The 72089-nt window shown below is 45.0% G+C and overlaps 1 protein-coding gene and 1 long non-coding RNA gene across 7 annotated transcripts; one reads left to right on the top strand and one right to left on the bottom strand.

Annotated features, from left to right (window-relative positions):
* Positions 1–27329: 27329 nt before the first annotated feature.
* LOC141414941 (uncharacterized) lies at positions 27330–38170 on the bottom strand. The gene is made up of 3 exons (XR_012439950.1): positions 38065–38170; positions 35197–35237; positions 27330–29532 (listed from the first exon to the last, which is right to left on the bottom strand). It is a non-coding gene; the product is annotated as an uncharacterized lncRNA (long non-coding RNA).
* On the top strand, positions 37646–51494 carry Kcna2 (potassium voltage-gated channel subfamily A member 2). 6 transcript variants are annotated; one of them, XR_012439949.1, is made up of 4 exons: positions 38210–38334; positions 39833–40168; positions 40613–48132; positions 49105–51494. XR_012439949.1 is itself a non-coding variant. In XM_074050793.1 (3 exons), the coding sequence occupies exon 3, from the start codon at positions 40776–40778 to the stop codon at positions 42273–42275; it is 1500 nt and encodes a 499-aa protein (XP_073906894.1). In that variant the 5' UTR covers positions 37646–37720; positions 39833–40168; positions 40613–40775; the 3' UTR covers positions 42276–51494. The 6 variants fall into 6 exon arrangements, 5 of the variants coding, with proteins under 5 accessions (XP_073906894.1, XP_073906892.1, XP_020031167.1 ...); XM_074050793.1 differs by lacking the exon at positions 38210–38334 and adding an exon at positions 37646–37720 and having other exon boundaries at positions 40613–51494; XM_074050791.1 differs by lacking the exon at positions 38210–38334 and adding an exon at positions 37792–38002 and having other exon boundaries at positions 40613–51494.
* The last annotated feature ends 20595 nt before the right edge of the window (positions 51495–72089 follow it).

Raw genomic sequence — 72089 nt, forward strand, 5'->3', positions numbered from 1 at the left:
TAAAAAAATTTTGAAAATCACTACTACCAGATTGTTACTGCATGACCTCAGTCAGAGATTTTCCACCTGTAAGCAACCATAGTGTATAATAATGTATGTCCTAATTTGGTTTAATCTAAAATAAACTTGCTTTGCTCTTACATAAGTTTGTTTTCATAAAGTTCCAAAGCATGGTAATAACTATTTTCATGATTCAACACTAAGAATTGAAAAGCTATTACTTTTTCTTATTTAGAATTGGTTTCTACATCTCAGTATAGTCTAAAACATTTTATCTTGTCATCAAACAGCCCCAACTAACCATTTCCACTAGACCTCTCTCTCTCTCAAAAGCTACAAAACCTGGTAAAGCCCCAGGATTATCCAGGGTTAGTATTGTCTTTATGAATCTTCAGTAAATTAATAGTTCTTATTTATCAAATGCCTGTAATCAATGGCAGACATTTTACCAGACACTTTGTAAAACTTCACCTATATTAACTTACTAGATCCTCAAAACAATCCAAAAATAAGGATCCTTATTTATTATTATCATCCCCGTTTTAGAGATGAAGAAACTGATGCATAAAGAAGTTGAGTAGGTCCCTTCAAGTCATAAAACTAGACTGTGGCAGAGCTGGAATATGAAGCCTACCCTGGAGTCTAGTCACGAGGCTGTATCAGCGCCAAAGGATTGGGGTATGGTATCTGTGCTCCTCACAGCAGTCCTACAAAGTGGTTAAGGTGTACAGATAAGAATACTCTCACAGCTTATAAAAAATGAAGACTTTGTGGTTTTTATCTTGTTTTATGCTGCTTTCTATCGACCTTCAATCTTGCAAATCTCCCAATCCCTAATGGGCTGGCTGTGACATGTGAGCTTACTACAATTGAGTCCAGAAGCTTAGTTCTGTCAGTGTACTAAAGGTAAGAACACCTCACTTCACACCTCCATCCTCCAGCCACATGTAACATGCATATTTTATGTATATCCAGCATGGTACACTTCACAAGGCTGGGTTTTCAGCCCTGTCGATATATGGCTCTTCATATATGCAGGTCAAACTCTGCACATGTGCTTTATACAAGGTCCTAAACCACAGGTGTATCTGCCAAAGTGATTGCCTGGAGGGCTTCCTAACTGTCTCACTAGAAGCCATATGTTAGTCATCAGTATTCAGGTCGGACAGGAAACCTCCCTTATAGAGCAGTGGCAGAGGGGACTGCAGCGTCGCACACTATAAATAGTGATTTTATTAAAACGTAGAAAAATTGTTGAGAAGTGGAAAAGAGTAAGGGTAGGGGTTGCCACGGCAACTTAACCATTCCCTCAGCTCTCAAAGGGTAAGGAAGACTAAGGAATAGTAAATAAAAGAAATCAAGGAAGTCTAGAAGACACCAGTGCAATGAGACAGTTCAGAGACAACAGTTTCAAACTGACGTGAATTAGGAAACAAAGGATGGACTTTATGAAGGTCTATCTTCTTAAGGAGCAGGGAGCCCATCAGAGGTAAATCTCTGTCATATGATTGATGGATACAAGGAAGCAGAATTCTAGCATCCTCCTGGAAGCTACCTCATACCCACCCCCTCGCCCCCTGCTCTGTACATATTTTTAGATTTTGGTTCTGGAATTACTATTCTTTACCCCCAACCCCTCACTCTAGGATTTTTTTAATTAGCACATATTAATTGTACAATGTGGGAGGTTTCATTGTGACATTTATATACAATTTACTTTAATCATATTCACCCCCTCTTTTACTCTTTTTTTATTCTCTCCTCCAGGATTGTTAATTGACTTCAGACAGATGAAAAAAAAATCAGGGTTAACCAGAACTCCACCCATTCACAAGACATTAGGTTCATACAAAAAATCCAAAATATATTATAAGGACAACTAAGATAAAAGGATAACCTTTATTCAGCACTTTATAGGTTCCCAAGTACTAACCCGTTATCTCATTTGAGTATAAGACTCACCTTGGCAACCTCTTTACCACAAAACCTGGTGAGCCTGACTCAGACTGAGCAAAGTAATTGTTGTCTCCTATGTGCAAGAATTTCTGATCTCTCCTGGAGAATGGATTCAGTGTTGATGGTTCATATAATTTTCACTCTGTCCTGATCATACATTGCAACAGCTTAAACAATGCATTCTGCACAGTGATTAACACTTCAGTTTTGTGTGTGTGTGTGTGTGTGGTGTTTGAAAGAGAGAAAGCAAGCAAGATAGAGCAAGAAATTCATATAAATATACATGAGAAGTTCTGCATCGTTTCTGCTGATAAGAGAGGAAATAAAAGATCACCCAAAAGTCATTTTTAAGGACTTTATAATGCACCAAATATGGTGGATTGTGGTAGAGGTTACTATCAGATGTTTGGGATAATTTTTAAACAAGGCTACGTTTTCTCCCACACTCTAAAAAGGATAGTAAGGGAAACCAGTTGGGGAGGAGGATAGCTGGAATAAAAACTAACCCCAGATAACTCACAGATTATCTTGCTGGAGTCAGGAGCCCTGATGCACAAATCTGAAATACACCATTCTGTTTAGCTGCCTCCCCACCAGACAAACCTCATGCACAGGCTAAGGTTCAAAAACACTAATATCATGACTGAAGAGCCAGGCATCGAGTAAAGGCCTCCTCATACTGGAAAACAAGGATGAGAGGAAAAAGTCTGGGTGAGACAACCCATGCTTGATCAGTAAATTGCAGAATGCTGTTCCTGAAAGGCACATTTACGTGGGGAAGTGCGTTTAGAACGAATAAAAGGAGTACTATGGTTTGAACATCCTCACCAAAACTCATGTTAAAAATTTAATCCTGTGTCAGTTAATAAGAGGGCAGGAACTTAATAAGACTATGGAATTTGGAGGTAATCAAGGTTTAACAAGGCCATAAGGGTGGGGCCCTAACCCAATGGACTGTGGCTTTATATGAAGAGGAGAACTCTGAACTAGAATGTTCTGTCCCATCTGTGAAACCCTGACCCACCTTGGCATTCTACAGAAAGCCAAACCAACAAGAAGGACCTCACCAGCTGCAGCTGCTCAATCTTGAACTTCTTAGCTTTCAGAGCCATGACTGGAATAAATATCTTTACAAGTTACTCAGTCTTTGATATTCAATTAGCAACAAAAATTGGACTGTGACAGAAAATAGTGACAGGAAATAGTCAGTTTAGAGAGACCATTACTTAAAATGTGATACAGATTACAAGGTAAACAGATTTTTAAAAGAGTTTAGATAAAGTCACATAAAATAAATCCAAAATATATTATTAGGGAAACTAGGATAAAAAAACTTCATGCAGCATTGTTCAGGTTACCAAGTACTCACATTTTTTATTCAGTCTCAACAGAGACCGGGCATCCTCACAGAGAAGAGAATAAATAGACTTATAGTAGATAGACTAGGAGTTTGAGCAGAGCGTCAACTCTTTTAATCTGATATCTGTATTACTCAGGGTTCTTGAGATGGACAGCTGGGGGAAAATAGTCACTGGTGAGGGCAACCTAGCTACAAAGTCCAAGTGAAAGAATCCGTGGTTCTGGACTGTATGTCTGTAGCTTTGACTGAGGAGGCTGGAAAAGGGTACTAGTATTTACAAATGCAAATTGTGAACCCCAACTTGGAGGTTCCTGTGTTTAAATCAATCAAGCAATGATGCCACGAAACCCATTTCTACCAGTCATAAAATGCTGCCTTTTCTCTGGTTTGGTTATCATCTTCTCCCCTACACACACACACACACACACACACACTCACACACACACACACATACATACTCACACACTCACACACACATACTTCTGCTATTTCCAAACCTCTCCTTTCTCTTCTTTTTTCTCCTTTGTTTAGTCACACATGCAGTCTGTCGCTTCTACATCAGCTTCCTTTATCTCTTCAGGAAAATTTTAACATCTTTCCAACTAAACACCAGGGCTCAGGTTCCAAACTGCTCCCACTAAGAAGCCAAGAGAACCTTCTCATCATTGTAGTTAATATTTAGCAAGCGCCTACTCACCATGGGCAAAGTACCAGGATGACACCTCTCTTGCATTCAGACTCCTAAGTAGCTCCTCCAGTCCTGACAATTGCACAGCCATCTTGGAAGTCTTACTACCCTTGTCCTGCAGGTGAGAATCGGAGACAATAAGGGGTCAATAATTCACGGTCACATGGCCAGTAAGGGTCTAACCAAGCAGCCAGAAAATTACGTGCTGACTCCACTTCATGACCTTTGCCTACCTCACATTTTAAATACATTTGATATTGTCTAGGATGGTTTCCTTAAGAATAAATGCTTCACATTAAAATATTTTACAGCTGGCTCAAGCCTATAATTCTAGCTACTTGGGAGGAAGAATCAGGAGGATTGTGGTTCAAGAAGCTAGACCTCCATCTCAACCAATGGCTGGGTGTGGTGGCACACACCTGTCATCCCAGTTTCACGAAGAAGCACAAATAGGAGGATCGAGGTCCAGGTTCAATCAGGCATAAAGTGAGAACCTATCTCAAAAATAGCCAATGCAGAAAGGGTGGCAAAGTGGCTCAAGTGGTAGAATGCCTGCCTAGCAAGCACAAGGTTCTGAGTTCAACCCTTATTGCCACCAAAAAAATAGTCATATATATGTGTGTGTGTGTGTGTGTGAGAGTGTGTGTATGTATGTATATTAACTGACTCATATTTAGTTCATAATCAAGCAACTCAATTTTATAAATAATCTTTATTCTCTTAGTGATTGGTTTGTATATGCCCTTTCATTCTCTCCATTTGTGCCACTAATACCTAGTTCTTAATTTCCTGGCAACCATCCAAACTTTTTGGATCTAGCTCTCTTTTCCAAACTTAATTCATGTATAGGAAGATACACGAGTAAACTTCGTAGCTCATCCCTTCCCTTAATTCCACAAAGCCTCTCAGGTTTCCCCACAATTTCCTGAACTGCCTCTCCTTGAACCTCTACCCTCTCTCACTCTCCCCGTTGCAGAACTCTATGCAGATGGCTGACAAGGGATACCAGCAGCCTCCAAATAGCCTTTGCTTGGGTCTCAGCCATTTTGACTTCTCCATTTTTTTGGCTTTCATGACAACTTCCTGCTTCCCATCATTAGTAATTATTTCTCTTTCATCTCCCTTATGGCTCCTCTTTATCTGCACTTCCCCTCCATGTCCTATCTAAGGTTCAGTCCTCTTTATTTCTCCTACAATTTCTCCCCAAGTCATCTCCCAAATCCATATTTCTCTCCTTAGCTCCTACTCCATTTCCCACAATCCACCAGTCACTGACACTGGGATAACTCATCAGCACTTCTGTACCATGCTGTGCAAGCAAAGCATTTTCTTTCTCTTTCTCAAGCAGCCCTGTTTTCTGATCTTATTCTAGCAGATACCACCATGAGTTTAGTCCCACAGGCAATACCAAAACTATGCTACCATCTTTGCTCCCTCCATTTTCTTCTCCCACTGTAGTCTATTAGTTTTAAAACATAAAAAGATTCTACTACCTGTATTTCTTACTATTATCTCATTCAGAAAGTCATCAGTGATCTATTTCCTGTTGGTGAAATGAGTTGCTTTTGCATTGCACATGCTTCATGGTGGCTCAGACTCAAGTTTGCTGCAATCATATCTGACTCCATCCCATTCTCAGTTACATGCCAAACTTCCCTACCTCCCTGCTCTGATTCATCCTACTCCTGATACACACCAGAGGGTTTTCCTTTCTTCCCTATATACAATTTAATTTAAAGTCTCATGCTGTAGTTTGAATATAAAATGTCCTGCAAAGGCCCATGTGTTAAAAGCTTGGTTTCTGACCGGTGGTAGGTAGTGAAACCTTTAAGAGGTGGGGCTTAGTGAGAGGAAGTTAGATCAATGGAGTGTGCCCTTGAAGAAGATATTAGACCCCTGCTCTGCCCCCTCTTTCTGTCACTCAGAAGTCATGAGGTGAACAGTTTTCTCTGCCACACTCTCCTACCAGGATGTACTGCCTCACCACAGTCCCCAAAGCAAGGACCAACTGACCATGAACTGAAGCTCACAAAATTGTGAGCCAAAATAAACTTTTCCTCTTTTTAAGTTGTTTATCTCAGATATTTTGTCACAGTGATGGGTAGCTGACTAACACACCTTCCCAAATTTTTGTGGTATTTACAATGTTGTTTTTATATGTTTATTTTACCTCCTGGAGTAGCTATGGACTCTGTGCCTCAAATATGTGTTTTTCTACAACACATATATGCTTTGCACACAGCAGACCCTGTTATACATTTGATGAATTATTTTGACTTGGAGCTCAGTGTGTCAAGCACCAAGTTCTCAGGACCCTCTTTCTTCTGAAACAAGACAAATTTTCCCTCACCTGTTCCACTTTCTCATATTAAAATTGGGTTCTGTTTTTTCCTATGGCCTGAGCATTCATTTTTTTTTTGCCTCTGCAAACAGTGAAAAGTGGGTCAGATCTTTGAAATAATGGTCACAGCTATTGATGCCTGTCCATGCTTCAGGCATTGTTGGAAGCACATATATGTTTTAACTTCTTCCAACTTCTCAGCAACCCTCTGAAGTAGGCACTGTAATCCCTGCTTTACAGATGAGAAAAACAAAGCACAGAGAGGTTCTGCAGCATTTCTAAGCCCGAACAGCTAGTATGAGGGAAACTGATTTCATTTGGCTCCAGAGTTCATACCCCACCACTACATAAGCTTTAATGACATGCAGACTCAAAGGGGAAATTTTTACTTGTATGTTTTGATGGTCCAAACCTCAAAAACCAGGATCTGAGTTGGTCTTCACATGTTTGACCAGATGTGTACAAATGTACAAATGTCTATTTGATTGTGAGTGTCTTTGCAGGGGAATGGGGAGGGAGGAGACTCTCTCTCTCTGTCTCTGTCTCTCTCTGTATTCTGCTATTTAGCTGGTATTTGTAGGTTTGCTATTATTCCTCAACACAAGCTCTCTAAGAGAAGACAGTATTGTCCTCAATTTTATTCTCATGCTGCAGTGTAATGCAGGGTCATTACATACCCACACTATTAAGATTAAACTGCATTTCCATGTGTAAGTCAGTGCCCAAGCCATGCCTCTCTTTTAAAGCTTCTGTTGTCTGCCCCCATACCTCCCAGCCTCCTGACACACCCTCACTCCCTCACAGAGCAGGTGCACTCCAGCAGAATGTAAGCAAATCAGCTCTGAATGTCAAAACAGGATTTTACTCAATTATTAATTTGAGAGAACCAGGAGAACAGCAAATAAATATCCAACAAGGTCATGCTTGAAGTGTGTGCAGCCCTCTTGGATCTAATATTCAATTTAGACTTGACTGTCCAAACAGCCTTGCAGCTTCCCCGATCCAAGCCAGGAGCCATCAGACATGGCTTGGGATGGTACTGGAGCAGCTGTAGAGACACACACAAAGGCCACATGTGAATGAGAGGCCAACCCTGAGGGACAGATGCCCAGAGGACAGAAGCCAAAAAGCTGCTCAAAGAGGCCAATAAACTCAAGTAAGGCACAAAGCCTGAGTCCTGACAACTGTGTAAATCAGGCTGCAGTCAGAAATTTGCCTAATGGTGGTGTAGGAGGGCAGGCCCTGAGCCAGCATCAGCCTCCTTCTGCTCAGCTACCTTCAAAGCTACACAGGAAACAAGAGCACCTCCTAGGGCTGAAGCAAGCAGACCTGTTATTGACAGCTGCTCTGACTGTTAGGATATTTAGATGTCAGGGCCACAGTGGATGCCAAAAAGGAGAAAGAAAGGAGATTAGATTAGAGAAACAGAAAGGGAAGCTGAAAACTGAGCACAAATGCCCAAGCTCACGCAATTCATCCCCCACTTTGCCTTCGAGTCCTGGTCACCCATCTGATTTAGCACCATCCTCAGTTTCTAGCAAACTTCCTGCCTTCCTATGTCCTCTAGACCTGGCAATCTTTCCCTCACTCATCCAACCTTGTGTTTTTCATGTCTGGTGCACAGGGATGTGTGCTGTTGTGCTCATGACCTATTCCTCTCCTTAAATGGTTCCCTGAGAATTAGGATGTGTCTGCTGTTGGATCAGCATCCCAAATACATAAAGCAGAGGCAGGAAGTACACGAAGGCTTAAACACAGAACTAATTCAGTCACTCTGCGTCACTTCAGCAGAAAGTCAGGACCCAGTGGGAACAAGCCATCGAAGTCCCTCTCATCAGGCTGTGTCTAGAATGCCTGAAGGGCACCTATGCCACCCAGGCTTGTCTTGAAATGCTGGAACACTTTATCACAGACCAAGGTATGGTATAAGTTTGGCTTCTGTATGGATACTCATCCTGCAGAGCTGGCTGACAAACATATGCCAGCTAGCAAAGGAAGAATAGAAGCAGTCTTGCAGGGGAATGCTCCCACCCCCAGTCAGCTGGGGCTGAAACCCTATCTCACTCTAAGCATACTATAATCTCCCAAGTGGAAGCTAGTTACACTAGGTGACACATTTTTTCCTACTAAATTTCCTTCCAGGTTAAAACTAATTTTAATGGACATCAAGGGCCCTAAATCAACACTCTTGACTTGGTCTTTGGGAAGGGCCCAAAGAGAACAAACGGATACATGGCCCATGTATTTCAGAGATCCTTAGTGGCTATCCCTCCCCTGTAGTCCTGGCTTCTGCCAGGTCATACTGTCTCTTGAGTTCAGCTTTGGTAAGGAAGCCCTCAAGCCTTTGTAAGACAGTGCTGTCCACTGCTGGACAGCTCCTGGCAGCCAAGAGTCACTGTGTGCCTCACTCTGTGCTACCATTTTCCATGAGTTCTCTACAAGGGGTTATTATTATTCCATATTCAGATAAGTAAACTTTAGAGATATTGACCCTTGTGTCTAAGATCACAATAGCTTCAAGTAGTAAACCCAGACTTCAAACCCTGGTCTCTTGACTAGGACAGGGTTATAAACTACAATGCTAACAGGGGCCAGATATCTGTACATCAGTGAAACTGCATTAAGTGTAAGGAAACTGCAGGGAGGTGGCACCTTCAATGAACAGGGTAGGATTGCTTATTCATAGAAAGCAGCTGTCACCCAGGTCTGTGTATTGTTCCATGAGAGAGGGGTAATCATATATTCAGATTTTTCAAGAGAGGTGATAGATAAATATGGATTTCTACACATAATCTCCCAATTTTTATTGGTGATGTTCATAGTTTTTTTAAATCACAGTGAAAGCCAAGACTGAGTGGCTCTGAGAACCACATCTATGAGAAAGATTCCTAATAGATGGATATTGTGACTCACTGTAGAGTCCAGGATCTTTAACCATTGGACCTTACAGTCTTACAATAATCAGAGAAATTTATCGCCAATGAATCACAATTTCTCTTCCTATTTTTGCATCTACTGGCCTATCTGTATCAATGAGGATTTCAAAACACTATCTTCCTGCCCTCTGCTCCAAACTGAGCATGTCCAGCTCTCAAGCTTCCTCTTTCTGGTCTGGTCTGCAGGGTCTTTGCCATGCTAGCCCCACTATTCGAGACGTGCTCCAACATATTTCTTCCTGATCACATGGCTGCCAAATCCACTGCTTGGACCTAAGCCCTACTTCATGCCAGGTCTGTGCCATGAAGAGAAAGACAGGCTCTCAGCCCACCAAGACTCAATCAAGAATGGAACCCCAAATCACTGGACTTGCTTGGCAGCTAAGGGTTTGCCTTAGTTTAAGTGAAGAGATTCTTGTCCCCCAACCCTGTAAGGAAGCTTCTTGGTCTCTGCAGTGAATGTCCCTATTGTGGGAAGTAACATCCCAACCATCAGCTCTTTCCCATCATGATTCTGAACAGACATCCCAATCCTCCAATCCTTGCAGGGACTGCTGCAAGTTCATCCTTTAACACCTATGGCTTCAGGCCCACACCTGACTGAGCTTTCTCTCAGAGAAGGGAGCCCATAGTGACAGGAATCCAACTCACTGAGCTATGAAGCCAACCTCATCCTCCTTCTGATGACTCTTTGTCCCAGTATTTGCAGGATTTTTCCAATGTTCATCATATCCAGGGTAAGGTTCACCCACATCTCCTGACGTTGAAATTTTTACTGCCCAGAAAATACCACATGCAGACAACAAGTGTGGCTATAGATCCCTGTGATGGGTCAAAAGTCAGAGGATGGACTCTGATGGCTCGGCCCAAAGTTTCTACCCTCAAACAGCCGTGGGCTGCACTACCTTCTGCAAAGTGGGTACCTCTTTTGGTTCCAGTCCTACCTCTCAACTTCCCTTGTAAAATAGAGAACTGCAAATCTGCTCCTCTGCTATGGAAACTGAGAAAAGCAAATTGGCCTATCTTTGAGTCTCCCTCTGCCTTCTGGCCCTTCCTCCATGGCCACAAGGGCTGGGGCTGGAGTTGAGCAAGCATCTGGGTTTTCCCCTGAGAGCTGACTCACAGATGTAGTTTCTCTGGCACAGATTCTCAGAAAGGTCCCAGCTGGGAAGGCTTCCTGGTGGCCAACTGATCCTTCACAGCTGCCAACCCCGCAGCAAGGGATCCCAGCTGGTGCTAGGTGATGAAGAACAGGCTTTGACCCTGGGCTACCAAACCTGCCTATTCCACTCACTAGACCTGGGATGTGATTCATCATCTAGGATCCCATAGAGCAGGTGATCTCTCTGCCCATCAAAACTGCCCTAGTAAAGCTAGATATGGAGGGTGTTGCTACGACCACCGAAGACCATCATCTTATCACCATGTGTGGTGCAGAGAGGTCCTGGGATGCTCATGCACCCAAGTGCTTAGGCGTTAAAATTGACACAGCATGCAGGAAGGGATACACTACAACACAGAAAGGCAAGTACTAGTAAACCAAATTTCCCTAAACCAAAATGTCTATGGAGGGTCTGGGCCAGGCAAGATCACAAATGCGAACATTGTGTTAGGCAGCAAAATCCTCTTTCCAAACAAAATCTCACACAGAAGCACAATGTTCAGTCAAATGCTCAGATGGACACCAGGGTGGGACCAGAAGTACCTTCTTCTCAGGTTCTCTGTAGCCCATCCTCATATCCAGGGACCCTTAGTTCTTCCACCAAATCATGGTTTCACCTGTCTTTATTGAAAACCCACCACTCTGGTTCAACCCCTATTGTTCAGAGGGGGAAACCAAGGCTAGTAGCACATCATGTGCATTTCCCAGTGTCATGTGGTGAATACGTATTTTAGTTAGCAGAATAAAATATCTTGTAAACCAAGCTTTCTGTGAGCCACAACATCTGTGCAAACGGGCTGTCAGTGTGGGCTGGAAGAGTAAGTGAATACACACATTAGATTAATTTCCATTTTGCCTTGGCCACTTTTTAACTGCCTGTCCTCAGAGAAATCTCTCTGGCTCAGCTGGTCTAAGGTTGATGGCCTACCTCTGGTGGCCTCACGAGGCACCTCCTGCTTAGTCTTCAATATCTACAACATAGCAAGACTCCTCTCAGAGCTGCTCATCCATTCTGATCTCAGCAGAACAAAGCCTCAGGGTCAGTGGAGGATCCAGGCAGAAGGGCCCATCTAAGGCCAAGGGCTCTGGAAGGCTGTGTGAGCCATCTCCACATAGGACTCAGCATTTCCACTGCAGCTCTCAGAACCATTGTGGTCATCAGCAGGTCACAGGTGGGATGCCCTCCAAGGGGTGCCTTGTTTGGGCTAGGAGTGAAAAACAAAGAGGAAGAAGATGAGGAGCTGGAGGAAGGAAACATTCCAGGTTTGGCTTACTTTGCTCTCACGCCACAATACCCAGAGTGTCCTCTCTCCCTCCCACTGCTTCTCTCCTTTCTTCTTGATCCATCCCCAGCATCTGGACCCTCACCTGCCTAAGGATGCTCCCTTATCCCTCTCCTTTGTAGACATCATTTAACCTGCAGCCCTTTCAAATGGTGACTACTTATTGTTCCCTACCCCTCGTCCCAAAGTCACTACTCTTCTATAAGCACCCTGGGGTAGGGGAGGGGTCTGAGTGACCCTGCCTGTGATCCCTGCTACTCTGAAAGCAAAGATGGGAGGATTGTGGCCCAAGGCTGAATCAAGCCAAAAGCGAGAGACCCTATCTGATCGACACTAAAAAGCAAAAAGGGTTGAGGTTTCAAGTGGTAGCATGCTTGCCTACCAAGCTCAAGGCTCTAAATTCAAGTCTCAATACTGCCCAAAACAAAACAACAAAACAAACAACACAACAGCTCTCATGAAGCTTCTGAGACCAGCTCCCCTTTCCCATATGGCCATCTGTCAAAAACCTGACTCCTCCCCATTCATCAAAGCATTGGCATCTGGCTCACAGGCTTTGCATTGCATCATCCTGATGCCCAGTCTCCTGGGGACCATCTAACCAGCACTTGACCTCGTCCACTCTAGGTAGGCTCCTACACCTAACTTCACTCACCCTATACACTGACCCTATACCTATTCAAGCCACATCCTAAACTTTGACAAAACCTGTTACTCCTTGGGAATTTTAACCTCAACCACCATCCCACTCTCACCTCAGGTTTCAAGCTTTCCCACTCCCTGAACCTCATGCCCACAGACTCTGGTACCTTATTGCCACCCCTACCCTTGGTGTCTTTTTTCCCAGCTATCAGTCTTCTGTCTTCAATCCTGCCAATGGATAGTTTGGCCATTGCTCGAAGCATTTTCTTGCTCCATGTTCAATTCCAATAGTCCTTGTTGACCTGCTGTCATTCTTTTCTCCAGCAAAGTCCCACCTAAATGAAGACATCACTCTCCCAGATGTTCCTTCTCATCTCTGGCCATGGCTTCTTTTTGTCCTTTGCCAGCAACTCCTCGTCTAGGCCCTCACATGCAATTGCTTCTATCTCTTCTCTTCTACATACTTCTAGTCCCTAGTGTCCTTTCATCCAAGTCAGACCTCATCCCTACAGATTTCCAGATCTCCTTGTGAATCCAACTCAGGCCTGTCTCCCAATCTAGGCAGGAACATTCAAATGCCTCTGCACTTCCCACTCAGGTACCCAATAGAACCCCAGACTCTACAGGTCTACATTGAGTCTACTGACTCCATCTATGTACTATCCCCTTTCAGTTCACACCCACATAGTCTCTTCCTGGACCACTGCCACTGCTTTCCATCCAGTCTCCCCACCTGTGTATTGCCTTCTCCATATCCAACAGGAGTCCCATCTCCCACAGCAGTCAGAGTGATGTTCCTTAATAGGAAAATCTGATCATGATGCCCATCTGCCTAAAATTGTTTAAGGTTCCCCTCCTCTAAAGTAATGTCCAAATAACCTTAGCAGAGCCTTCTAGTCTGACCCTATAAGATCTGGTCCCTGCTACTATCTCAATACACCTCTGTTTCATTTCTTGCATATTATGCCCCAAACATAATGAATTCCTTGTGGTTCCCTCAGCCTTCCCTGCTGTCTGTGTTCGTGCTTTCACAGTGTTCATTCCTTTTCCTAACTCTGCAAGGCTAACTAGCCCCTGCTGGCCCTTCTGTACTCCCCTCCTATACCCCATTCCAGAAGCCTTCTATGCCTCCCCAATTCCTTTGTCCTGAAGCAGTCTGTGCTCTCCCCTCTCTTGGTACTTCTCCTCTCGTCGTTTACTGGCCTGTCTCCCCCATTTGACTTTGGGGGCCCTGAGGACTGGCTCTGGGTCTTATCTTTGTGTCCCCAGTTACCCACGGCTAGTAGTGCTCAATACATGTGTTATGGATGAATGACAAATGAATGAATGATTATGTTTTCTCAGTAAACCTCAAAAGACACTGGATTACCAAGGAAATTAAAAATCCAATTTCTCTTGGGTTTTTGGCTTTTACAATATCTCCTTTCCTTTCCTGTTCTCCACGGAACCTCACGGGCAGGGGAAATCAGGGTTAATCCATCTCAAGGTTCTTGCCTCTCCCTAACTCCCTGTCACATACCGCCCTCTTTCCCCCTTCAGTCCATTGGTGACTAGTAAAGGCTTGATGGATGTAGGTTGCAGGCCAGGGAGACAGTAAAGACGCTTCTTTTTTTTTTTTTTTAAAGAAAAACTTACCCTTTCCCTCCCTTGCTGGGGCAACAGGAAACCTCTGAAGATTGCTGATAAGGCGTCATGCAACCAGGTCCCCTGAAACCTGAAGCCCAGCGACAAGCACTTACCAAAAAAGAAAGTGCTGATGGGGTGCACAGAAGCGTGAGCCCCATCCCGAGTTGAGCAGGTAACCTTTCTGCAAAAGGACCTGCAAGTAGGTTTCCAAGGAGCTGAAGGAATAAGAGGGCAGTGAATGTGAGGACAGAAGTGTGGACATGGTGGGAGCTGAGGTAGACAGAACAGGAAGTGAATCACAGGCCTTTGTTGGGGTATAATAAGAAAAAGGAGTTGAGCTGAGATGGGCAGGCACATTCAGAGCCTGGTAAGGAATTCTGAGCCTTCACAAAAAGCTATGTTGGGGATCCATAAGGGAATGGAGGTGAAAGGAAGAGCACCCCAGATGCTGTGGGAAGGACTCTGAATGAGGACTCTTCAGTGTTAAGGTGACTCAGGATGGGGGCCAGCAGAGTGTTGAAAGTGGAAAGGGGCTATACTAAAGCATTAATGTAACTTTCAATCATCATATGGAAGTCAGAGGACCAGGGGTTCCTGGGGGACTGGGGGAAGAGGGCTTCTTCCGCTATGAGGCCCTGCACAAAGCTTTGTGGCCAGTCTTAATTGAGCCAGGCAGTCAGTGGGCTCTGTGCTGCCATCTGGTGGTAGAATGGAAGAGCAGTCTTAGTGATTCCAGGACTTGCTGCACAGTGTTGTGAGTTTATGCTGGACTTTACTGGGGCTCTTTAGGGAGGTAACCAAAGGAAGATTGGGACTCTCTAACCTTTAATCCATCTCAAATGCATAATTTATTTTTACTTTCTGTTGTCCCTTTTTGGCCAGAACTTAGCAAAGAGTATATAGTAGGCACTTCATATGTGTTGTTTTCCTTGATGGTAACCATGAATTTTAAAATGTGTGTGTCTACCAACCACCAGATGCTGATATATTCCATTGAAACTTTTCTTCATAGCAACCTTGAGATGAAGTTGATTTTTTTTAACAGAAGATGTAAATGAAACCATAAGAAATTCATCAAGTCACTTGGTAAATATTTACTGAGCACTTACTAAGCATTTTGTGCTAGAGACTGGGACACAGAGAGGAAGGCCACAAATCAGATCTATCCCCCTAGAGCCAACACTTGGCGGAAAGAAGTGTCCTTATGCAAATAATACTGTACTAATTATTTTCATTGTAGTAAATACCCTAGGAAGGAAAAAATGAAAGTACAGGGTACTTAGAGATGTTAACTAACTTTCCAATTCATTTGATGAAAAAAAAAACACATATGTCTCCCAACCTGACTCACCAGTCAATTTACATGAATATAAATTAATACCCTTTTCCTTTCTTCTTTTATTTAGCTTGACTCCCCTATTTTTAATTGTACCTTCTAATGGAATCTATTTTTTTTCCTCTCTCTTCCTAAACTCCTCTTCTCTGTCAATGCTGTACTTTTCTGTCTGTCATTATTTTCATTTGTTGGATAAGTGCATAAATAAGTGAATGAATACATGAGCACATTTCTGGCACAAATGTGTGTCATTCATCTACCTGCTTATGGGGATATGGTTCCTGCCCTCTAGCTGCTCACTATCTACTAAGGAGGAAAATGTAGTAACAAATAATTAAAATACTGAGTAAGAACACAGAAGAATGAATCATGCACACTCCAGAAATCGTGCTGGGGATGAGGTGCCCAGAAGTAGCTCAGGTAGCTACTTCTCAGGAGGATATATAAACATCAGGAGGCTAACCAGTCCCTTCAGTGCTCTACTCCTAGACCTCATCTTCGAGAAGCTTGAGGATAATTACCCAGGTCCTCTCTGCCTTCTAACAGACATTAGAGTATCTGGACAAATTCTAGCACTCCCAACAGACCCTTCACTCTTTGACAAATGTTCTCTGGTTGTACCTCCACTTCTGTTGTGTCAGATGCCTGGGACTCCTGGCTAGTTTTCTGATTTATGTAAACTCATTCAACTTCAATAATGAAAATGTATTTCCCAAACCAATTGTTCCCAAATGTGACTGTCCATAACTTGCCATGATGACCTTGGGACCACTAGGGGTCTTTAGAAATCAGTGAGTTAAGCTCATTCAGGGTTTTGGAGTCATTGGGGAATCACTTGAGATCACTGTGTTTTTAATCACTGATGTCAAGCTTTCAGTCCCAGGCATTCTGACTTAATTGATCTGGAATTTGACCTGGGCACCAGGAATTTTTTAGGATATATTCTTTGTACACAGGGGATTCACTGTGACAATTCCAAATAGACTTACGTGATACACTGGTTAGATCACCCCCACCATCTCTCCCCTTCTACTCCCTTCCACCCCACTTAAAGCAATGGCAAGAGGTTTCATTGTTCTATTTCATATAGGTATATGAAGTCCATCAACCGTGTTCCTTCTTCACCATAATCTCCTTCATTCATCTTCCCCTCCTCCCACAAATAACCCCCTCACTGTACCTATTTTGCAGTCCTGTCTTTTGTTACTAATTCCTAAGTCAGTGTTCAAAGGGGTTTCTCGAAGTATCTCCGCTGTGACTATACTTTCCTTTGGTCAAGTTCAAGCCCTTCCATTGCTCTCCCTTACCCTTTCCATCCCACCTCCCATTATTCAACAACTTTCAGTACACATCCTTATATCCTCTACCTGCCCTATAACAAACTTGGAACTTAAAAAGCTCCCCAGGAAGCTCAAAAGTGCAGCCACATCTGGAAGCAACCCTTGAAGATTCCCATGGACTGGTCTGGAATTCAATTTGAGTTTTAAGAGAGCCTGTCATGTCCTGCTGCCGAGGACTTGCTCTTCTGAGTCCCAGATGAACTCTGCTGAGCTCTGAAGCAATCAACAGTGTAATGAACCTCTGTCTACTTATTCAATGAACAATCATTAAGCAACTACTTTGTGCCTGCTTTAAGCACAAGTCAGTCAATCTCTTTTCTCAAGGATTCCAGCTGGAATCTAACACAAACAAGCAAATCTTGTATGATTGTTGATAAGATGTGGGAAACCCAGGGAGTCTGGAAGTTACAGCAGGGGAAATCTAATCTGATCTCTCATATCCTTTCAAGCCATTGCCTTTTGTTCAGTCCTCTACAGAAAGACCTCAGCCAACAAATATTTATTGATCATCTGTTATATGTCGGGTGCCATTCCAGGCTCTAGATGAGGCCTCCATCAGGTAGTGCAGAGATGAATAGCATGGAGGTTTGCTCTCAAGGAGTTCACATTTCTTTCATAGAAAACAGCTTGGGGTGAATCAGGTCACGGAGTAGGAACCAGTAGAATAGAGATATGGAGAGTTGTCAAGTCCTCTGACAGTCAGGAGACTTCTTCACAGTGATCCCTCAAGAATATGTGGGATCTCAAAGGTGAACACAGAAGGGGAAACTATTTCATTCCCCACTTACTTCACTGGACTCTTTCCCTTTGTTCCCTCGTTTTTAAAGTCCATTGGAAGCAAATCACCAATCAGGAGGTGCCCAGTGTAAGACAGAGTGGAGGACTGCTTCGTGTCCTTGCATGCCCCCCCCACCCTGCCCCATTCATACTGCCCTGTCTCCTTTAGGGCACCTGTACTTCAAGCACAAGGCCTCACTGTTGAAGACACTTGGAAGTTAGCAGTGGCCTCTACTCTCATTTCAGTCATACCGACCTGACTGAATTCTAGAAAAGGGGAAACTCAGCATTGCCCAAGAGTAGTCTCTCTAAATATAAATGTTTCCCTTATTACATTGCACTGTGTTCACTACTCTTTCTCTACTTCCTGTCCATTGCTCAGGCGTTTCTTCCATCTCATTTCTTCCCCAACAGAAGCTCAGCATTTACATTTTGTGATCAAATTAGTACTTAAATGTCTCTGGTTTTATTTTAGTTTTCTTCTCCCTGTTTTATTTTTCTTCCCTACTCCCTTTCTTCAGACTTAATCAATAAATATTTATTGAGCTTGCTACCAAGTTCAGTGAGGGAGGATACAGAAAAAAGCTAGGGGCTGCTCTGGGAAAGCCTTGTAATCTATCTGACAAAATAAAAACAAGTGGAGATTGATGAACGTAATATGCCACTGGCAGGCAGGATGTTGGTGTACACAAGAGGGTTGTGTAGTTGTGACTTCACATTTCAATGGAGAGAGACTTCACATTTCAACATGGGCAGTGGATAGAGTCTGGTGCTAAAGGACTTTGTGACCACCCAATGCTTGAACATTTCCTGTATGCTAAGCAATGTACTAAATGGTCCCATTCCATATCTCCCTAATTCTGAACAACCCCATGAAGCAGGTAATTTTATTATTCCCACTTTACTGATGATTAAATTAAAGCTTCTGTAGATGATGTGACTTTCCAAGGTCACAGATCCAAAAAGGAACTGGGTTATAAATGTAGGTTGGGCTTCCCTGACTCCAGACACCAAGGTTGGATCATGGTGCTGTACCATCTCTGGGGTTATCTCTTCTGTCTTTGTGTGTGTGAAACAGATATATCAACTCCTCCTTCACATGGTTGATGGGAAGATTAAATGAGATGCAATAAAACACTTAGTGGAGTCCCTAGCACAGTAGGTACCCAGTATGCAGCAGTAGCATCATCGTCATCATTATCGTGACATTCTTCTTATTACACACTTCACAGGGGACACAGGAAGAGGCTCTCAAAATTTATTAAGTGGAAGGGGTGAGTATTCCATGTAAGGAGATAGAAAGGTCAAAGACTCAGGTCCCAGAGCACATGTTGTTTTCAGAGCATTGGGACCAGCCTGGTTTGGTTGGTACCTGAGGCCAGGGTAGCAATGATGGGCGAGGTAAAACTGGGAGACTGAGACTCTTAAACGTGGGAAATTGAGACTCTTAGGAGTTTGTACTCAATCCTTTAGACTATGGGAAAGACATTTCATCATGGCTGTGATGAGTGTGTGTGTGTACGCACACTAGCACACAGACACACAAGCGCACCCACACAAGCACACTCTTTTTAATATCCATTAGTGGTGAGCTTTAAAAACGTTTTTATTTTTTGTTTTGAATAGTAATATTTCACACAGGCCAAAGTTAAAATAATAAATTTTAAAACACATACATTGAGATGTCTCACTCTCACCCGGTTTTGTCTATTCTAAACCCCTATAGGCAAATACTGGATTTCGTTTCTTGCATATTGTTCTAATATTTCTTTGTGCAGATATGAACAAACTCAAGAGTATACTTTCATTCTCCTGATTTTCGTTCTCAAAATGTAACATACTAATGTACTGCTTTTACCTTGTTAGTTTTCAACTTATATACAGAGTTTTCTTTCTGAATGACAACATGGAAATAGTCTTAATTCCTTTTTATACTTCCATAATATTCTCGTATGGATGTACCACCACATAACATAGTTTCTTTTACCAATCCCTCAGTAATGGACACTAGGGCTGCACCCAGTCTTCTGCTATTACAGATTGTGATGCAATGAATGATCTCAGGCATATGTCATTTTGATATACTCGGGTGTGTCTAAGAGATAAATTTTAAAAAAGAGGATTGCTAAGTCAAAGGGCAAATACATTTGTAAATTTGAAAACTATTGCCCTCCATAGAGGGTGGACCAATTAACTCTCCCACTAACAACATTTTATGGCTTTGTAGGTGAAGCATGTAGAAAGATACTCTCCACGTTATCATTGTGAAGTACTCCCCCATGATTTCTCCTAGTCATAAAGTTCCACATTTTACATTTGAATCTTTAACTTGTTTGGAACGTGCACTGGTGGAAGGTGCACTGGTGAGGGAAGATCCAACTTTATCTCTTTTCCAGACAGGTACCCAGAAGTTACATTATTTATTAAAGAGTCATTCCTACCCCCACAGTTGTGGATGTCACTTTCATTATGTATAATTTCAAATATGAACTCAGGCTACTTCTGTGTTCTCTATCCTGTTCCATTGGTCTGCTTATTCATGTTCTAGAAACACTTTGTTCTTGTAATCATTGGAGTCTTACAATATGGAATGGTAATTACTAGGGCGTTTCTCCACCCATTCAAAATGGGTGGATTGAAGGGGAAGTGACCCAATTAGGAAGACTCATGAGATTTCTTCTACAGCTGAGTGAGGGCTGTGTGGTCAAAATGAGTTGAAAGAAACAGAAGTATCCCCACACTAAGGGAAGAATGGTCCAGGTTTGGTAATCAAGTCTTTAAAATGAAGGCAGAATAGAAAATAATGATACCTGTTGAAACTATTCCAGGAATTGGGGGAGAGAGGGATAAAGGAGGTGGTGAATTCAACTATGATATATTTGATATATTGTAAGAACTTTTGAAAATGCCACAGTGTACCCTCACCCAGCACACAATAATTTTTTTTAATAGAGGAAGGACAAATCAAAAATTTTTAATAGAGGAAGAACAAATCCAAGGCTTCTTGATTGGCAGCCCAACCCTTTTGATTTCCTTATCCCCAGACAGCCCTGGGGCTTAGAGAGAAACTCTAACATAAAAATGCTTTTTCTAGCTGATCTTTCTCCAATATTAACTTCTGCCTCTAAGACTTGACACTATTCACATTTCTATACAGTAGTGCTGAATTGACTTTTGTTTAAATTTCATTTTATATTACAAATGTAGTACAGATTATGAAAATGTAGAAAATAAAGGGAAAAAAATCCACTCAATGCAAACTCAGCAAAATTAATTTTGATATATTGGTATATGTTTTCTCATCTTTTTTCTGGGCATATGTAGAAGTGTGTTGTTATTGCATAGCTTTAACATCTTTTATTGCAGTATAATTTACATACTACAAGGTATAATCATTTTAAGCCTTAAATTTAATGGCATTTTAGTAAGTGTATAGAGTTATGTAACTATCACTCCTCAAAAGCTTACTCCTGTTTGTTTGCAAACTACCACTACTCCCACCAAGCCCCCGTCAACCATTATTTTGCTTTATGTTGCTAGACATGTGCCTTTCATACCAGTGGTATTTTGTGTCTATCTCTCTTTCACTTGGCATGATGTTTTGAGGCCTGTCCGTGTTGTAGAATGTATCAGTAGTTCATTCTTTTTTATTGTCAAATAGTATTCCAGTGTATGGATAAAACACATTTTATTTATCTTTTCAGTAATTGGTAGACATTTGGATTGTTTTCAGTTTCTGGCTATCCTGCATAGTTGTACTATGTACATTCTCATGTAAGTCTTTGTGTAGACATATGTTTTCATTTCTCTTGGATAGATACTAGAAGTGAGAACTAGTATAGTAGGTATATGCTTAGTTTTTTTTTTCAAGAAACTACACACCATTTCCCATAGTGAAGTCACTATTTTACATTCTCACCAACAACGTATGAGTGTTTCAACTTCTCCCCATCCTTGCCAGCAGTTGGTACTGTCCAGTTTTTTATTACAGTTGGCAATGTGCAGTGATAGCTCTCTGTGCTTTTGACTCGTATTTCCTGATGACTAGTGATGTATCTTTTCATGTGCTCATCAGCCATGTATGTGTGTTCTTGGTGAAATGTCTAGGCAAATATCTTGCTATTTTTTAATTGGGCTGTTTTTGTCCTTTTCATTGAATTGTAGAAATTCTTCATATAATCCACGTATGAATCCTTTATCAAATACAGAGTTTTCAGATTTTTTTTCAGCTTTTCTTTTATTAAGAATGTCTTTGGCAAATCAACATTTTCAATTTGTGAGTTCTAGTTTGTCAACTTGTTCTTTTATACATCATGCTTAACTAGTGTCATGGATAAGAAGTCTTAGATTAATCAAAGGTACTTGTTCATAAAATTTTTCTGTTTTCTTCTAAAATTTGTATAGCTTTGACTCTTTTTGTTGGGCCTATGTTCCATTTTCAGATTATTTTTGTTTTGTGGCATTAGGTAGGAAAATGTCTACATCATGTATTTGCATATAACTATTTCATTGATCTAGCACTATTTGTTAAAAGACTATCCTTTCTACACTGAATTGCCTTTGTACCTTTATCAGAAATCAATTCTCCCTATATGTCGAAGTCAATTTTGAACTATCTTGTCTGCTCCCTTGATCGATTTATCTATCTTAACTCTCAAGATCTGTATTACTACAGCCTTATAATAAGTCTTGAAATCAGATAGTATTAGCTTTCCAGCTTTGTCAAATTTCTTTTGGTTATTCTAGATTCTTTGTATTAACATATGAATCAGTTTGTAAATTTTTACTAAAAATCCTGCTGGGATTTTTAATGGGATTGTATTGAGTACATTGATTAATTTGGGAAATACTGCTGTCTTAACAATATTGAGTCTTCTGACCTTAGAAAACAGTTATTTCTCCATTTACTCAGGTCTTTTATTTTTTCCAGTAATGTTTTGTAGTTTTCAGTGAATAGGTTTTCCACATCCTTTGTCAGATTTGTCCCTAAGTATTTTATATATGAATGCCATTGTAAGTGGTGGTTTTTAAATTTTTAATGTCTGATTGTTATTAGTACTTAGATATTATGATTGAGTTTTGTACATTGATCTTATATTTTGACATCTTCCTAAACTCACCTATAAATTCTATTTATAACTTTTCAGAATCCATTGGATTGTCTACATAGATAATCATGTCATTTGTGAATAAAGACAATTTTACTTCCTCATGTCCAATCGGTACACTGTTTTTTTCCCTTGCCTTATTACACTGGCTACAATCTGCATTAAAACCGAATAGAAAGGTTGAGAGTGGACATCTTTGTCTTCTTCTCAGTATTACGGAAAAATATGTGGTCTTTCACTATTATGTATAATGTTAGCTACAGAATTATTTTATATATGTGTTTTTACCTTGTTGAAAATTCCTTTCTATTCTTAGTTTTGAGAGAGTTGATCAAAAGCAAATATTGGAATTTGCCAGTTTATTTTGTCTGTTAAAGTGACTTGTGATTTTGTTATTTTTAATTTTTAATATGGTGAAGTATAGTGATTTTAAAAAGTTGAATCAACCTTATATTCCTGGGAAAGCCCATATGATCATAATGTATTACCCTTTTTATTATTAGAATTTGATAATTAATTTTGTCTAGTTTGTGCATCTATGCTATGTATCTATGAAACATATTGGTTTGAAATCTCTTCTGATGATGTCTTTGTTTGGTTTCAGTATCATTGTAATGCTAGCCTCATAAAATGAATTGAGAAGTATTTTTTTCTCCTATTTTCTGAAATAGTTTGTGTAAGAAATTTTTTTCTTTTAATATATAGTAGAATTCAACAGTTTATTAGAGCCTCGAATTTTCTGTGAGCATGTTTTTAACTACAAATTTATTTTTAAAATAAGTATAGGGGTATTGGGTTATTTCCTCTTATGTGAACATTGGTAGTTTGTGTCTCTCTGAGAATTTAGCCATTTCATCTAAGATTAATTTACCAGCACAAAGCTATCAATTAACTTTTCCCTTATTATTCTTTTAACGCCTAGAGAATTGACAGTAATGTCATCTCTCTCTTTTCTGAAGTTAGCTATCTTCTTCTGATTACACTGGCTAGATGTTTATCAATTTTATTGATCTCAAAGAACCTGTATCAGTTTTTAATCTGCTGTTTTCTATTTTATAGATTTTAATTCTAATCTTTATCATTTCTTTATTTTGGTTTTCGTTTGCTCTTTGTTTTCTAGTTTAAGTTTGAAACTGAGGTCATTGATTTCAGATCTTTCCAAATAAAAGCTTATGGGTCTATAAATTTCTCCTAAGTGCTGCTGTCAGGGCATCCCATAAATTTTAATTCATTTGGGTTTTATTTTTAACTTATTTTTTTTGCATTTAAAATTATTCTTACTTACATTTGCTTTCAATTTTGAAAGATATTTTGCTGGATATAAATTCTTAACTTGAATTTTGTTTTTCTAGTGCTTTAACTATGTCATTCCACTGCGCTGGGACCTCCATCGTTTCTCAGGAGAAGTCACTTCCTAACCATAGCACTGTTCCCCTTTATGTGAAGAGTCATTTTTCCTCTTGATTCTTTCAAGGTTTTCTGTTTTGTCTTCTGGTGGTTTGGTTACAATGTGTCTAGGTGTGAACATGCTTTAATTATATATATGTATTAGCTATTTTGAAGTATTTTTCTCTGGGATCACTGAAGAAGATTTCTGTTCAATACATTTTTCTGAGTATGAAGCACACATTCCTATTCCTGTGAATAACTTGTAATTTGTTGAAAATGGTCATTTTTAGATGATTTATAACAACTTTAGCTTCTGATTTTTTTTTCTTCTGTTTGGGTTTTGGTTTTAATTTTTTTATGACTTGCCTGAACTTAATCTGGAGTTACCTGTCTTCTCCTTGCAAGCTACTGCTACCAATGCTCAGTTTCCTTTTCCTTATTTTTAATTTTTTTAGCCTGGCCTCAGAGAAATTGTCTATTTCTGCAAAAGTTAGTACCTGCCAATGATTGCTCAAAGGCTGTGCTCCAGCCCTTTGAATCAGTAAGACTTCCACCCTCCACCAATGGATCTGGGTTGGGTTGGGGACTGTGTTTCAAAGTCCAGGCAGGTTTTAAAGTCAGTTTTTCTTTTTCACCAGGTCTTCCCAAGACTTGCTTGAGCATAGGCATAGCTTTCCAGTCAGTCAGAGGTGTATGGAAAGAACAACCCTTTGCAGCTCTCATTTCGAGGTTCCTATCAAATTTCTAAGTACTAGTTGGCTTCACCACAAGCAGCACCACAATATCAGGCAAGCATTGCTATGGGCTCTCCCATTTGTTTTATATCAAGTTTGCTACATTTACTGCAAATTCTGCTGGAGATGGGACATTTATCCTCCTCTCTAAATCAAGCTAACCTCCTCCAGTAGGGAAGCTGTGATCTTCATACACAGCAGTGGTGCTACCTCACCCAAGCTTGGAGGGAAGCAAGCAGTCTTAAGTAAGAGCACTACAGACTCCCATGCTCTTACCAGAAGTTCAATAATTTTTCATGAAAAATTGTCTCAATGTGCTATTTACGTTTGATCAATTTCCAACATCCTGAGATGATTATTTTTTACAATTTATTTTGTCCAGTCTCACATGATTTTTGAATGAGAGGATCTGTCAACCTCTTGCTCTGCCATAACTAGAAAATCCTACCCCTTATTGTTTTAGTGGAGTTATAATCAGGTTTTACTTACAATTTTATACTCCACAGACCCCTGAATTTTACTGAGTCAAGGCATTATGCTCTCTGGGAGGACTATAGTTAAAATTAGATTCTTAATTTGTTGTTTATGGAGCTTTTTAAACATTAGCTAAATGAGCCCTTATTCACCTGTGACCGAGCAGGACAAAGTAAGTCAGACACCAAAGCCAGTAACTGCACCCAAAAATCCCTAGAGACTGAATGTACAAAGGGACAGCACTGAGATGCTTTAGTGATTTAAGAATTTCCAAAAGCTTGAGGAAAAACCACACCTTTACTTGTGACAAGTCTTCACAGGCAAAGCAGAATGTCAAGTGGCTTTAATGTGGGCTGAATTCTCACACTACAGGGAGACAGTCCACAGTTTCTCACACTGGCCAGAAGCTATGTTGTTCATTATAATGTTTGGAGGTTAACAGTGGATGGTCCCACTCAAACTTGCATAATAAAAATAGTTTGTTTTGTATGAGGCAAAATGATCTCATACATATGGCACCTCAGGGGCTGGGTGAGAGGATATTTTAAAAAGAACTTTAGGAATGAGAACAAAAAAGCAGAAGCTGTGTGAAGATGGGAAGATCTGGAAGACTGACTTCACCCACATCAAACACTTAACTTGTTCCTTGTGCTCACCTCCAACACACACACACAGACACACACACTTCAGACCATTAAACCAAGAGATCACCTCTGATGCCTTGCCCTGCCCAGCCTCACCCTCTGGCCCTCTGGCCAAATGAGGTACAGAGTTACTCCTGAGAAGGAGCAATGGGAAAGACAGACAAGACTGTGGGCAGCTATGCCTGGGAGACAGGGCTTGCTTACCTTGATGAAATGACATTCCCACCAATCTCAGTGCTCCAAAGCTCAACAGGAGAAGCTGGGAGGGGTGGAGATGGTAAGCAAGGAATTTCTGGGACCTGTGATTGCTGGACACACCTAGGAACATTTAAGGTGATTTCTGTGACACTGGCCTCCCTACACAGGGGCCAGAGGGAAAAAGAAAGAAAGAAGGAGAGACTGGGATGTATAATGTGTGAAGACAAGGACATGCTAGAGATGTCAAATTTGATCTGGGGCTAAATTCTAATAGAAATCTCCTGACCTTAGGTAAGGTGCACCCCAGGTTAGTGCAGAGTCTCTCTCTCTCTCTCTCTCTCTCTCTCTCTCACACACACACACACACACACACACACACACACACACAAAGAGACACACATGCAGACACAGATCAAACCACTCTGCTCGCCAGAAGCTCACCAAGTCCCAGTTGTTGGCTGAGTTCAGGGGAAAGCTTTGGGGGGAGGTGTTGTCAGGCAGAAATCTAATCTAGAAACTGTTGCTTCAGTTTCTAGATTCTATATTTTTAGAATAGGGAAGTATGGGGGGGTGTTGTAAGAGATGTGACCTCAGGTGACTGGAGGTGCTGAGGTTTGGGGCTTGACAAATAGGTGGGAAAACTTATTTTAAATTCTCAAAATCTCACCTGCCCTGTTTAAAAAGTCCCCAGGACCTAGTTGCGGCAGAAGGGCGGGGAGGTGGGGGGTGCCGTTTATGCAGGGAGCCAGGTACTATTGGTTCAGACACCTGCCCAGCGGTCCCGCACTTCGCACCTATCCTGGGCTGCGTGGGTGTCTGATGGCTTCGCCCTCCCAGGTGGCTGCAACCCGAGCCGCAGTGTAAAGACGCCGCTGGATGTGGTGCCCTCTGGTGGCCAGCGGCTGCTCATGCAGCTGGTCCTTTCCACCTTCTCTGGGCAGACCCGACCTCCTTCACAGAGAACCCGGCATGGGTGTAGAAGCAGATTTCACCAGGGCAAGAGAGCACAGGTCAGGTTATTATCACATACAGGCTATTAAATGCTTCCTATTTTCCAGGCACAGGGCTAAAATAAGTATTATTAAACAGTCTTTTATTCATCCTCTCCATGTTTCAGGCATCTCCTAGAAAGTAATGTGTAAGCAGAGACCGCTTTAAAGGAGGAAGGGTCATCAGATGTGGTGGCACACGACTTTCATCCCAGTAGTCAGGAGTCTGAAGCAGAAGAATCTTGAGCTCAAGGTCAACCTGGGCTATAAAGTGAGACCCTGTCTCAAAAATATTAATTAATTAATTAATTAAAAGGGAGGTAGTAATGAGAGTATTTGGGGGTGGAGCCTACAGGGAGTGGGGACAGTCAGTGAACAAGCCATGCAAAGGGATGTATTTTCTGGGTTTGAGCACCATTGAGAGGGCAGCTGGCCCAGGTCAAGTGAATGGGGGAGGGTAGTTGGAAATGAGGTCAGAAAGGTATCCAGGGACAGATGGGAGAGAGACTTCTAGGCCACAGAAGGCCTATGGCTGTGGTTCTGAGGGCATGAACAACCATTGGGTTTTGAACAAAGGCATGACCCGACCTGGTTTTGTTTTTCTTTTATCTCTCTGGCTTCTGCAAGGGGCCCGAGTGGAAGCAAGGAGGCCTGTGAGCAGCCCAGGTCAGCAACGAGAGGGTCTGATGGCAGGCTTGTTTCACTGAAAGAGATCTGACATCTCATTCAGAGTATAGTGTCAAGTAGAGCGCGCAGGAATGGCTGATGGGTCAGTTGAAGGCTGAGGACTGGGCATCGGGCCTGAGCAATTGTGGAGTTTTGCTACTTAGATGGGGGAGGCCCAAGTGTGGGGGCATGAGAAAGAAACAAGAATGTGGTTTGGGGTGTGCCAAGTCCAAGCTGTTAGACTCTCAGTACTGATGTTAAGTTCAACTGAGCAGACCTCTCCATTGCCTTCTGCCTCTTCTAGGTTTCTTTCAAACTCTCCTGAGTCTCTCTCACCTGAGGGTCTCTCTCACGCTTTCCCCTTCCTTCCCTCCAAAAGGAAAGCCCACCCACAGCAGCAGTTCCGAATAGAATGCAGAGGGTCAGTGTTTTTCCAGAGCCACACAGCAGCTAAGTGGCAAAATGGGAGAAAGTCTGGATTCTAGGCTTCTCAGACTTTCCCAGGAGGAATTAGAAGAGGAGGAAAAAACTCTTTTCTCACCAGCTGATAGGGTCCTTTCCATGTGGCATGGAACTGGTCGTACATTAAGAGCGTGTAGTCCTGTGCACCCTGTCAATGAGCCGGCAGGACCCTACCTTGCAGGGTGAGACAGGTCTGATCATATCTGAGCACCCATCCCCTGATGCCTGTGGGTTCATCTGCTCTCTAGTCAGTGAGCTTCTTGAGGGTGGGCAGCCACCTTGCCTCCTTCTTCCCTGTGGCTCAGGGGTTTTTCTACCTCTCAAACCTACTTCCCCTCCCCAAGGCCCATGTCTGGACATTGGGTCTCAGCGTTAAACCACAGTCCCCTCTGCCAAATGAATGAAAGGGAAGGACAAAACTACTTTGGATGAAACTCCAATGAACCTTTGTCAGATTCCTTTATAGTATTATTTTTAACTCTACAGATGTCACTAATCAATTATTTATTCCTGCCTAAAATACAAAGTCCTACTCCTAATGTAGTGCAAACATGGACCCTGAGCAGGGACAAAGTGGTATCCAACCTTGCCAAGTCCTCCTGTGCTGGGAAGGCAAGGGAGGGGCACCTTTCCTCTCCCTTCCTTCCCTAAAGTCTCCTATTGGTATTCTTGTCCCTTCTCACTCCATCCACTCTGCCATCTTTGAGGATCTCAATCTCCCCCATGGCTTCAAATACCCCTCCATGATGGCCCACAAATTACCATCTCCAGCCCCCAATCTCCCTCTTAAACAACAGCCTCACATTGCCATCTGTTCAGCTGACAATAACACACCTGTTACAGCGGCCCCACACCATATGGGCTCCATCTCCCCAGTATCTTTCTGTATCTTCTTTACCTCCATCATTGTTTCCCTCTTCTGTACATTTTGGTAAATGGGAAGACTTGAGTCCTGACCTCTCTCATCAAGAGAAACAACCCCTCCTAGTTTCCTGATCCATTCATTATATTTCCATTATAAATTTCATTACAAATTACATTACATTTGCTAAGTTGTCTCTCTGAAGTATAGGCTGGAGCCTGACATTCTCCCACCTAAAACCCTCAATGGTTCCTCATTGCCTCCATGACATAAAAGATCCAAACTCAGCATGACCCTCCTCGCCTTTCCCAATCTTCCCCCAATGACCTCTCCTTTGTCACTGTGTCCTTCCAGGCTGTTGGCTCCACTCTTGCTGTATGGCCCAGTGTTCCTGGGACAGGGGGTCTTCTCTGTGTTCTGAAGTCCCCTTACCCTGGAATTCACTCTTCCACTTAGGCTTTTGCTTTGCAAATATAAGTTGAACATCCAAAAGGTTCCAGGCACTGGGGATTCAGGAGAAAACACCATCCTCAAACTCCCTCCTTGTGCAATTTGTATTCTAGTATTAAGGAAACAAGACAGTAAGTAACCAGGCAAGCAGTAGCAAATTGGCAGGAAGGGGCACATAACATAAAGCCAGATGCAGCGTGGTAAGGCACAAGGTGATGGGTACCACTTAAGATAGGCTGTTCCAGAAAGCCTTTGTTCAGGCAGCAAATGAATGAATGAAGTGAGACATACAGATTTCCCATCAGAATGAACAAATCCTGAGCCAGGTGTAATGTGTGTCCCTGTAGTTCCAGCTACTCAGGAGGCTGAGGTGCAAGGATCACTTTGAGCCCATAAGTTGGAGACCAGCCTAGGCAATATAATGAAACCTTGCCTCAAAAAAAAAAGCTCAAACTCCCTCTGGATATTCTGCTCCTTCTTAAACTCTCTAATGTCATCATTACCTGGTTACTAGTAACGAAAGTTACTTTGCACCCTGTAAGCTTTGGTGTCTTTATTTGTCCAATGGGAATGAAAATTAAGTACCTCCCTCTGTTAGGTATTGTCCTTCTCGCACAAGCCTTAGAGAGGAGTGGCCCTTAGACCTGGTCCCTGGGTTCCATTGTGGTCCTCTTACGAATCACACCACCTTCATTGTGATCTAATTTTTTTGAGCTAACCCTCTTTCTTAGAGAAAGAACTTTTTATTTCCTGAAAACTCACAGAGCTCGGAGACAGTAAAGCTGGAAGAGAAGGGACGTGGTTCACAGTGTACTGTCAAGGGGTTCCACTGTCTGACTTCCAGTCCACTCCACACTGTGCTGACCTGGCACCATGACCTTGACCATGACCAGATAAATCTAAGGGTGGGGGGAGGCCAACTGGCAGCTGCACCCTCAGTCCCTCATCATCCTAGAAAGTGATGCCTGCGGGAGGGGCTGCAGTCACACCTAGTCTTCTGGAGACTTTCAAAACTGCCTGTTAGGGAAGCCCTGGCTTAACAGATTCTAGTGTCCAGAGTTCAGAGAAGAAAGGAAGCCCTTTGGATCATGAAAAGTCCTTAAAACTTGGCTCTGTCTAGGCCCAGAGACCCACAGGAGTTGTGCACCACATCCCCAAGAGAGAAAGAAATTCAGTTTTGTCTTTCTCTGCATTGGCTGGACCCTTGCCCCTTTTACCATCTTCCTTGGACATTTCCCTGTACCTCTCCCATATGGCCGCTGGGTGGCACTGTAGAATGATCCTGGGATTTCAAGTGAAAAGCAGGTTCCCCAAGCCTGGTTGGGAGCTCCAAGAAGAAGTGGAAACCCAGGGGTCCTTCCTCCTAGATGTCCTAGAATCCCCAGGCACTCTTCTACTCCCAAATCATCTTCCCTCTGCTTTTCCAGAAGCGTATTGGCTCTTCAGGACCAGGAAAAGTGCCAAGATGTCCAGACTTCCCTCCTCCATCCTCTTCCTTTCCTTTTCCCTGCTTTAGACTAGGTCAGAGAGGCTAAGTCACTCCAATACCAGATCTGAGTTTCCTGGACAAGCCCTGCTACCAGTCCACAGAGGGCTCCTTCCATTCAGCAAATGTGTCCTTCTTACCTGATACTTCTCTACCCAGCCTCTCACCCAGCTAGTCTACATTCTGGGGAGGACACACCAAGTGCCCAGTGGCAGGCAGGTCTCCACCCTCTCCTCAAAGATTCCTCTGGTTGCCTTAGTCCACCAGTTGTGCTCTAGAGCCAGCCAGTCTTCCTTGTATATACTCAAACCTCTTTCTGCCGTGTGAGCCCGTTTTCTCCCATGGGGACTCAAGAGTGGAAGACTCCCTATGCTCCCTAGTGATGGCTTTTGCTGGACTCAGAGAATGTCACTAAGACGCACTGAGCATCAGGTTTGCACTGCTTTGAATTTTCACAGGGCTTGTTTTCAAAGCGATCTGGCATTTCCAGAAGTCCTTCCCCACCTTTTAAACAGGAACTGAGCTGCAGTGGAGGAACTGCTGGTCTGTGGCTCAGAGAAGCCTGGGTTCAAATCCCAGCTCTGCCACTTACTAGAATCATGTGCCTTGAGCTCAACCTCTCTGAGCCTCAATGTCTCTCAGTAAAGCAGTTACCTTCAGAGAACTAAGGATGCTCGTGGAGATTAAGTGACCTATGACCATTGAGGGGTTCCCGTTCCTTAACCAAGTAAAGTCAAAGCCAAAGCCATCGATATCATGTAGCCCCACTTTCCCATTTCATAGATGAGAACACTGAGGCCCAAAGATGAGACATGACCTCTCCAAGGTCACCTAGAAATGGAGTTGAAGACAGAACTGTCAGGCCAGGGTCTTCCTGTATTCTCAACTGGATTCACTTGTTTGCTTTATTCCTTTTCTCTACCAGCCAATAGCAGAGGAAAGGAGAGGAGAAGGGAGGGGGTTAGAGTAAGGATGGGCTTAGATCATCAGTCTTGTTCCCTGGACACTGAGAATCAGTGTGTGTCAGGCTACATCATGGTAGCAATGATACCCACCTCTGAGCTGACTAGTCCCTGCCTGAGTAGAGGCGTTCTCCTCTTGGAACCTTGCTGCTTGGCGCACTCAGAAGCTAGAGCAATCTCAGAGAAGGGTCAGGGTAGTGCAAGGCAAGGGGAGACAGTGACACTGGGGGGCACCAAGGTGCTATGCATCTGTAGGAGTTGGCTGGTTCACAAACACTGTGAACGGTGGGGGCAGCTTCTGTGTCTGGTCTGGACCAGACATGAGGATGTAAAGCCAGAAGAGGCTTGGCCTTGCCCTTGGGGTACCCACCTAGTAGAAGACCACCCGGAACCAAGACAGGCCCTTCAATATTTGATGTGACAGGCTTGTGTGCCATGTATACTCAGTGGATAGAAACCAAGGAGCGGGCTGAAGGATGTGATGAGTCAAGTGTCAAGTCACTGGGTGACAGGGAAAGCATTCTAACTGAAGGGCTGCTAGAGCCAAAGCAGGAAAACCTGGAGCCTCTGGAAGCTCACATTTCTTTCTTTCTTTCTTTCTTTTCTCCCTGCAGTACTGGGAATTGAACTCATGTTGTCATGAGTTCATGAGCAGGTGCTCTACCACTTGAGCTACTCTACCAGTCCTTTGTGCAGTGGTTATTTTTGAGATCAGGTCTCACTCATGCCCAGGCCAGCCTGTAGCAGAATCCTTCTTTTGTGCCTCCCTGTGTAAGCAGAATGACAGTGCACACCCACTGTGCCAAGTCATTGGTTGAGATGGGGTCTCACAAACTTTTTGCCCGGGCTGGCCTCAAACGGTGATCCAAAGTAGCTAGGATTGCAGGCTTGAGCCTCCTACACCTAGCCCAATAAACTTACATTTCTTGAGCCTTCCCTGGAGCTCACTAGGAAATGCACAATGTCTCATTTAATCTTTGGAGCAAGAACTGGGCAGGATTATTCCTATTTGACAGTTTTGAACCTGAGACTCAGAGGGGGAAAGTCCCCCACCTGAGGTCAAGCAGCAAGAGCCAGGAATCCACCTCAGGCCTGTTCCACTTCAGGTCTTAGCCTAACCCATCTGGTTTAAGCCAATTAGAGCCTCCAGCGCAATTTAATGTGTGCCAGTATGGGCTTCTGGAATGGGGGCCAGGGTTGGGCAGGGAACCATCATGAAGGACTTTCCTTGCCTTTCAGGAAATGTAGGTTGATAACAGCTACAGGGAAACAAATAGGAGCTAAAGAGGTGACCTGATCTATTGGCACTTTAGAAGGATTAGTGTAGCAGTTGTGGGGAGAAGAGAACAGAGGGAAGCCAGTCTGAAGGCAGGGGTCCAGGCACTGCCTACTGGTGCTGAACCAAGGCACCAGAGAGAAGAGGGAAAGGGTGCCAGAGAGAGTGCTAAGAGCCCAAGACCAAGTAGTTGGCTGGATGTGGAGGGTGTCCAGTGGAGGACTGAGCTGATAAGGACTCCCAGGTGTCTGGTTTGATAGCTGGGGCAGTGGCAGTGTCTCTCACAGCACAAGGAGCATGAGAAGAAGCAGGACGGGGAAGTAGAACCCATGAGAGGTCTGGTCAGAAGTCAGAGCACCAAGGGAGACAGCCATGGCTATCCATCTGGAGTCAGCTGTCTGAAGCTAGGGTGAAGGGGCAAGGTGGGTGACCTTTGCTCCTGGCTCTGTCCTGCACAGTCAGCCAGCCCATCATGTGGAACCATTGTCACTATGAGTGACTGGGACTCCACACAGACTTCAGCCACAGAGGAGCCCACTGGGGAGTGTGCATTGTCTGTCTGAGGAATACATCCTGCCACCCTCAGAAGCCACTTGAGTCATCACAGCCTCAGAAAGAGTCCTGAGTCAGAAAAGCCAAGGGACAGTGAGCATGACACCATCTTCCACAGGGAGGTGACATCACAGGTGATCCAAGGGGAGGGGACCAGAATACCAAAGGCATCTGCCCTAACAGCTCACTATAGACCACCTAACTTTGATCTTCAATAGAGAAGATTTTGGGGCCACACTGAGGGGGATGATGCTGCAGGTGGCTGACAATGTTTGCATTGGACAGGCTCCATTCTAAGTGCTTTACATTCTAGCCACACAGTGAAAATGCACTGTAGGGAAACTAAGTCACAGAGTCAAAGTGAGGGAAGCTGAGATTAGCCCCTAGACCTGCTGACACTCACAGCTGCTTCAACCATGATATTTAACCCAAAGGTGTTATCAGGAGGGGGCCTGACAGTAAGACAACCATACAGTGCCTGCCACAGAGCAGCAGTGTGACCTGTAGGAGTGGGCTACCCTCCTCAGCCAGTCCCTAACATATCCTATTGGGCCAGTATTTGCAGTGCAGTAAGATGGATGTACAGCAGCATCCATCAAGGGAAGCCAAAGCTCGGGCCTTTGCACAGGAGCCCCTTGGAGGCAGCTGGGCTCAATCTACAAAGCTTCTTGTAGGAAACTGACCTTGACTTCTAAGTTAATTAGCAGACGTCTGAGATCAAGCGGTCACCAGAAGGAATGTCCATGTGACCCCCAAGGGAGTTCCTTCATCAGGCATGGTGCACATCAACAGGACATAACCACAGCAGCAGTGACGACCATGACCGCACAGTGGACTTGGCCGTGCTGCCCAGGCGTTTTGCTTCTCCAAATCTGTTTGTATGTTCATGTTCACCTGCTCACTGGTCCTAACAAATGAGATCTTAATACACACTAACAGTGCATGTTAGTCTTCTTGCTTCTGTCCTCCTCCTTCCTTAACATCCGATGAATAAGACAGGTAGATGGACAGAATGCAGTCTTTCCAAGGTCACAAATGAACATAGCACAGCAAGGTCAAGTGAGTGTCTTTGGGTCACACAGCTTTGCACACTAAGACTGAAACCCAGAATTCAGCCCTAACTAGATGCTCTGCCTTGTACTCCCCTTTAGCCAGGCTGAGCGCTGCTTAGCCTGAGGCCATGCAGTTGTGGAAAGCATTAGTAGGGTTGCTCCTAGAACTGGTACACAGCACAAACTTTGGGTCCAGACCCCAATTCCACAACCTCAGTCCCTGAGTCAATGTGTGAATAGTTAGCCACTGACACCAGCACCAACGCCCTTCTAAAACAGACCTCCTATCAGGTTGGATGCCCCCCCAAAAGCCATGTGGGTGTGCCTTAGGGATCTTCAACATCTGCTGGACTGAATCCAAGTGGGGACATATGCCCAGAAACCTGGCACCGAACTAGCAGAGTGGCATTGTAAAGAGACACACAATTTTGAGTTTGGTACCAACCTTGTCATTTACAGGTCTTCTCTGAGCTTCAATATCTTGATCTGTAAAACAGAGACAATGACATCTTTTCAAACTCTGACTGGCTGAAGGCATAAAGTCAAATAACCTCTAGGGGACTGTTAACCATGCTCCCCTGCCCAGCCTGCCTGTGGGCACGGGAGTGTGCCACCACGCAGGTGAGCCAGCCGCTACAGGAGCATCAAACAGGGGTGGTGCTCATGCCAGGAAGGAGAGTGTCAGCAGAGAAGGGAATCATGCAGTCTTTCTGAGTTCATAAATGGTGATGGAGAAGTGGAGAGCTGCTGTTCCCTTCTGTCCCTTGGTGTGGGAATGGGGTGCTCTCACTGTCAGAGTCACAAACTCTTCTTTTAAATGACCCATCTCCCTATAGTGGTAACCAGGACTCTTCCCTCTGAAGGCAAAACCTGTCCCCCAGGTAAGAAAAACAAAGCGCGGAAAGGAGAAGACTTGGAAGGGGGATTTCACTCTGCCCAGGGAAGGGATTAAGGGAACTCCTTGGCTGTTCATTTGGAGCTAAAAATAAGAATGGTGTTGTCCGTGAATACAAGCCTGCTGGCTTAGCTTATCGGGAAAGCTGCTTGCCTGCCCACTCCTTGTAACCAGTGTCATCCTTACCACCCTGTAAAAGTAGCTTTGTTCTCCCATTCAACAGATTGGGAATCAGGCTCAGAGAGTTTCAAAACTTGCCCAGTGTCAACTGGGAATATGGTAGTGGGGATTGAATTTAGGGCCTTGCGCTTGCTAGGCAGCCACTCTTCCAACTTGAGCCAAATCCCCAGCACTCATTACTATTTATTGCAATGACACAAGATACCAATGAAAGTACCTTTCCGGGAAGGCGCATACAGTGTTCCTAGACAATTCTCATTGTATTTCTTCTTCTTTTTTTCCTTCTTTAATTTTTTTTCATTGTTGTTCACACTTAGGTCAGATTTAAAAGGGAGAAGGAGGATAACCTACCCCTGAGGCCAAGTGAGGAGATCAGAGGAAAATCCCAAAGAGGGAAATGAAATTCCAGGCTGCCCACCCCTCATGAGCAGGGTCCTGGGGTTGAAGGGTACAAAAACCTGATTCAAGTCCTAAGGCCACTGCTTCTTGGTGTGGGCAGGTTACGTCCTCTCTCTCTGACTCTGTTTCCTTTTATAAAATGGTACTGGTATATACAGCTTATCACAGGGCTGGGGATCCAAGGTTACACAGGTTAGCGGTACCTGATACATGATAAACATGTGCCACCAGCTGGAACCGTTATTAGTTCTTCCTCAAGGGCTTTTTTTCTGTCCACGTCTTTTGTTTTAACAACAAAAAAAGCAAAGAAAACATACAGACACAAATGGATAATTTGATGGACTTTGGTCACATGAGAACCTAGTGTGGCAAGTAGGAGAAGCAGGGTGTGGTCAGGGGAAGTTTCCAGGAGTGCAGGGCAGGGTTCTAGGGGACAGTTCTGTGAAGGGACAGGGAATGACCGAGACCTCAGTGAAGAAAGTAGGAAGCAGAGAGAACAATGCAATGTGTGAGTAGAAGCGTAAGTTGGACAACAGGGGTAATGGACAGCTTCACAGAGCAGCAAAGCACAGAAACCATTATTTATTTACTGAGTGTCTGTTGGGTGCTAAACCCTTCTCCAGCAACAATCTAAGCCTCACCACACCTTGAGAGGGTTACCTCATTTTTCAGTAAATTAACTCACCTCATAACTGGAAAAGATGTAGGCCTGAGTCTGGTTGGCTCCAAAACACTCAAGCCAGCCTCTAGCTAGGATATTGCCAGCCCATCTTCAAAGGACCCTAGGCCAAACCATCCCTGCCTTAGAGTCCCCAATCATCCTCCAAGCTCACTAAAGTCGCTACCCTCCCAGACTACACCCTGAAGCTCTGGGTAGACTCAGAGTCTTAAACAACACTCTGTAGACTACCACTACAAAATGACAGAATCCTGCAGAGAAGGGGAAACAGAGAGGGGGTCCTCTGAGCAGGGAGGGTCCAGCAGGAGCCTTTCCAATTACTAGATGCCCTTCTGAATGCAGAGGTCATTGGCTACTTCCAACAGATCTCAAAGAAACTGTTTGGAACACCTGTCCCATGTTCCAAAGAACAGAACTGGTAGGGGCATGGGGTTTTTGTGTAGCTTCCAAAACCAAAGTAGACTCCCCCATCTAAGTGGAGGATAGGCTGGGCTTCCTAAACACATTCTCCCATCCCAGGGTGCTGGGAGCTTCACTCCCAAATTCAGACGACGCCATGGGCCAGCTAGTTTACTCAGGTCTGTGAGAGGGTCCGCCTTGTAAGTAATTGGCCTTTCCCAAGGGCAATTGCTTGTCCCTCAGCCTTCCGGGGGGGTTTCAGGTGGAGGAGGGAGTTTGGGACGCTAGAGGCCAGCCCTGCAGTTCTGCTGTCCCTGCGGCTCCTCCTGGTGGGGGCAAACACAGCAGAGAGTTTGTGCCACCCTGCGGCCAGGCCTGCACCTGCTGCATTCCCCAGAGAAGCCAAATTCTTTCTGGGTAAGAAGAGCGAAGTAGGCAGCAGAGCTGGAGGAGGGGGCGCGCAGGCCAGAGAGCGCGGGGGTTCTGGGGTCCACAGATCCTGTCTGGTAGCATCTTAATAATAGCTCTTTCTCCCGCAGGACTGGATCCTGCCTCGGGCCTGGGATAGCTGCTGTATTGATTGTTTCCTTCTTGCCTACTTCATTATGTTGTCAGGAGTCTCTCCTAAGCGCGCAACTTCGGTCCCCTCCATTTCTCCGGGCCCTGGCAGCACCCACTTGAACTTGGCACCGGGTTTTGGTTAGTAAACTGGGGTGTCTTCCTAGAGGGGTGGGGGCTCATCCCCGGGGTTCCAATCGCACCTCGTCGGTTCTGACCCCCGCCGGTCCCGGTCCCTTTAATTCGAGTTCTCTGCCGGGCCAGGTGCGGCGCTGCGTGGCGCGGTGCGGCGCGGTGCGGCTGCGGGCGGCGGCCGGGCGCTCTGTACGCGCCGCCCGCGGGACTGCAGAGCCGGCTCCCGGCTGGCCGCCCGCACCCCGCCGCCGCCGCCGCCGCCGCATCCCGCTGCCGGGATTCTGCCGGTACTGGCCATCACCCAGGAACATGGAGGCTTCGGGTGCCCATCTGGAAGGGTAAATCCGTGTCGGGGCTTTGGGTTGCGCGTGCTGCCTCTCCAGCTGGGATGCGATGCCCAGAGGGGCTTCAGGGCACCGGGCGGCGCAGCCTGCAGCGCAGCTGGCTCAGGCTGAGCCCGGGGCGGGAGAACCCGTGACGACCCGTGCTGGCTGCCGGAAGGGTCCTGGACCCGCACGAGCTGGGTTTGGGGGTTTCCCCTGCAGAAGAAGAGTGCACGGAATGGGTTCGGGGACCCTCTATGGTGTGCGTGGCACAGGGCGGAGGGCGCAGAGAGGAGCTGGCGGGTGATGGGAAGTGCAGCTGACAGCATAACCACGTCTGGTAAATAGCGCGCGTTGTAGGATCCGAGTCACTTGGGTCGGCGGGATTGCACTCGCCTCTGCAACGGGATAAAAACGGCTTCGTTGCAGAGAGGGGCTTTTCCCCTTCGCTGGGGGTCCGTGCCTGCCGCGGATTCCCCGCGCACAGGAGGAAGCTAGATCAGGGGCAGCAGCCTGGCGCAGTCTATTCCCCACCCCAAAGCTCAGGTTCCTGTTTCTTAAGTGGAGATGGAGCCTCGGTGGTCCCTGGGCTTTCACTCGGGCCCGCGGCGGGAGCCAACCGCACCGGGCAGGAAGGAGTTAAGGTGGCGCTCTTGTCCTCGGCCCGCTGGAGGGTCTGTTCCACGGCTCTGAGCCAAGCGCAGAGCTCGCCAGCCGCCGGAATCCCGGCTGGAGCCCGGGGCTATGGGGAGAGGGCTCAGACCCCTCCCCGCCCTGGGGCCCGCAGGATTGGGTCGGCAGGGGGCCAGCCCGGAAGCCAGCTTCCTCCAGGCTCACCCTCTGGCTGCTGCCAAGCCGCCTCGCAGCCAGGCAAGCTGGGCGTTTGTTCTGCGCTCCCTGCCGAGGACATGTGAGGGATTTTCTCTTGAGGAGAAATCAGTGGTAGAGCGCCTGCCTAGCTCAAATGCCACCCGGCTCACAGGGAGGCCCGTGGCCCAGGGATCCCAGAGGGAGAGTAAGTTCAGAGCCAGCCAGCCAGCTTTCTGCAGAGGAAACCTTGCTGGCTTGTGGGGTCTCCCTAGATGAGCACTAAGGAGGGTGTATGTTGGGGAGGAAGGGGTCCTGCTTCTGTCAGTGCTTGTAGTCAGGCTGCAGAGAGGAAGCCCTCCCCTTGGGAGGTGTGTGTCCTGGTTGGTGGGGGTGGAGAGGGTGCTTTGCGCAAAGTCCCTCCTTGATGGCAGGTAGGATCTAGGGGTCTGGATTAGACTCCTGGAGAAGAAAGCTCAGCTCAGCCTGAAGGCTTGTTTCTGGAAGCAAGTATTTCAAGCTGGTGGGGATGAAGGCTGCCCAGAAGAAGCTGGGTGGCTGCAGGGTGGTTCTCAATCATAGGCACCACAATGGAAGGTGGCCTTGGGGGCTTGTCACTTGCAGTGAGAGAGCTACCAGAGCCCTCTTAAATCTTGGCACCAGCTGGCTGCAAGCCCTGGTTCCACCTTGCTGCTGTGTTTTCTAGGCAACGTCACGCTACCTGAGGACAACCAGGAGGACCCCTGCTTTTGCTAAGCTGCTCATCTTGCCTCCTTCCTTCCAAAGGCTCCAGAGCCAATGCTGCTGTTCTCAAGTACCGCATGACCCTGGCCAGGCACCCCACTGCCCCTGCAGCCCAGTCCAGCCCTAGAACTCACCTCCAGGACCTGGAGCCTGCCCTCCTGCCCAGAATGACTCACCATTATTTCTAGCTCAAGTGAGAAGACGTGATGGGGAGTTGGGCTACTTATTTGTGCATCTAGGATTCCTCAGCATCTGATCAGCTTTGCAAAGAGAGAGCCTCAGGTTCCTGCCTGGTCAGGTAAATCAATCTGTTGTTTAATACCAGCCATGTGTTGAGTCACCAGGGTGGTGTCAATGAGGAAGACTCAGGACCCAAGATCCCCCACCATGGATACCTCCCAGGGTATAGGTATTTGCAAGACCTTAGTGCAGTGCCTGGGAAAGGGTCCTTCCTTGCCAACTCAGGTAGAGCTATGCCCCAGGATGCTGTGTGGTGCAGAGAGGCCTGTACCAACCACCTGCCCCCAGTCTAAGACTTCCTTGAAAGATTGTTCCCCGTTCCCCACAGATCCCCAGACAAGTTACAAAGGTGAAAGTAAAATTAGGTAGTGATGGTGGTGGTGGTGGTCATCTTGTTTCTGAAATAAATTGGCTGAGAGCTAGGAGACAGCCAAGTTGCAGCAAGCCAGTGCCAGGCTACCAATGTCAGTGTCTCATGTCCTCAACTGCCTCTGTCTTTCAGCCAAGGGAGGCTGTCTCTCCAGCTCTCAGGGAGCTCACGGAGCTCTCCTGCAGCAGTGCAGGCCAATGCTGCTGTGTTTCCTGGAGCCACTAGCAGCACCCTGAGCTCCCTGCCACCAGGCAGCTGGAAGGCGTAGTGTGAAGCGCTCCTCTCAGTCCTAATTATGACAGTGGCCACCGGAGACCCAGTGGATGAGGCTGCCGCCCTCCCTGGGCACCCACAGGACACCTATGACCCAGAGGCAGACCACGAGTGCTGTGAGAGGGTGGTGATCAACATCTCCGGGCTGCGGTTTGAGACTCAGCTAAAGACCTTAGCCCAGTTTCCAGAGACCCTCTTAGGGGATCCCAAGAAGCGGATGCGGTACTTTGATCCCCTTCGAAATGAGTACTTTTTTGATCGAAATCGCCCTAGCTTCGATGCCATTTTGTACTACTACCAATCTGGGGGCCGGTTGAGGCGACCTGTGAACGTGCCCTTAGATATATTCTCTGAAGAAATCCGGTTTTATGAGCTAGGAGAAGAAGCGATGGAGATGTTTCGAGAAGATGAAGGCTATATCAAGGAGGAAGAGCGTCCTCTGCCGGAAAATGAGTTTCAGAGACAGGTGTGGCTTCTCTTTGAATACCCTGAGAGCTCGGGGCCTGCCAGGATTATAGCCATTGTATCTGTCATGGTAATTCTGATCTCGATCGTCAGCTTCTGTCTGGAAACATTGCCTATCTTCCGGGATGAGAACGAAGATATGCACGGTGGTGGGGTGACCTTCCACACCTACTCCAACAGCACCATTGGGTACCAGCAGTCCACCTCCTTCACCGACCCTTTCTTCATTGTGGAGACTCTCTGTATCATCTGGTTCTCCTTTGAATTTTTGGTGAGGTTCTTTGCCTGTCCCAGCAAAGCCGGTTTCTTCACCAACATCATGAATATCATTGACATCGTAGCCATCATTCCCTACTTCATCACCCTGGGGACAGAGCTGGCTGAGAAACCAGAGGACGCCCAGCAGGGCCAGCAGGCCATGTCCCTGGCCATCCTCCGTGTCATCCGGTTGGTAAGAGTCTTTAGGATTTTCAAGTTGTCCAGACACTCCAAAGGACTCCAGATTCTAGGTCAGACCCTCAAAGCCAGCATGAGAGAATTGGGCCTCCTGATATTCTTCCTGTTCATTGGGGTCATCCTTTTCTCTAGTGCTGTCTATTTTGCCGAAGCCGATGAGCGAGATTCCCAGTTTCCCAGCATCCCAGATGCCTTCTGGTGGGCAGTCGTCTCCATGACAACCGTAGGCTATGGAGACATGGTTCCAACTACCATTGGGGGAAAGATAGTGGGTTCCCTGTGCGCAATTGCAGGTGTGTTAACCATTGCCTTACCGGTCCCTGTCATCGTGTCTAATTTCAACTACTTCTACCACCGGGAGACAGAGGGAGAGGAGCAGGCCCAGTACTTGCAAGTGACAAGCTGTCCAAAGATCCCATCCTCCCCTGACCTAAAGAAAAGTAGAAGTGCCTCTACCATAAGTAAGTCGGATTACATGGAGATCCAGGAGGGAGTAAACAACAGTAATGAGGACTTTAGAGAGGAAAACTTAAAAACAGCCAACTGTACCTTGGCTAACACAAACTATGTGAATATTACCAAAATGTTAACCGATGTCTGATTGGAAACTATTAACATAACTCACAGCTCCACAGGACTAATGCAGACATTGCATAATAGCCTGCATTGTAGTCAGTGTGTTCTACAGTGTGCATCTGATTCTGCATGGAAAGCAATAGTCGTGCCAGTGACTTTTGATATTTGATTTTTGATTTAGAACACAGAATATCTATCATGGCTTTCATGCAAATCTTCATCACGTTGACTTACGGGTTTCCAAAGATAAGAGTCACCTATGGAGCCAGGATTTCAGAAAGACACATCAAGGCCACTTATATCCCATACACATTCAACCATATTAGTGCCACCCTTCCTTCCTAATTAAATGTACACAACACCTGGGAGATATGCTCCCCTCCCCCTCCCCTACCACCCCACTCCAGCCCACCTGCCCCTCAACAGAGGAACACCATCATGGCTTAGCTTTAAAACTCTGGTGGCTATTCAAAAGGTCATTCCCTTTTTTGTATTGAAAGGAACACACAGTCCTATGTGTCAGAATTACTATCTGTGTCATAGGCTGAGGTTTGTCAACTGCACTTACCAAGTAGATACTCCAGAGGCCTGTGTTTCATAATGGGAAACGCTGCATTCTGCTTTCTCTCTGCAGTGTCAAAGTGAGGGAAGCCCGGGGGAGGGACAGTTAGTGTGATCAAATATGAGTTGTCAAGTTTCACATTTATTCCCTTAGGCTTCGGGGAGAAGCTACCCAACCAAGGGACCTCTCAGCTTCAGATATCACCATTTTTGCAGGCTTCGGGGTCACAAAAACATGTCTGATTTCTTTGTTTACACTGGAGTTTGCAGACATCTGCTTTCCTAGTGATGTGGCCCAGCTATACTGACACTGCAGTGACATTTACCAGTGATGCCATTGAGCTGCATGGGTGTTCGTTGCATGACTCTTGATATTTAAAACACAGGAGATAACCTATTTTCTTAGTAGTCTACACAGTATTCATATTTAGAATATTAATAGCATTGGGATGGTATCAAACTAGGGGTTTTTTTCCCATTAGAAGGCAAAAGTCCTCCATCAGGAAAAGAAAATAGACTATTTGAAATGGGGAACCAAAACTTCTGGCCCTCCAGCCCACCCATCTCTGTTCTTTCAGTGGGAGTCCAGATCTCTGTGAAGCCAGGAGAACAAGCAGGGAAATTAGAGTCTAAACACTCACAGAATATACTTTAAGAGTTAACTGAGTCATAGGCAGAACTGCACAGCTGACCAAAGCATTGGTCTGAGGACATGCAGGTCTGTGGATCCAGTGTAGATAAATATATATTGGGTAACTCTCTCTCGTGTGTTCCTCTACTTAGCTAGCTACAGACAAATTGCATTTGAACATTGTATGAGCTTATGCAATATTTTTAACACAGGGCAATTTATGCATGTGTTTGACTATGTGCACTAGAGTATATATATATATGTATATATATATATATATATATATACATGCATGTGTGTGTATATGTCGATACACACACACACACACACACATGAATTCATTCTCTGGAGTTCAGGTTCAGGAACAAATCCATTGCTTGATGGGTTTGTCATGTAAGAAGCCCAGTGGGTTCATTGGTAACCCCACTTGGCCTGGGTTTGCTGCCATTGCCTCCAACACTCCAGTCTTCATGGATTCCTAGACATTAGAATTGTCTTTCTGCCCTCCATGTGCTGCAGCTTCAGTTTCTCATGGCTGAAGCTTGTCTTACTGAGTGCACAAGGGCCCTATGGCCCTCACAGCAACAGCTGTCCTGGGCCAGACCCATCCTAGGCCTCCTCTCTACAGTCTATCCCATTAACCATCTTCATTACCATCTTCTCCCACCCTGTTTGGTTTTCATTGTCTTTTGTCTCTTCATCTCACTTTCACAAACTTATCCCTAGAGAGCCAGAGTGGATCCCTTGCTTTGAAACCAAGAAGTCATACTCTCTGGGATCAAATCCCACTCATCTGGACTTAAAGGGAGCCTCCTTTTTGTGGAAATTTCTCAAGTCCAGGACCAAGGGATAGAGTCCCTAGATAGAATGATCCAAAGGCATCATTGTGATGCCTCAACTCTCTCCCTCATTAAACTGGTTAAAAAAAAAAAAAAGAACCAAAAGACAAGTAAAAAATTGTCCCCTCCCCCCTGAACAGGTAAGTAGTGAATGAGCACTGTACAGCCTAGAAGTAGAGAACAGGTTGGCCCTGGAATAGGTTGTGGGGTATTGCTTTTGCCTCACTGAACTGGGCTTCTTTGCCTTTTGACACAGTGGTTTAAATTTCCCAAACTCAGAAAATCATGGTGGTCAGGCTGTCCAGTGGTGGCTCCAGTCCAGGCCTCACTATCAGCTAGTTGGCACCTACAGTCGTTTTCGGGGGCGGGGCACCAGCTCAGGGTGCTAGCCCAGGGTGCTCATTAGTTCCTGGTCACCTGCATCCCCAGGTGTCTGCAGGGTGTCCCATGCCCAGCACAAAGCCTCTGTGCTTCTCTTCCTCTCCTTCATGGGAGATGGTGCTGAATTGCAAGACATGGGATGGGAGGGGCACAGACTTTTGGAGAACAGAGGGTTAAAGCAACCCATAATTGAGGCCTGCATTGTGGGGAGTAGATTAGATATGTAATCCTATCTTGACTTGGTTCACACATGCATGCACATCTGCCACAAAATAGATGGCATGTCATTACCACACACAAATGCAAACATGCAACATACATGTAAAGTACATACCAGCACAGACATACAATGTGCTTACAACACAGAACATTCATTCCATAAAGACTCCCATATCCATGTATAAATACACAACCTGCAACTCAGATGCAAATACACAAAAACTACACAGATAAAACAGATATCCATACATACAAAATACACAAAGGATACTTTGCTATCGTTTCTGCACACAAAACACAAACTCAGCTTATAGTTACACTAGACACACAAAATGCAGCGTATGTGCCCAAGAACACACAATGCACACAAAATGCAGATATTTATTCAGATCCATTATTGTGCCTCTGGGTCTATAAATTCAGGGGCACAAACAAAAGTTCAAATTTAATCACCTTTCCCTAGTCCATACCAATATCCCTCAGTATTCTCCAATTCCTCTAGTCTTTCCTCTCACCTCCAGTTCAATCCTGAGAAGTAACCCCTGAGATTTGGTTAATAAATAGCACAGCAATGTCATCCTATCAGCATCCTTGGTGCAGGGTGTGATGGCTGGCAACCTGATATGGACCTCCTCATCATGCCCTTTCCTTCAAAGCAAATCTACAGGCAGCCCAAGGAACCAGGCTCCCCGGCTCCCATTATCTGGGATCTCCAGATTCAGCCCCACTCTTTTAAAAGCAAAGATGGCTCCAGAACTTGCAGGATCTTAGGCCCTGATCCTAAATGCCCCCAATGTTCTTTGAGTGCACAGGTCTTATTGCCCCTCCCTCTCCAGCAGCTTTGTTGGCAACCAGGTCAGAAAACTGAATATATAGACTTGCCTCTTAAAATGAGCCACCTTTAATTGCTTGTGGCATTTCACTTGCTCTTCAGTACAAATCCAATAAGGTCAACTTCTGATTCCCTTCTATGAGAGTTCAATTCTAGGTATATTCTTACCCCCTGGCCAGGGCCCCCAGAGAAGGCCTGTCTTTCATTCAATTGCTGTGCCTTGAAGAAATGGCAAACCAATCCAGCTAAGTAAAATGTGATTAAAGACATTAACCAAAGGTTTTATCCTATATTTTAACACCAGATTTAACTACTTTGTAAGATTTCCCATTGTGGATTACCCTTGGACCAGCTGAGGAATAAGTGTGTTTTGGAACAGGATCATCAGGCCTTGGATCAGGCATGTTCTCTTCTCCTGCTGTGGTCCCAGGTGTGTCTCTCCTTTCCCGCCTAATGAGGGTCACAGCTCCTCCCTGCTCCTGATGATAGCAGGGATTGGACACACAGGTCCAACACTTATGCTGTTGGTGCAACATGGTAGGTCTTGTTTCTAAGCCTAAATAACCAATTTTCTCGTTAGCTTCATCCGATGCTTCTATGGGCTCAAACTTTCAAGAAAGTTGGAGTTCGGGGAGGCTGGAGAGGAAGAGGGGAAATAGAGAGATTGTTAGAAAAGAACTCTCTGAGTTAACTTTGCAGGAGCCAATTTTTCATTAATTAATGAAAATCTAATTCAGGAGGCCAAATTTAGTTAAGGCTCTATACTTCCCGGAACATCAGTGGTGTTTGATACACCCTTTTCCTTCTTCTCTGCTTGCCTCTGTCTCACTTGACTGGGCTTTTGAGGATAGCACAGGCATGTCACCAGGAAGTAAGACCTTCAAAAGGGGCCCCCAGGGAGTGTTCACATGTGGAAAAGGATCCCATGCAAATTAGGATGATGTGAGTCCCCAGCCTGAATGTCCATGTTGATGGGGCTTCCTGGGAGCCCAAGGAGTCTTGTCCTGACTCCTTTCCTGGATCCTTTCATTCCATTGTAATGGACCTTGGCCAGCCTCTTCATGGGTGGTCATGAAGTAACAGTATCACCCTCTGTTGAGACAAGGCAGCACCTTCTGAAGAGCCTCGGGCTGGGACTTCAGTGCTGCCTGCAAAAATGGAAGGAAGGGGAGGTTGACCTACCTCCCCCAAAGGAGACTATAGGACAGTGTGTGAACTGCACATGAGGGTGATACCTTACCCCCTGTTCCTTGAGGGGAGCACAGGTCTCGAACCCTACTCTCCTGGGGCCCCTTGTCCTAACAACCTGCATGTGGAGACCGGCTGCCTGGTCTGAAAGAGCTGTAATGTCCAGAGACTACTGGTTACACAGTGGAGGTTCCTCTGGCCTTGGCAAGAGTATTCCTTGCCAGGTTTGAACTCATGTTCTTAACCTCATTAACATAAAGAGCCACATGAGTTGCCCAGCAGGGAGGTGAAGGTGAATGCCGGGGGCTCTTGTGCCCATCATCTCTGTACCCTCAGACCTGACCCTTGTTGAGACCAGCCCCTGTGAAGCGGCAAGTGGGGATAGGTGGAGGTGAGGGATCCCTTTCCAGCTAGGGTAAGTCTATTCTTCAGACTAACCTCGTCATTTTCCCCTTCTTTCTGCTTCCCTTCCCACCAAAGCTCAGCTCCATCTCTCATAGTTTGTGTTTGAATATTTTTAAAGAGGAAAAGTGCAATAAAATCAATGTGACTGTTTTCTTTAGCAATAGCTCTTTCAAAATCTTGCTCTCAGGACTGAAAAGCGATAGATAGTACCTGGATTATCAGATAACGCCCATGATTTCTGGGCATCCCGTTCACAGTCTCTGTAGTCCCTTCTTCCCATATGTTCACATGACTCCTGTCCTCTGAGGTCTGACTTCCTTCTGGAATGGACACATATGCAGAGGTGCAGCATACACACAAGGAGCACTCACAGGACAGTGTTGTTAGTCTCTTTCCTGTGTGTGTGTGTGTGTCTCTCTGTCCATCTCTCCCTCTGCCTTCCATTTCAGCTCACCATCACTCAGTACCCTCACAACCTCTAGGCACTGAAACCTTAAATTCGAGTGACCTCACACCAACCCATCTTGTCGACTTTGTGTCATTCTGGAAGGGTGTAATGGAAGCCCGCAGGAAAGCGCTTACCAGTAGATAAGAATAAAGCATCCTCAGCCATTACAGAAGATCATTTCCATGCACTAAAAGCCATTACTTGATCCTTTTGCAGCCCCTCCCCACCTCCCCAGGGAGATGGATATGAGGGAATGTGGCCTGGAGCTTTGCACCTGGGATCAATGGCCTGGGCAGATTTGGGAATTGCCCTCTGACTCTCCTTCACAATAGGCTGATTTGTTCAACCCAAGGGACTGGATGAGAGCTACAAAAAGAAGTGAGTTCTTGTGGGTTTGGGTAGAATCTGTGGGCACAGAAATGGGGGTGGTTAGGGAACATTAGTGTAATAAGGACCTCACCACCCACTGAAGTATGCACCTACGCAAATATCTGCATACATCATCAGGGCCTTTGGAAAAGTCCCCTTGCCTGAAACATCTGGGAGGCTGAATATTCAGACTAGAAAATCAGGAAGGCTGACAACCCCAGGGGCCCATTCCATTCCTTCTGAGTCTACCTTTATACACATGTGTACAGCCCAACCTCAGTTAAAAACACGGGAAAACCTCAGGGAAGGGAATGTCCTGGTTGCTTTGCAATTCTGGTTATTTGAGTGGGAATGGAGACACGTGTGGTTCACCTTTGTTGTTGAAAAGTAGTATTTCCTAAGTAGGTTAGTACAAACTCTCCTGCCTCAGTAAATAGAGTATCTGGAGATGACAGAAGACCTTGCATTGCTCAGGGTCAACCTTCTAAACCTCAGTGCTTGGTGTACAGAAACAGAGACATAGCAGACCAAAGAGACAGGCTGAATGATGCTGGCTGCAAGACAGACCTGGGGCTTATCAGATAATGCCCTTGCTGTCATTTCCCTCTGTCTATTGAAAGTATAGTAAGAAAATAATTCTTGTCGATCAAGGTTTTGGGTAATTGGTCCTGAGTTATTAGAGGTTTTCCATATATACATATATCTGTGTGTATATATATGTATAGTATATGTATATATGTATGCCATGATTTCAAAATTTACACAAATATATATTGACCAATCCCCTTAGTTTCACAAGTGTGAAATAAATTTGGCAATCCAAGGAATAAGCTGCATTTACTTGAATTTTTTACATGAACTTCCTTTGCATTCTTTCCACCTCTCCAATTCTGCTCTTTTTCTGCATAGGGAGTTCTCTAGAAGGCATTCTTTCAAACAAAAGAACAGGCTCCAAGATCACCTCTTTCCTTTCCCTCCCAGGTGGCTGCCTGACTCAGGGATAAAAGGGAAGTGTGACCTAAGGGCCAGGTGCTTTATCCTTTATTCTGTCTACCCTGGATGGCTGTAACCTTATCACTGAGGACCAGAAAATAAAGCCAAACTCTGGGGGAGTGGAAAGTTTGAAGACTCAGCCAAGGGTTGGTCTATTTCACTTTCTTTTTGTCATTGGTAGTGATCTAGGTTTGAGTTGTGTGAGTTCTGAAAAGTAACATTTTAAATGAAGAACTGAAGATCATCTTTGCCCTCTGGGAAGTGAGATTTGTGGCAATCCATGGAATAGAAACCATCCTGTGGTTGATTCTGGCCAAATCTAGGTACCAGAGCAGCTGTAATCCAGCTGCCTCTTGGGGGATTGGCTATATCCATTACTCAAGAAACAGCTGGGTGAAAACTGAAAGACACCCTGCTCCTTCTCCATCTTGCCTGGCAGTCACGGGGAGAAATCATTTCTCTCAGCCTCACCTCCTGCATTTGACTATGTGCACTCAACCTGGATGGGATGGGGAGATTTGTCACTAGAATCTGAAGCAATTGAGGTGGTGCAGGAGTGTCTGCCATCTACCCAACACTCCCAGAAGGCCTCCAATCTGGTCAAGTTAGTCATGATCAGGTAATAGACGCCCTTAACTCAGACTTAGCCTGACCAGCTTGGTAAAATGGGGCAGTCAAGGCAGCCTGTTTGATGGTTGCTTCTTCCACTGCATGAGCCTCAGTATGGAAACTAATATAACTTCCTGTGCTCCTCTGCGCTCCTAAAATAGTCAGATATGTTCCAGATGAGTTTGCAGCTGAAAAGTTCCTGCATCATTCCACTGACGGGTGCATAGGGCAGGTGTGATTACACAATGATGTGGACAGCTGCTGCAGCATTTGGATAATCCAGGGCAGTGTAGATGCGGCTGTGTGCTAGGGCCTTTGGTAGCTACCCAAAGGACCCAGTCCTGGGTCTCTCAGTCCTTGTGAGAGGCCTCCAAGCCCTGCTTCTCCTGAAAATGACTCCCTAGACACGGACATCTTACTTGAGTGCATAAACACTCCAGGCTGTACAGAAAGCAAGAAGAGGAGCCAGAATGAAGAGAATAAATATTCAGGGTTTCACTTTGCTACCAGACAACATCCATGTCAGCTTAGGAAGTATAGGGCAAGGTCTTTGGCCTACCAGGTGGGGCTGGAAAGGAGCAAACCAGCTCCAGGCTAAGATCTGGAATAGAAAAGCTAGAAGAGAGGCCCGGCAAGGGTGAGTCTCAGCTCCTGAGGGTTTAAACATGCTCTGTGCTTGCCCCAGTTCTGCCTTCACGTGGGATCCAACGACCCAGTTTCCTTTTGTTGTTGTGCTTCAATGGTTCCTTCATTTGAAGGGCCCCAGGAAGCTGGAAAGTCTCATGATTGAGCTCCAGCCTGCTGAGCAAACAATGGCCCAGCCAAATTGGCCTCTTCCTGGGTTTCTGCATCCCTGCACCCCTCCCTCCACTGAGGGTAATCTTGGAACAGTCGGGATTAATGGTGCCAGCAACCAAGGAGTGTGCTCTGGTTTTCATTAGGGACAGAGAGGTAACACTCATGGGTGGGGATGCTGTTTTCATTTCCAGGCTGTGTGCTTCTGTGCTTACATAGGCTGTCTCTGGAGATTTTATATATATGTATATATAAAATGTGGAAATGGTCACTCACGTAGGCTCATGCAGCACAGACTCGAATTAGGGTTTCCACTGGCTTCCTTGCTGCTCATGCATGACTCTGCAGCTGCCCTCCTGTGTCATGTCTCTAATAATTGCTGAAAACTCAAAGAAAAAAAGGCAGATAAATTAGCCTCCTTGGGATCAATAGGAGAAGGAACTCCAAGGCTGATGGCAAAGCTTCGTAAGGATGATGCCATGCCGACAGGGAACTGGGGTCTCCATGGTGATAAGAGACTGGGGACCAATGGGAGCTGAAGGCGGAGCAGGACTTGTGGGGAGGACTCATGGGAGTTGGGAGTCATTTAACTATTTGTTTGCTTCATGAAAATTTAGACACCAGCTGTAACTGCATTGCACAGAATGTATAGATATTATCATTCTTGCTGACATACTCTGGAAGCTTTCGGCCCCACCAACACTGCCCCACCCAGGACTTCTGCAGCTGAGAGTTCCTGTGTCAGTAGGGTCTGATATTTGTACATAGGTTATACATATATGTGTACATATGTGCCTAAATGAACATTGCCTGTTCACCTGACCATGGGTGTACATAGACTTCATAGAGCTCCACAGTCTTTTGTAAATATTGACACAAGTAAATAAGTATATAAATATATATTACTGAGGATTTATTTTAACATCATTCTGTGTGAAATGAAAAAAATAAAATTTTTAACAGACACTGATGATTTCCACCCTCTTTCTTTGCCTGTTTGGATTATTGTCCCTATGAAATGCAAGTGGGTTTGCCTCACCCTTTCTCTAGTTTCCACAGCCATGAGGACCCAGCTGAAGACCAGGGAAGGACAGGAAAGGGCTCTGTGGGATGCAGCAGAGACCACCTTGGCTGTGCGCCCACCTGGCCTTGCTTGAGAGCCCTGTATAGACAAAGTGAAGCAAGGGCTGGCTAGGAGGGGAGTGTTGGAGATTTCCTCCCCTCCTCCATTACATCATCACTTCCTGTGTCTTTCATGGGAATGTGTGGGAAAGAGGGACCCAGTATGAAGAGCAAAGGGAGTCTGGGAGTCACTTAACTCCAGCAGCATCCACTTTTATAGGCTTTATTGTCCTCAAACCCAACCCCACTTCTGCCCATTACTGCTGGACCAACTAGGCACTTAGCTATCAAGTGAGAATGTCCACTGGGGCCTCTCAAAAACAAGAGTGGCTCAAGTGGTAGAGCTCCTCCTCAGCAAGCAAGAGGCCCTGAGTTCAAACCCCAGTAACACCAAAAGAGAAAAGAGAAGCATGCCTCCCTAGGTATGCAAGGCACCTGTTTGAAGAAAACACACACACACACACACACACACACACACACACACACACACACACTGTTGAAGCTGAGGCACATCTGCTAATTCCCTCTGGGGCTAGAGACTAGAACTGGACCCCCAGCATTCAAAAGGCCCCAGAGCGACCATAGTATGGAGTGTGACTATATAGAGGAATCCTTGCCCTCATTCAGCCACCCATAAGCACGATCCACTCTGCCTACCACCCATCCCCTATTTGGCCCAAGTCTCTCACTCCAGATCCCCAGTTTTGCCCCTTCACAGACTGCCATGCTCTGCTCCTAAGAAACTGACCAAGTCAAGCAGCTCACCCTCCATCTCTCTTTCAGGAGGGTACATTTCTAGGTAGCAGGTACAAGGGATGATAAGGGAGAGGATGAAAAAGAGACGAGACTATTTGGGACAATGGTGCAGGCACCTTCATCTTGAGCATTTCTTCCAGAATAAGAGTGCCTGAAAGAGGTCTCAATATCTGCGGAACAGTCCAAGCGGACTAATGGGGCCAAGTTCCTTGTCCCAAAGAAATGAGAAATGGAGTTAGGTTCTCAGGCTTGGTCTCTCCTACTGGTTCTCATACTGGACATGCAACTCCTGTCTCCAAAGAACTGAGGGGTGGAAGCTGGAGAAACTTTGTCTGCCCCTGACTGTTAAGGAGAAGGAAGGCAGAAGGGGGAGAAAAGAAGTACAAATGTGTGGTCCTTAGACTTCTCTCCACTTTGGAGAAGGCGAGCTCGGGTAGTTCAAGTGTAGAACCCCCAAACCACTTGTGCATGCCAGATCCTTCTCTACCTGGCCTGTACACTTTCCACCACAAAGACCAGAACCCTGGGCTATGCCCTAGCCAGTAACTCCCAATTCACAGAGGCTCTTGATAGGGTGGAGTAGGAGGGGGAGATCCCACCTAGTCCAGGGGCCAGTGTGGTGGGCAGGAGGAGCAAACTGGATTGACCCAACTGAGAAATAAAATTAACTCTAGTGGAAAAGAAGAGCTCCAGCACGAAGGGATGGGATTTGAATCTCAGCTCTGTCTCTCGACATCTTGGTGACCCTGGGGCATAATATGATACTCTCTGAACTTCAAGTTCCTTGTATCTGAAAAGGAATCATGATGCCTGCCCTATCTTGTGAAGAATAAAGGAGAAACTGACACACAGTGGGAGTTTAATAAGAACTGTGAATGTATCCTTTCTCTTGGATCCCATGCCCCAAAGATCCATGTGGGGCAGGGTACTCCACAATGGTAGAGGTGAAAGTTAAAGGATTTTCCAACCTTGTCAGTTCCAGGGGTTGCTAATGTGGACGCCAGAGGGTCTAGAAACCTCCTGACGTTGTATATGACATGTGGTGATATGGTCATTTTTCTGTGGGGGTCCACAGACATCCATGGCCCCCAAACTATTGGTCAAATTCAGATTCTCTCATCTTTTCTCCCGTGCCCAAAAAGGAAAAGTGATTTGCTCAGAGTTATTTTCATTTATTCAAAACCTATTTTTGCACTTGGTGTTTAGGATACTCTGCCCTGTGAATCCTTCCACCAAGAGGGGACAATAGAAATTCACCCGAAGTGAGTTAGTGGCTGACACAAAGCCAGACCTGGCTTTTGCCCTCAGGACTCTTGTTGCATTAATCTGTCCTTTGTGCAGCAACTGGACCTGGGCCCCATAAGCCAGACCCAAAGTCTCCCCAGGCTGGTTCAGTACAGAAGTGGGAAAAAAAACACGTATTTTGATGTGAAATTCATGCTATTTAAATGTTATGCAAATTAACAAGTCTGCATCTCTTTGATCCATTTTCAACCTAACTAACAGTTGTGACAATCCACCCCCTCTTATTCCCTTAAGTACCTCCTTCCAAACTTGTCCTCACTTAGGTCAGTAAACAACAGAACAACCAATCATTGACTTATTAAGAAAAGATCAAGGCTCTTTGGCCTTGAACCTATTCCAGCCTGAACACTAGCCAGGGCTCTGGATGCTTAATGGTTTGTAGTGAAGTTAGGAGGAAAATCTCCCATCTGCACAGCTGCCTGTACCAAGGAAAATCTGCCTCTCTCCAGGTCTGCTGCAATGGAAGATTTACACTCTGTTTCACTGATCATTTGGGGAGCCAACAACCATGTGAGAAGTAAAACTAGAGTCGTTCTGTTGCTGTGACTTGTGGTGCCTTCTCTCTCAGCCTAAACTAGGCATCTTAAGTGACTTGTTAACTGGAATCTGCAGCATCTGACACCCGCCAGGCACAATAAAGATGAATTGAATAAAAGAACATTACATCACACATTCACAATGGCAACCAAGATATCCATTCCATTGGGACTGCAGAGATATCTTGATATTCTAGGACCCTTTTACCTCTGGATTTTTCTGTGGCCCTGCAGGAGACCTCTAATCTCCATTTCTGGGGTCCAACTGGCTTTTACGTGCAGCTGATCTGAGACATCTGAGCTCTAGTCCCTAGAAGAAGGGTTTGGACCTGGAGCTGCTATGGGTTGAGTAGACTCTGGGGAGCAACTTTTCTGCGAGCAGTAGGACAGCGCATCAGGAAATGTGAGGCACTTTGACTATGGTCCATTTAAATCAGGTGGCTTATTCATTCAATTCATAATTTTTTCTTTATTCATTTATTCATATGTGCATACATTGTTTGGGCCATTTCTCCCCCTTGCCCCTCACCCTCTTTATCTCCCCCTCACCCCCCCTCTCATCCAGGTCAATTCATATTGTGTGTGTGTGTGTGTGTGTGTGTGTGTGTGTGTGTGTCTATGGGTTTGTGTTCAGTATCTTGACTATGTCAAGGACTTATTTTGTGCCAGCTACTCTGCAAAGTACTTGACATGCATTATGTCATTTACTTATGACAACAGTCCTATGAGATGGGTATTACTGTCTATGTTTTACATATTAGGACACTGAACCTCAGGTTGTGTTTGTAGCTCTAGGTCAAACAGCAAAATCACTGGCAGAGCCTTTGTGAAGTCAAAGCCCATTTTTAATGAGCATTTCAATCAACAGACCTCAGTCCTTCTGTTACCACTGCCTTCTTCCCCAGGTGATGGAGAGCATGCAAAGTCTAACAAGAAGACGAACAAGAAAACCTTATCTGACCTAAGGAAACTTGGTTCAATCAAAAGAGTCCACCTAGCCTGGGTGAGCTCAAATAGGAATGACCTTGATCTTAGCTATAACCCCATCTTGCTGCTCTCTGGGAAATGGCATCAGCAATCTGTGGGACAGAGACAAGCTCGGGAAAGAAGCATCTCACTTCCCTTGTAGTGGAGGAAGCCAGACAAGGCAAGGAGCAGGGCTGGAGAGCTTCTGTTGTGTTCCCACCCCAGGGAAGGTATTCAATGAAGAACTCAAGACTCATAAAAGCAAAATAATTGCCTGTATGCACACAGCTAACTAGAGTCAAATCTAGGACTCCAGATCCAAGACAGCTGCAAGCCAAAGAAGCCTTTGACATGTGAAACCACAGCCATCTTGGTGGGGCCAATATCACTCAGCTGGGAGTGACATTGTGACAAAACCCCACTGAGGAACCCAACTCTGTTCTCCTAAACCCTCTGCTACCTGGTAGCCTCCAGGAAAATATGGGAATGAGGCATCTTGGGGAAGAGTCAGGAAGTCTAGGGATTTCAAGGTGCAATGGAATCAGCTCGTCTTTCTCAGATATTTTTGTCAATGGGATTCACGAGGCTGCATGGTGTGAATGAGCAATTGCTATTATTAAAAGTTCCTGAAAAAGCATTCCTCCCTTGGGCCTCAGCTCCTGAGAAAAAGGAAGAAAAGACAACTGGGGGGTTCTGAGTCCCTTCACCAGTCAGAGCACAAAAGTGGTGAGGGGTTTGCCTACATCATTACTCCTCCCTCCCCGCCAGCAGCCTGACCCAGTCTCCTCCTTTAAAAGCAAAGGAGGCGAGGACCAAGGAACTATGTTCTTCACAGGGAAGCCATGAGTTGAAATTGGATAGCAAGTCTCCTGATATGGTGCCTAGCATGTAGTAGTGTTCAATAAATGGTATCTTCCAGTCTGGGGGAGGCAGTTCCCCCCGAAGCAAGGAGCCCAGCTCTGGGCCCATGGGTCTACACTGGAAACCCAGCTCTGGTTTTCTGTCTGTGTAATTGAGCTACTGACTCCCAGCTTCCTTGTCTATACAATGGGTGACACTGTCCACCTTGAGAAGTTATTGTGGAGATAAGGATCTCACATAAAACACCTCTCAGTGAGCTGCCAGGTAATGGGGATTTAACAAGCGTTGCAGGTGCCAGGGCCTCTTCACTACCAATAAACTTGCTAACATCCAGTGAATATTTGTGGAGCCCCTGACACAGTGCTAGGTGCTGGGCATCAAAAGGAAATAAGATACCAACCTGTGTCCAAATTCTCACATAGGAGGGCTACTCCTCCCCTTGGAAGGAAGAAGTGGAGGAAACCTCAATCACAGAAGGAAGACATGAACTCTGATCATAAGTGAGACCTTAAATAAGTGACTGCAGAATGAATGAATGTTTCAAAAAATGCATAATAAAAGCAAATGTTTGTATGGCACACACTCTGTGCTAGGTCCTATTCTAAACACTTTCCCTAAATTAACTGATTTAACCCTGTGGCCATCCTATGTCACAGGCTCTAATTATCCCCATATTATACTGGAGGGAACTGAGACATAGAGAGTCTTACGTAACTTCAATGCCAGGATTTGAACCCAGGCATCTGCTCCAGAGCCCATGCTGCTAACTGTCCCTCCTATTCGTGACCCAGACTCCAAAGCACTTTCTCATCATTGAGCCTCACAATGCATCTTCGTGGCAGCCACCTATCCAGACAGGCATTCTTACCTCCAGTTTACAGAAGAGGAAACCAAGGCATTGAGAGGATGGTAACTTGCCAATAGCATACAGCTGGAAACAAAGAAAAGAACTAGAGTCTATGGTCCCCTGATCCATTCTTTCTTCTACAACAACTACCTCCTGAGAGTGAGGTGAGGGGTAGAGTTGAAGGAAATAGAATTCTAGATTACCCTGTCTGGAAACAGTCTTACAGATTAACTAGACCAATTGCTTCATTGTATATGGGAAGACTGCAGCCCAGACAGCAGCTTACAAAAGGCCACACGGCAAAGTAATGACTGGAATGCTAGTCAGCTGACTTCCAGTCAAGCTGGTTGCACCATGTTCTTCTTCAGAAAAAGTCAAGGATACAGCATTTGGCAAACAAGAAGTGAGTGAAGTCAGGAAGCATGAATAACCCCCCTCATGTCCCAGCACTTCACTCGGTTTTATAGGGAACGCAAAGCACTGTACCCCTGCCTTGGTAGTCTAGGAATAGCAATCATTAAACAAAATCACCAGTGCCTCATGAACTTGACCTTCTGGTGAGGAATGAGTGAGAAATTCAGAAGAAAGAAATAGGAGATGAAGAGTGATGGTGGGATGCTCTTTTATTCAGAGTGGGCGGAGAAAGCCTCTTGGATAAGATGAACCTAAACAGAGACCTCAGGAATTAAGGGAGCAGCCATGCAGATTTAAGAGGAAAGAGCACTGCAGGCTCAAGGAAAGCAGGCAGGGTCAGCATGGTGGTTGAGGGTGTGTGTGTGAGGCCAGTGTTGGTGGAGCAGAATGAACAAGAGGAAGGCAAAAGACAATGGAGGAAGGGAGGTTGGGAAGAAGACTTGCAGATACCTGTGGGCTCTGGGAAGGACTCTGGACTATAAACTCTGGGTAAGGCAGGAGGCCATAGATACTTTTCAGCAGAGGAGAGACTTGAGTGGACATGTCCCCCAACTGCTATATGGTGAGGGTAGAAATGGGGATGGGAGGGAAGGCAGCTACACTGATGCAAGGAGAAAGATCACGGTAGCTTGAATGGGGACGGGCAAGGAGTTGTGAGGAATACTTGGATTCTGGGTACATATTAAAAGTGGAGCCAACAGGGTCTGCTGATGGACTGAGTGTACAGGTAAGAAAAACAAGTTTTTGACCTGAGCACCTGGTATAATGAAGCCACTTGTTCTTGTAATGGAGCAATCCATGGCAGGAGCCAATCAACAGTTCATTTGCCTCTATCCTTCCCACAGTCCTGACTGTGGTCGACTGAGCCCTGCTTAGGGGGCCTCTCTTGGCCACATAGTGAGTCAAGATCGCTCTCCTCATGAGGACTCAACCACAAATCTTGTGCCTTCCTAGAGGCAAACCTGGCACTAGAAGCCGAGGGCCAGAGCCCAAATAAGGTTGGAGTCCAGACAGTCAGGCAGGCCTGGCCCTGATTTAATTACAAGATCAATCTGACTAGCTGCCCTGCCAGCAGGAAGGCCCCTGGGCCTCAACTTGGCCAGCCCCCGGGGTGCAGCTCCTGGGCTTGTCAGAGGGAGTTAGGTTCACACGCTGTGTCCTGGGTCCCATCCAGCAAGCCTGCCTGGCCTTGCCACTGGCCACTTAGAGCCTGACAAGGTTCCACTCCAAGGCAGGTCGAGACCCTGAGCCTGCTGGGGCTTGCACACCTACCATTCCTGGGAAGGAAAGACCATGAGAAGTGAATCTGGTTCACGGGATAGCTGACTAAACTGCAAGGCTGGGGCAGGAGAGCATCAAGTGCTGATCTGGAAGCTCAAGCCTACGCTATTTACCAGACTAGGAAAGAGGGCTGAGATTCCAAGGAAGGCTGCATTCCTGAGAGTCCACCCCAGGATTCCTGGAACAATTCAGCATTAGCAGAGTGCAACTGTGCTCAGGGGCCTCGGAAGGGATGAACTTGCAAGGGCAGAAGCTCAACATTTCACCAGGATCAGGGTGGGAAGAGGAAAGCCCATGACTCCAGTCTGTGTGATAAGAATTATGCCTGGGGTTCCTCTTTGAGCTTCCCTCACTCCTCATCAGGTGAGCTTATTGGGACATGGTATCTTTCCACAGCTCCAAAATGGAACCACATGCAGTCCACATACCTCCCCCAGGGTGAATGGTATTTAGATTCCCCAGACACAGCCTCCTCACCAGACCCGTGGCCACCTCTCTCCAGAACACCCCCAAAGACAACTCATAGCCCTTTCTATCACTTGTAAAACTACTCTTGAGTCTAAGTCACCTGGTTCAGGCAGAGACCTTACAGATTGTCTGACTCATTATATAGATGAGAAGTCTGAGACCAAAAAATGGGAAGGGACTTTTCTAGGAGCACAGAGTAAGTGAGTGACCCTGAATTCCCAGTCCATTGCTGCCTCTGTTATCCATGATTTAACAACAGAGTCACATGACCCCCTCCCCAGAGCCTCTCCCTTAGTTCCAATAGCAGCTTTTTCCAGTAGTGACCCTCTTACCAGTAATTCACTTCAAACTTTCTTGATCTTCTCTTGCTCTGTTAGTTTTCCATCACTGTGATAAACCATCTGAGAAAATCCACTTACATGTAGAAATGGTTTCTTTTGGTTCATGATTTCAGAAGTTTTAGACAGTGATCACTTGGCCCTGTCACTTTGGGCTTGTGGCAGCACAGCAAATCATGACATCATGGTGAAAGCACATAGCAGAGGAAATCACTCATGTCATGGTGGCCAGGAAGCAAAGAGAGAGAAAGAGAGGGAGAGAGAGAGGATGGGAAAGGGGAGAGAGGGAGAGAGGAGAGAGAGAGAGAGAGAGAGAGAGAGAGAGAGAGAGAGAGAGAGAGAAAAGAAGAAGAAGGAGGAGGAGGAGGAGGAGGAAGAGGAGAAACACCAGGAGGAAGAGGAGGAGGAGGAAAGGAGAGAGGGAGGGAGGAGGAGGGGAGAGGGTGGAAGTAGGAGAAGAAGCTGCCAGTGTCCCAATATCCCCTTCAAGAGCATTCCCCCCAGTGACCTAACTTCTTCCCACTAGGCCCCACCTCCTAAAGGTGTCACCACCTCCCAATATCTCCATAGGCTGGAGACCAAGCCTTTACTGCATGGGTGGTTGGGAGACACTCCAAATTCAAACCATAGCACCTAGGTCTCCACTCAGCTTGCTAATGGAGAGAGCCAGGGATGGTAAGCCAGTGCCACTCACCCCTCCCAGACAGCAAGTACAATGCTTCTTGCTCCAGAATGTCCTTATGATGCAGTTACGATGTGCTCTGCTCTTTCAAATACACATCTCATTAGAACTGGAGGTTCAATATCCATCTACCCAAAAGGATGTACTACATCCTCTTGTAACAAAAGGAGAAACTGAAGCTCAAAGAGGTTCACCCAGCTAGAAAATGCAGCATGGAGCCTTGCACGCAGATGGGTCTGACTCCATGAGCCATGTCACACTCTCATGGTGGGGACTTAGGGGTGACTGTGGGTTAGTCCTGTCTAACAAATCTTCTCTTGGAGAATTTAAAGATTGGACAGTCCTGATCACTAGAGATTTCTGTGAAAAGCCTGTAGGGTTGCAGTATGTTTAGCTTATGGAGGCGCTTCAAAGCCCTCACCTTGCGTGGGCCCTTCCAAGACCCCTTCTTCTCTCATTCCAAACAAATATTCAAAACCAGGATCCACCTTTGGGAACTAATTGCATCTGGCTTCAAATTAACTTCCAAGCAGAGTAATACTGAAACAGAGCCATGCTATCTATGAAAGTTACTATGAAGCTTCACTGACATGCATCGGGGCCCTTGAAACTGTGAAGTCCCCCACCCCATTTCTTCCAGTTTTGTGGAGACAGATGACAGCATAAACCCAAGTCCAGGTTTCCTCCAAATGAATGTTCCAGAACACTGACTTTAGCAAGAGTCATTTGGCTTCACTGAGTGTACCTTTGGGGAAGTAACTCAAGAGACTCGGTCCCTACCCTCCTCTCAGGAGGACATGACCAGTGTGTCTTCTCCTTGATCCCCAGCATTTCCCACTGGTTTTCAGAAAACAAGCAATCCCTGTCCATCCCTTGTCTGCCAGTGGGGCTGAGGACCATCAGCCCAGGAGAGTGGTTTCCACACAGTAGCAGGGAGGTGGGGACTGTTATTCTCTTTTGCTAGATGACAAAAGACACAAAGAAACTTGCCAAAGTCATGTTTGTGTTTGGATGGAGAGTGGGGTCTAAGCAAAACAATGAAAGCACTTTCATTCCCTCTGTCACAGCCCTTGGAGGCAGAGAGACCAGCTGATGGGAAATCACTGAGACCCTGTGTGTTCTTTGATCTGTCAAGGTCATGGAGCAGCACACAACGTAACCAAGAGGGGTTCCAGAGCTCTGATCCTGGCCTGGTACCTGAATCTGCTCTACCAGGCGTGGGGGCCGTGGATGGATTTGATCAATCAGCAGCCTCATTGTCAGAAGCAATGCAGGTGCCAAGCCCGGGTCAGAAACACAGAGTCAACAGCAGTAGCAGTACACACCTTTGAGGTACTGAACTCTGCGCTGTATGCTGCATTACAATCTTCACAGTCATCCTCACTAGGAAAGTATTGTGACTCCATTTCACAGGTGAAGAGAATGAAACAAAGGAGTGAGTTGTTCACAGTGGCACAGCTAAGAGAGTGCTGAGCAGGGACCTGGAGCTGGTGCCATCTTTATCAAGGACATCCTTCTGCTCTCGGTTTAAATACCACCATCTCAGGCACATCACTCCTAAACAGCTCCTATCTAAGCAGGACTCTGTGTTCTTGGCATCTTTGCTCTGTTTATTTTCTTCTGAGCATTTATCACACCCCACAATCCGCTTCGTGTATTTATTCACCTGTTTATTTTCAGACTCTCCCAAGAGCATCAAGACCACGTCTGTCTTGATTCCTGCAGTCTCTAAAATGGAGCCTTGCATGTGAAAGGCATCCACCGATTGGCTATTGAGTGAGCAAAGGTTCTCAGCATAGAGGCTGACCAACCAACAGCGTCTGACTGAGCCTGGGTGTGTGAAGAGGAAACTCTGCTGGCTTGGAGCAGTAGAGAGAGCATGGATTTTGGAGTCAGCCAAATCTGCATTCCAACCTCAATGGTGACAAACTGTGTGGCCTTGGGGAAGCTACAGCCCTTATTGGTTAAGGGGGAACAGTTAGACTTGCTTTCAAGGCCTGCTATGAGGATTAACTATGGCAACAGAGTGCAAGCACCCAGAATGGACTACAGGATCTCAGCTTCTGTTCTTCCTCTTCCTGTCTACTAGCAATGTCTCAGAACTGCAGGTTGGAAAATATCAGGGACCCCACTTGAGTTAAGGTGGCTGCTGCAGGCCCAGCCCCTCCCCCACTCCAAGCATGAAGCAGCCAATTTCAAACTATGTAAATATGCCAGCCCTGCCTCCTCAGCAAGGGAACAGCTATACTTAGTGCAATTTGCATGTATTTTAAGCTGACTTGTTCCAGGCAAAGAAGCCGATTCATGAATTTAATAACATTCACAGATTCCCAAAGTGTCAGCACTGGAAGAGACGTCAGAGACCATCTAGCCCACTCTCGTTTGGCAGAGAGGGATGCTGAGGGCAGTGGTGTGTCCAAGGTCAAGCAGTTGGTGGGAGCCAGGCTGGCATAGACTCTTGACTTCTGATTCCCCTGTCCAGGGTTCTTTTAGGGGCTGCCTGTGTTTGGCTCCAACCCCTCCCAGAGCTCATTAAAGCAGGGTATGACTTTTCAGTCACAGACCCTCATGTTGCCTGGACCATCCTAGCTCAAGGTGCAAATTCTATCCTCTAAGGTTGCCTTGAAGGCGGGGGTTGGGGGGAGAGGCTGTAGGTGTGGTCTGGGGGTCATCTGGGGGCTGACCATGTACAAAGGACAAATTAGTCCAATAGAGACCAAATCCATGAATCCTTCCCTGCCAGGGCACCTAGCAACCCATACAATGAAATACCGTAAGCATCCCCACTCCCCTAACAGCCCATTAAGATGATGCATTAGGTCATCCAGGGATTTACCTAGAGTATATTTTTAACTCTAGTTGACAGCTATTGCCTCTGCCTGCCCAGCGAGCCTTCCCCTTTCTGGTAACCGTGCACATCTTTGCTTTATGGGAACCATTCCCTCTGTGGATTCCAATGGGGATGTTGATCGAGGGGCCCTAAGGTCCTGCCACAGGGCTGGACTTGTGACCTAGATCCAATCTGGTCAGTGATCCAGGACTGGTCATGTGACCCAAATAGTCTTAGGGGAGTGAGACACATGCCCAGGGAGAGACAGTGTTGCTCTTTTCTCTAAAGCAAACTGTAGGATGATGCAAGCCCCATGCTGACAACGGCTGCCTTTGCAGCCACAAGTTGAAAGCCTGCCTGAGTGAGATGTCAGCACAATGGAAAAGAGCCAAGAAGCAGAGACAGAACACTGATGACAGAGCAGAACTGTCTGGATCCAGCCATACCTGACACCCAGCTGGGCTCCCCTAGCTTCCCTATTTCCTCAGATGGTTAAGGTTGGATTTCCTCACTTGCAGCTAACTACTCTGGACTGAGGCTGTAATCCATGCTATCTCCTGAGGTAATGAATCCCATGAAGTGACTCCTGCCACAGAAGAGTGTACTTCTTTGCAGGAAGGACCTTAAAGTGACTTTCTTAAGCTTGATGAAGGTCTGTCTCCTCATTCTAACTAAATGTATTTGGAGCCTGCTCTCTGCCATGTGGTAACTCTTAAATCTTTTAGTTATCCCAGCAATGTTCTGAAAAGTATTGCTTTTATTGCTAGCTCAGTAATGACCAAGTAACTTCACTAGGATGACCTCATAACAAAATGTTGGAGGGGGTCCCAAATCTAGGTATTCTGACTCCAAATGCACTTTAACAGTATCAAATAATGATGATGGTGAAGATTATCTTTGCTACAATTATTGAGCACTCACCGTGTGCCAGGTACTAAGCTAAGCACTTCTAATATGTAAACTTCTCCTCCAGACAACCTTGAAAGTTGACAGCAGAAAAACTGAGGCTGGGAGCATGCAAGTCAGGGGGAGGCTGGGGGTGGCCCTCAACCCTGCACTGCTGCCTGTCACTCTAGGATTTTAAATTCTGGGAGAGAAAGTTGTGTTCTTGCTGCTCAGACTCTACCTGAACTTAGTGACACCCCTCTCCTCTCTTCTCCTCTCCTCTCCTCTAGGCTCTGTCTTTCTGGACTAAGGAAGGGCCTCCTGTCTTACAATTGGAGATTAGAGTATAAGTTGCCCACCTGTCTTTCCAGAAACACTGACCCCAGGATCCTCTTTCGGTACCTAAGGCCAGGAGCCAGGGCTACATCCAAGACCCCTCCTTTGATCACTGCTGTAGGTGAAGGGTTAACAAAGGGCTGAACAGTGTGATAGAGCCCCTGTCTGGGGTTACCCAGAGGTTGGCCATAACTGGTTTTCAGATTCCCTACCTCTCCAGTCTTATGGCTCTGCCCACCTCCTGGGGAGCCCCACCTGGAAGCATGCTGGGCTCTGGGTCCCTGGAGGCATGGGCCGTGGCTCCACTGCATTTATTTACAGAGTGAGAACAGTGCCCGCCTGGAACACTGGCATACTGCCTACCTTCCAGGAATAGCTCAGTAACCTAGGCCAAAGAGCCCCCATATTTGGCAGAGGGAAGAAAATCTTTACCCAGCACAGCAGAATGGTCCAGAATTGCCGTCCTCTGTCAAGGCCATCTCTCCTCAGATTCTATACCTCACTCTCTTAGGACACTTCCTGCCCCTGCCAGGACCCTTAGATATTCCCCGGGGTAACAGACAACCAAGGAAGGCCATGTCTTTGCTGGCAAAGAGAAACCTAGGTACCCACCTGGCAGGCAGGAACTTAGTCTTTGGTCACCCAGTTGGCCAGACAGTTTCCCAAGCTGGGACTGGCCTAAAAATGCCAAGTCAGCCCTGAAAGGAGATACCCAGGGCAGAAAGCACAAATGGCTCTATCAGGGTTGCATCAACGAGACTTCTTTCAGTGGCCACCAGGGTCATTTTGCCCAATCTTCAGCCTCCGCTTCAGCATGACAGAGAAGTTATAGACTCTGTTTCATGACACATCACAGGGAAAACAATTTTAGGAATCCTCTCAGCCCCTCAATTGCCCTTTGGTCAACTGTTAGCTTTCTCCCCTCCTTGCCCTCTGACTACCCCCACCCAGTATCCACTGAGCCTTGAATGCTGGGATGCAGCTTGTTGGAGTCAACAGGGCATAGCTTCAGTGTCCAGTTCAGTTTTGAATCCCAGCCTTTCTACCCAATAACCATGTGGTTGGCCATCAACAGATAAATTCACCTTTCTGAACTTTGGATCCCTCATCTAGATAAAAGGGATGATTCCTTACTTTACAGGATGGCTGTAAAGGTTTAAAAGTATCTATATGTAAAGTGGTTGGCACAGAGTAACTGCTCAGTAAAAGATAGCCATTATCAGCCAGGTGCTGGTGGCTCAACCTGTAATCCTAGCTGGTCAGGAGGCAGAGATCAGGATCGAGGTTCCAAGCCAGCCCGGGAAAATAGTTCACAAAACCTTATCTCAAAAATACCCAACACAATGAAGATCTGGTGGAGTGGTTCAAGTGGTAGAGTACCTGCCTAGCAGGCATAAGGCCCTGAATTCAAATCCCAGTGCTGCAAAGATAGCCATTATCACTTTTTGTTGTTATTTTTACACTATTATTCCTATCAGATCGCACACTCCTAGCTGCTTTCCGAGACAAACTCTTCCAATGCCCCCTTTTTACGGCAGGTCCAAGCCCTTAGTTTCCTGAGCCTGTCTAGAGACAGTTCTGCATTCCTACAGACCACAGTGAGATAGTCACTCACACCCTCAGGATGTTTGACATGGACACCTGCTGTCTTCTCTGTCATGCTTGGACCCCTGAAAAAGCCCTGTGCCCCTAGAGAGGGTCCCAAGCAACACCCCCAGAACATTCATGAACACTCACATCTTCTAAAATAAAACTGAGAAGAAAAAACCATAATAATATGGGATTAGGAAAGCATTCTTCCAGATGCCTCCAAAATCACAATCCATTTTGCGAAAATGATAAATTGAACTTTGTGAAAAAGAAAAACTTTCGCTCTGTGAAGGAGACTTAAGAGAATGTAAAGACAAACCACAGTCTGAGAGAAAATATTTGCAAATCACATATCTGACCAAGGACTTACATTCAGTACAACATTTTTAAAAACTCTCAAAACTCAACATTAAGAAAACAAACAACTTCCTCCCCAAAATGGGCAAAATATTTAAACAGATACTGTACTAAAAATGATATGTGGATGGAAAAGGAGCACATGAAAAAGTGCTCAATTAATTGGGGTTTTTGGAGGGTTCCTTGTTTGGTGTGACCGAGGTTTGAACTCAGAGCTTCAAGCTTGCAAAGCAAGTGCTCTACCACTTGAGCCACACCTCCAGTCCATTTTGCTTGGGTTTTTTGGAGATGGGAGTCTCTTGAGCTATTTGCCCAGGTTGGCCTTGCATCCATTCCTAGCCTCCTAAGTAGATAGGATTACAGGAATGAACCATGGATCCTGGCTTAATTGTTTTATTAAAGAAATACAAATAAAAGACATAACGAGACACCACTGCACACACCTATTAGAATGACAGAAATTTAAAAACCCTGGCAATAGCAAGTGCTTGTGAGAAGGGGGAGCACTTGGACTCTTGCACATCACTGCTGAAAATTGCTCCAGCCACTTTAGAAAATGGTTTAGTAGCTTCTTATAAAACCAAACATGCATTTAATATATAGCCTCATAACCCTACTCTCACCCAAGAGAAATGAAAATGTATGCTCACACTAAACCACTGTGAGAATGTTTGTACTAGCTTTATTCATAATTGTTAAAAACTGGGGACAACTCAGGTATCCTTCAACCAGGCACCGAACAAACGCATGCATCCTACAGTAGATACCGTGCGGCAGCAAGGTGAAATGAACGCTGTATGTTCACAGCGACAACAACACTAAAATCTCGAGTGCATTTTGCTAAGTCAAAGCCAGATCCCAAAGGATGTATAATATATCCTTATTTATTTAATTTTCTAGAAAAGACAAAGCTACAGGGCTGGGGAACAGATCAGTCATTTCCTGGGGGAGGTGGATTTGGAAGAAAGTGAGTAAACGGCTACAAAAGATGACCCAAGAGAATTATTCAGGGTGATGGAACGATTGGGCATCTCAGTGATGGTACCAGAAAGGCGACTCTTCCCATTTGTCAAAATTCACCACAAAGAGCATATTTTACCATATATAATTTTTAAAAAACTAAACCTACTAAAATACTTTTTTAAATAAAGGAAAGGTATAAGTAATAAAAGAAAAAGTAATCTGGCAGAGTTCATGAAAGAAATGAAAGAAAAAAATTAAAATATCGCAGGCATGAAAGCTGCATTAAAAGAATAGATAATAGAGCTAACTAAAACTAAACACTAAATAAATAAGTTACTGTCAACAACATGGTAGACAGGATAAAGCAAATCACAAAATAAAAAGGGAAAGAATAAAGATAAAAAAATTGTACAAAACAAAAATTCAAAGAAATGAACATTATTGTTGTTTGTGAAGAAGAAAATAATAGTAGAACAGATGAAGAATTCAAAGATGCAGTAAAATTGGGCTGGAGGAGTGGTTCAAGTGGGAGAGCACCTGCCCAGCAAGCATGAGGCCCTGAGTTCAAACCGCAGTATCAGCCAAAAAAAAACCCTGCATATCAAGAAGGGTACACAGTGCTCAAGAAAACAAAAATCTACAAGGAGCAATCTTTAGGGAAACATTTTGCTGAAATTATTGAACTTCAATGATAAAGAAAGAGTCACAGGAATATTAGAAAAGAAAAAATGTACAAATAATATGAAAGATGTTAATTTTTAGCTAATTCATTAATTTAACCCACACACATTGAACATGTACAATGGGCTAGCTTCGTGTTGAATAAAACCAAAACCCTGCTCTCCTGAATCTTAACTTCTAGCAAGAGGAGAATGAAATCAAGAGCCAATGGAAAACATACAATGTCAGTTAGTGATCTGAGTTATGAAAAACAATAAGCCAGCATGCGGGGACAAAGAGTGGTAAGGGTTGTTAGAAAGGGTCTTCCTGACAAGGACACTCTTGAACACAGATTTGAAGGAAATTAAGAAGCAATAGGTTATCTAGGGTAGAGCATTCCAGAAAGAGAAAAGAATAGCAAGTGCCAAGATCCTGAATCTGCATGGTGTTTCAAGGATTGGCAAGAACATGTGTGACCAAGTGACTGGCTGATTGGTAAAAACTAATGTCAGAGATAAGTCTGGGCAGGACATTGTAAAGTCTTATAGGATATATTCTAAATGTGATGGGAACTCCCAGGGTGGTATGATTTCATTTTAAAGGGATAACTGGGCATTTGGGTGAATTATCAGAAGGAGAGAGGATAGGAAGGATAGAATAAGACTTAGATAAAAAGTGCCATCCCAAAAGGCTCAAGAGCTGAAGTTTTGATCAAAGGAAGTTTTGGCTATGGTAGGATAGGACAGAAGCAAGAAGACAAGAGGTACTTATAACAGTGCAGGAGATTACTTAAGGCTTCTTTGTTACTGAGTTTTTTTGAGTTTCTTATATATTTTGTTGGATGAAATTTTCTCCCGTTTTGTAAGCTGTCTCTTCACTCAATTGTTTTCTTTGCTGTGTATGTTTCTTGGTTTGATACAATCCCATAAATATTTAGAAAGATGGAAATGCTAACTACCCTATTTTGATCTTTACATATTGAATACATGTATCAAATACATGTATCCCAAAATATGCGCAATTAAAATACTAATGATTACTAAAATTAGATGCAGGAAAAAAACAGTGCAAGGGAGAGGTGTGACAACTTTATTGGGATAGAATCCATGGAGGAACCTAGTAAAGGACTGAAAATGGGGTGTGAGAGAAGAAAACCTCCAAGGGCTTGATTTGGATACTTAGGAGACCAGCAGTGATACTTACTGTGATGGGAGACACTGGTGGAAGAATAATTTGGGGAAGTTTAATCTTGGCCATGAAAGCACAGCGTGGTAGCAATCTGCAAAGAAAGGCCACAGGCTTCTTGTTAGCAGCACTGGACCTCAAAGTCAGGGAAATACTGTCCACAGTATTCTGAGGCAAGAAAAGCATCAGTTAAGATACCCAGATGTGCCCCTTTCAAGTATGAGGCCAGTAGACAGAGATCAGGTGGGCAAAATAAAATTAAGGAGCCTTTCTCAAAAACATGATATGACCATAAGTCTAGACAACCAAACAGTGAAGCAAAATAATTCAAAGAGAAAATCTGTGGTTGAAAAAACAATGACCACTTGCAGTGAGCATTTCATCTTAGTCCACATTGCAGAGATTAAGTAATTAGAAATTATAGCTGTAGAAGAGAAAGCAAATATTCTTACTTTGGAGAATGTGAAAGCATGCATTCAATGAACGTCTTTGTTGTGGGAGAGGGAAAAGAGAAATTATGCTAATTTTCCCACCTTTCATAACAGAGTCACTAGTTAGTGTCTAAATTAAAACTTTGCTTGAAACTGTTTCTATCCTCTTACTATTTATTTTTTGTTTTAACTTGTAGGCTATTTTAGGAACTAATATTTCGTGTTGTGAGAAAACATTTATCTGATGTTCAGAAATTCTTTCTGTGTCAAGTCTTTGAGGTTCTTATTGCCCTATTAAAATTCCAGCTAAATTAAATATGATACCTGCTAGTGAAAACGCCACACACAGCATGAGCCTATCTTGGTAAAATTATTTCCCTATTTCTCAATGTGCCCATCCACCTAATTCTTCTCTGTGAGTATCTACATAGAGAGACATGCCCCAAATGGTTACCACAAATCTTTAATGATTCTTTGGAGGGTTGTATGAACTGAATATTTTTTTTCTCAATCAGATATTTTATTTTGAGCCATTTGCATGTAAACAAAAAAGATGATTAATTTTTAAAACTGAGTAGCAAGCACTCCCTCAGATGAGTGAATAAAGAACAATACATGAAGACTCCAGGAGAAGATAAACAGAATAGTCCTATAGCTACTGTCTGGTTCAAGTGGGCATTTGCAGGAGCTTAACATGGGGTAGTCAGAGGTCAAGGTCATGAGCGAATACTGGGGAACCCAGGGCTTCCCACACTAGGGGAATTTGGTAGCACTGAGGTTTGGGGCAGGGACTAGTATATTGGCAGGACAGTGTGCAGTAGAGGTGAAGGGAAGGATGGGGGGTTCTATTGTCTGTTATTACAATTACCAAGGATATCCTCCACTTCCTGACCTCACCTATCATGTGGGTGAGTTTTCAAAATAGGAAGCTAGAAACCAAGTGAGATCACTGAAAATACTATCACCCAGCTAGCAAGATTCTTTTTTGATGAGCCAGAAGAATCATTATATGTTGATGTCAGGAAGGCACTCAGGAGAGCCTCTTATGGTCCAGAGGACAACTTAGAGAAGTCTCTAAGAAAGCAGGGACAGAGAGATTGCCAGGGCTCCAGAGTCAGCGACGTACTAGTCAGCATTCCCACTGGCCATTTGGGTGAGGAAAACTTGTAAACTGCATGCCAATCACACCTGAGATGGCATGAAGCCAGAAGAGAGGTCAGAGTTCATCTTTTAAAAATCCTAGAGGCACTGGACATGGTGGCTCTTGCCTGTAATCCTAACTACTCAGGAGACTGAGATCAGGTGATCAAGGTTTAAGGCCAGCCCAGACAAAAAGTTCATGAGATCCCCCATCTCAACCAATAAAAAGCTGGGTGTGGTGACACATGTCAGTCATCCCAGCTATATAGGAATCAAAAGTAGGACGATTATAGTCCAGGTTGGCCTGGACATAAATAGGAGACCCGATCTCAAAAAAAAAAAAAAAAAAAAAGCAAAAAGGGTTGGAGGTGTGACTTAAGTTGTAGAGCACTGCCATGAGCTCAAACCTTAGTCCTGCCAAAAATTACTCTAGGCTAAAATGATGGCTTTGGAGTAACAAGTTCAGCTAAAGAAGTGCAGAATGGGAAAGCCTAGCTTGAGAGCATTTCTTCAGTCAAAGTCTTTATTTAGATCACTTGTCTCCTTATAAATTGATCATGTCCATAAATTCATTACTTGCAGGTCTCCAAAAACATTGTCGTCACTTGTGCTTTCTACAAAATGCTATTTCTTCTGCTAGACCCTTTGCCTTCTTTATCAAGGGTACACCAGCCTGAAGACCCAGGTGTCAGTCAGCAACTCAAGAAGAGCTTCCCACCACCACCATCCTTCCATGTGGTCCTAACCTTTACTCTCAACCTATCATCACTTTTAACAAAGTCTTCGCAGCTCAACCCTAGGCTCCTTTGCCTTCTGTGTCTCCATCACTGGGTACAGAAACTGCTACACAATAACTAATGAATAAATGTTTGATGAATGAATGAATTGTCATGGACTCTTCAGCTGGAGTAGCAAGGCCTAGAGCTAAATGGCCCAAGTTCTGTGACCACGTCCTCGGTTACCACACTCTCCCAGGGTTAAGGAACCTCTGTACTAATTCCACACTCTGAGAAAGAACTTGTGAATAATTATTATTGATGCTTCTGAATTTTCTAAGTAGAGCTGAAGCTCATAAGCTCAGTTTTCTCAAGGGTGAAATGAGCCAGCCACCTGGCTCTGTGGACATACAGAGCGGTTGTTTTGCATAGGGCTCTTGCTGAGAAGGGTTAACACTGGCTTAAAGCACTGTGGTCGCCATCTTAAAATTCTAAATTTCTGAATAAAGAGCCTCACGTTTTCATTTTGCACTGGACCCTGCAAGTTGTGTAGCTAGTTCTACTCATTTATAGATGAATATAAAAGCATCCACTTGCTTTTTACTACGATCTTTTGTCTATGACCATTTGACATTGTTTGGTACCAGCTTCCCTGAGAATTTGTAGGAGCTCTATTTGGGGAAGTCAGTGGTCAAGGTCATGAGTGAGTCCTGGGGAGCCTAGGGCTTCCACACAAGGGGAAGTTGGTAGCACTGTGGCTTAGACAGATAATATTTGACAAGAATTCAAATCTATGCCAACTGGCATGTAATCTTTATGAATTCATTGAACAAATACAAGTCTGTGTTTACGTGGTTGTCATCAGAAAATGCGTACTATTTTGCCTCTTTCCCACTTATT

Source organism: Castor canadensis, chromosome 12 (genome assembly GCF_047511655.1).
Source record: "Castor canadensis chromosome 12, mCasCan1.hap1v2, whole genome shotgun sequence".
Classification (NCBI taxonomy): Eukaryota; Metazoa; Chordata; class Mammalia; order Rodentia; family Castoridae; genus Castor; species Castor canadensis.

Bases quoted from the DNA above. Each gene is read 5' to 3' on its own strand.
- Kcna2 (XM_074050793.1), top strand. From the start codon at position 40,776: ATGACAGTGGCCACCGGAGACCCAGTGGATGAGGCTGCCGCCCTCCCT.